Source organism: Peromyscus leucopus, chromosome 2 (genome assembly GCF_004664715.2).
Source record: "Peromyscus leucopus breed LL Stock chromosome 2, UCI_PerLeu_2.1, whole genome shotgun sequence".
Lineage (NCBI taxonomy): Eukaryota > Metazoa > Chordata > Mammalia > Rodentia > Cricetidae > Peromyscus > Peromyscus leucopus.
Genome location: NC_051064.1, coordinates 154,410,021 through 154,477,683, shown reverse-complemented (window position 1 = coordinate 154,477,683; position 67,663 = coordinate 154,410,021). Strand labels below are relative to the sequence as shown.

The 67,663-nt window shown below is 49.6% G+C and overlaps 5 protein-coding genes across 10 annotated transcripts; 3 read left to right on the top strand and 2 right to left on the bottom strand.

Annotated features, from left to right (window-relative positions):
- Window positions 1-10,895: 10,895 nt before the first annotated feature.
- Window positions 10,896-30,247, top strand: Samd11 (sterile alpha motif domain containing 11). 4 transcript variants are annotated; one of them, XM_028891398.2, is made up of 14 exons: window positions 10,900-11,889; window positions 12,914-13,005; window positions 15,997-16,178; window positions 16,779-16,829; window positions 20,348-20,439; window positions 24,930-25,019; window positions 25,186-25,320; window positions 26,811-26,970; window positions 27,807-27,922; window positions 28,036-28,114; window positions 28,191-28,699; window positions 28,859-28,977; window positions 29,133-29,243; window positions 29,362-30,247. In XM_028891398.2, the coding sequence occupies exons 1-14, from the start codon at window positions 11,373-11,375 to the stop codon at window positions 29,602-29,604; spliced, it is 2,496 nt and encodes an 831-aa protein (XP_028747231.1). In that variant the 5' UTR covers window positions 10,900-11,372; the 3' UTR covers window positions 29,605-30,247. The 4 variants fall into 4 exon arrangements, with proteins under 4 accessions (XP_028747233.1, XP_028747231.1, XP_028747230.1 ...); XM_028891397.2 differs by having other exon boundaries at window positions 10,901-11,889; window positions 20,315-20,439; XM_028891400.2 differs by lacking the exon at window positions 29,362-30,247 and having other exon boundaries at window positions 10,896-11,889; window positions 20,315-20,439; window positions 28,859-28,967; window positions 29,133-29,236.
- On the bottom strand, window positions 29,728-42,544 carry Noc2l (NOC2 like nucleolar associated transcriptional repressor). The gene is made up of 19 exons (XM_028891401.2): window positions 42,449-42,544; window positions 42,183-42,341; window positions 41,108-41,282; window positions 40,897-41,025; window positions 38,301-38,421; window positions 38,123-38,213; window positions 37,845-37,923; window positions 37,447-37,557; window positions 37,062-37,175; window positions 36,002-36,190; window positions 35,698-35,837; window positions 34,800-34,911; window positions 33,723-33,836; window positions 33,211-33,312; window positions 31,950-32,093; window positions 31,717-31,830; window positions 31,302-31,440; window positions 30,386-30,475; window positions 29,728-30,134 (listed from the first exon to the last, which is right to left on the bottom strand). Exons 1-19 carry the CDS (start codon window positions 42,472-42,474, stop codon window positions 30,034-30,036), a joined length of 2,250 nt encoding a protein of 749 aa, XP_028747234.1. The 5' UTR covers window positions 42,475-42,544; the 3' UTR covers window positions 29,728-30,033.
- A 1,967-nt stretch (window positions 42,545-44,511) lies between these two features.
- Window positions 44,512-50,041, top strand: Klhl17 (kelch like family member 17). Of its 2 annotated transcripts, none has more exons than XM_028891458.2 (12): window positions 44,512-44,730; window positions 45,301-45,560; window positions 45,649-45,770; window positions 45,917-46,138; window positions 46,587-46,733; window positions 46,964-47,177; window positions 47,410-47,554; window positions 47,639-47,806; window positions 48,201-48,289; window positions 48,404-48,477; window positions 48,693-48,874; window positions 49,116-50,037. In XM_028891458.2, the coding sequence occupies exons 1-12, from the start codon at window positions 44,630-44,632 to the stop codon at window positions 49,342-49,344; spliced, it is 1,953 nt and encodes a 650-aa protein (XP_028747291.1). In that variant the 5' UTR covers window positions 44,512-44,629; the 3' UTR covers window positions 49,345-50,037. The 2 variants fall into 2 exon arrangements, with proteins under 2 accessions (XP_028747291.1, XP_028747292.1); XM_028891459.2 differs by having other exon boundaries at window positions 44,513-44,730; window positions 46,617-46,733; window positions 49,116-50,041.
- Window positions 50,042-50,141: 100 nt separating this feature from the next.
- On the top strand, window positions 50,142-58,400 carry Plekhn1 (pleckstrin homology domain containing N1). 2 transcript variants are annotated; one of them, XM_028891457.1, is made up of 16 exons: window positions 50,142-51,005; window positions 51,098-51,197; window positions 53,787-53,933; window positions 54,036-54,116; window positions 54,197-54,269; window positions 54,422-54,549; window positions 54,627-54,740; window positions 54,847-54,927; window positions 55,538-55,613; window positions 55,973-56,121; window positions 56,242-56,382; window positions 56,595-56,741; window positions 56,898-57,038; window positions 57,191-57,403; window positions 57,630-57,678; window positions 57,763-58,400. In XM_028891457.1, exons 1-16 carry the CDS (start codon window positions 50,923-50,925, stop codon window positions 57,864-57,866), a joined length of 1,827 nt encoding a protein of 608 aa, XP_028747290.1. In that variant the 5' UTR covers window positions 50,142-50,922; the 3' UTR covers window positions 57,867-58,400. The 2 variants fall into 2 exon arrangements, with proteins under 2 accessions (XP_028747290.1, XP_028747288.1); XM_028891455.1 differs by having other exon boundaries at window positions 57,188-57,403.
- Perm1 (PPARGC1 and ESRR induced regulator, muscle 1) lies at window positions 58,381-64,266 on the bottom strand. Its single transcript, XM_028891452.2, has 4 exons — window positions 63,830-64,266; window positions 60,593-63,022; window positions 59,879-60,004; window positions 58,381-59,640 (listed from the first exon to the last, which is right to left on the bottom strand). Exons 2-4 carry the CDS (start codon window positions 62,736-62,738, stop codon window positions 59,528-59,530), a joined length of 2,385 nt encoding a protein of 794 aa, XP_028747285.1. The 5' UTR covers window positions 62,739-63,022; window positions 63,830-64,266; the 3' UTR covers window positions 58,381-59,527.
- Between the last annotated feature and the right edge of the window lie 3,397 nt (window positions 64,267-67,663).

Here is a 67,663-nt window from a genome sequence, read left to right as displayed (position 1 = left end):
AAAGCCATACAAGATATATAGGTATGGTAGCCATGGAGGGGCTAGCCTGTCCCTCCCATGAAAAGTGAAAAGTCTGAATCCATAGAGAAGAGGCTGAATCATCCAGATAAGGAGGCCAAACAGCAAAGTAAGACTGACCCTCTGAGAGCCCCAGCTGATATCCAGGGAGAAAAGAAGGCAACTCTCAGGCACCTAGATGGGTGGCAGAGACCCGTGTCTTTGGGTAAGAAAGCAGACAGAGGAATCCTTAACACATTCAAAAATTAACAGGACCCTTGCATTCCATCCAGAGCCTTGGGACCTAAGGAGTTCAGAGATCAGGCACCCTTGGTGCCCAACAGATCTTGTGTGTCACAGATCCCCTACTTCTGCTTTCAGTCAAGGAATCAGATGCAGTCCATTTGAGTGCCAATGAGCCTAGGACAAAAATGAGACTGTATTAGACTAGTGAGAAACAGCAGGGACAAAGAAGGGCTGATCAACCAGTAAACAGAGAAGACAGGAACTCTCTCAGGAGTAGGAACTTTCTTTGACAAGCAGTAACACCTCAGAGGGGACTCCTGTATGCAGATATATAGGTCTGTGTTGATTCTATATTTGAAGACAATGACTAGAAGGCAAGGGATCCAAGGAGCCAACAAGGACTCCAAATTACACCAGAGGTGGCTAGAGGTAGCATACCCCACATAGGCCTTCAGCTAGGAGTTTCCAGGGATCTGCTGATGGCTGGGTTAAGGATGAGTGGCTTTCGTTTCCTTCTTTTTTCCCTCTCCTCCCTGTTTTTTGTTTGTTTGTTTGTTTGTTTTTGTTTGTTTGTTTGTTTTTGCAATGCTTGGAATGAAAACCAGGACTTCATACATGCTAAGCAATTACTTTAGCCATGAGCTACTGCATCCCAATCCAAACAGGTGATAACTTTAACAAGGCCATTTCCTTCAGAGACTCTATTGGAAATAGTCTTACCAGGTTAGAAATATAGCTCAATAGTAGAGTATTTGCATAACATGTGCAAAGAACTAGGTCTAACTCCCAGGGCAAGTGCATGCACGTAAGCATCCACACACAAACATGAAGTCACTCCACAGATGCCTGTCCACTGATGGCTTTGGGTGCAAGCTGCCTATCAAACTGAAGAAACAATGTAGGAGCTCAAGACTCAGGAGCATCTCACACTCCTGCATTCTGCCTGCCTCTGTCCCTACATCTGGCTCTTGGATGCCCCATTCCTGACCTTCTGCTTGTCTATCTATACAACTGGGAGCAAAAGCCAGAATCCAGCTGAAGGTCCCAATCTCATTCCAGCCTGTACACCTGAGTACTTCTTTACCAAAGGGATACCATAGAAATCCTAGATCCTCCAATACCAGCAGTAACCTTCATTGTCACCACAGGCAATGTTTCAGTTTCCAGAGACAAACCATTCACCAGGTCTTATGTGCAGCTAGCTGTGTGCCCTTCTGTAGCACACATGGATGTTCAGTCTCAAAAGCTTCCCTGTAGCCTACAGAGACCCCACTTCTAGGGGAAATATAGATCCAGCATCAGCAGGCTTCATGCCCTATGGGGACATTTCTAAGATTATCTTCTCACAATGGGACACTAGTAATTGAATAAAAAAAAAAGAAATGAAAAAGAAAGGACATGACTGCTCCTAGGTATGATGGAGGAGAAAGTTTATTATAGATATGTGGGAGAGTATAGCCAGAGGCAGGGATATCTGGGAAAGTCCACAGTGAGAATGACCAGACTGAGCTGTGCCTTGTGAGGGGAGGGGGTAGGAGAGAGGGGAGAGAGGAGAACCAGGTACAGCAGCCAGGTTGGCTGGTTTGGCCAGAGGCCCAAACAGAGTAGACAAAAAGGACCAGGTAATCAAAATGGTTGAATTATATAGGGAAGGGCGACTAGGAGAGGGCAGCCCAGCCCCTAGGCTTGAGAAGTTTAGGGTAGGAGTGGGGTATGCCAGCCAGGAGGGCCCTGTAACAGTTAGAGACTGAGAAATGAAGGGATAACCTGACAGCCAGCATCCACTTTGATATGTTAAATAGACACTTCAGCCATTGGTCCCAGTTTGAAACCCAACAGTAATGAGTCCTTTTCAAGGACAGGACCCTGGTCCAGGGCCAACACGAGTCTGCTGCTTTCATTATGAAGCAGTCTCACCCCCAATCACAGTGAGTATGCTTCAGCAAACTTGTTCCTCCTGGTTCTGCAATAAACCCTCACCCTTCATGTACATCAGGGTCAGCCTGAGGTCCTGTAGATAGGGAACAGTGCCAAGCTGAGGCACTGCAGGTGCTGTAGCTGGCAGTGGAGTCCCTCTGACACACTCCTTGGGTGAGACTTAGGTAAGATTTGCCTAACCAAGAGAAAACTAGACAGCTGATGAGTCAGTGATCTGCTGCACTACACATTGCAGGAACCATACGGGACTATCCATGTAGTACAACCCAGACACATTCAGAAAAGACTTCCAAGAAGCTCCTTTGTGCCAGGTTGTACTCCTAGTGTACAGTGACACTAGAAATACCAGTCAGGAAGAACAAGGAGCCTAAGTAGTGATACAAATGTTGAGCCCTGACTCAAGAGTCTCCAGGTTATAGTACCAAAAGAAAGACCCAGAGTAGTTTGGAAGGTCTCTCAAGGGGTAAGAGAAAGAACTGGGAGTCCTACTACCATCAGCAAGCCAAGATCAGAGATGGCAATACTGAAGGGCCAGAGACAATCAAACATAAGGATAAAAGAGAGTCCTGTCAGGAACTATGCAGCTTCCACAGACAATCTATAGAACTTTAGCCCACAAAAAGGACAAAGCTGGGCCTTAACACAGCAATATAGGACAGAGTTCAACCTAGATGAAATGCTCTTCTGGTCTCCCAGCAAGGCTTCAAAAGCAAAACACAACAGGACCAAATGGTTTACAAGTGACTTCTTAATATCCAGAGCAAAGTGAAAAAAAAATTTTTTAAATAGTACACATTAAACAAAATCCACAGTTCTTATTCCCAATCAAAACTCACCAGGTAGATGAGGCAACAGGCAAACACAAATCAAAAAGAGAAGGAAAACCAGTCAATTGGAGATGAACCAGAAACAATAAAAATGATAAGATCATAGACACACAAGTTACAGTACTTGTTCTTGCCACCGCATTCAGATGGTTAGGTACTTGGTGAGGGCTTGATGGGATGTGGCAAGTAGGAACATTCTGAAACTGTGCTGTGAGAAATGGAAAATCATGTGACCCAGAGGGTATGTGCTGGGCTGTCTACACACCATGGCATATCTGGGACCTGTACACCTCACCAAACACCAGTTTTACCTCCTTTAATACTTAGTCCCATTTTACAGATAGAACTGAAGGGTAGGGTTGAATACCTTTCCAAAGCCACACAGCCAGAAAGTGATAGACAAATAGCCCTGGGCATGTTAGCTCCAGGCCTCTGTGCCATACAACATTGGCCACCAAATAACACCATCCTTACAAATGCAAGGCATTTTATTCCTCACACCAGGAATAAAAGGCTGAAACAGAGGAGTTTAGGTCTAACAATATTCCCTGGCAGGAAGCAGAGGCTATCACTACCCTTCCTTCTTTCCATACCTACTTCTAGCTTTCCAACCTTGTTGGAAACTTCCATAGTTTGAAGGTGGAAACAAAGATTTGCCCCAGGCAGGCTAGGATCCTGCCCTGCCATACTTTTGTCATGCCCTAAGGCTAGAGCTCTCTTATCTGTAGCCTTTGAGTTCAACCATCTACCTCACCCACCTCAGCCCCTGCATCTCAGAATGCAAACAAAAAGCCTAAGAACAGAACTCTTGAAAGATACCAAGGGGTTGGGGATTTAGCTCAGTGGTAGAGTGCTTGCCTAGCAAGCACAAGGCCCTGGGCTCTGTCCTTAGATCCGGGACAAAAAAAAAAAAAACAAAAGATACCAGAACCAGAGAAGGCTCCTGTTGAACCCGCTCTTCATGGGTAACCAAGGCCTCCAAATAGCACCAATCCCAGAATGGGGCACTCTACTCAATGCCCCCAGACCAGGAGCTGGTCCAGGAAGACAGACAGACATTCCCTGCAGATATGGAAAAGTAAATACAGGTGCTCTGAGCCACCACCAACCCATGCCTCCCTGCACTCCCCCCCCCCCCCCCCCCCGCCCTCCGCCAGCATGAAGATACAAGGCTAGACAACTTGGACAGGAGTGGTCTGTGAGATTCTGTAATGAGAACATAGTGACGAAAAAAACCTGTCTTTTACTGAGCAGGTGTGTGCCTGGGCTTTGGGCTTTACAAATGGAGGGTTTGTTTTCACTCAGCAAGGGTTGGAGGTTCAGGGAACAAAAAACAAAGCCACACCCCATAGTAGCCGCAGCTCTAACTCTGGGGTCACAGACTGAGGCACTAAGAAGTTGGTTGGAGTGACAAAGGGCACCATCCAGAGATTCCAGGACTAGCAGTTGCTCAAAGCAGATTCTCAGTAGGACCTCTCCCAACCCCCATCAGACCATGGCAGCATGAGCTATAGCAGCCCAAGCGATAAGAAACTAATAATTTATGTTTCCAGCTTCCACTGCTGGCGCCAAGGGACGGCTGAGCCACAGCCTCCCCCTCACTGGAACAGCCTCAATCCTTTATTGCACAAATTATTAACGACCAGAAAATGAATGATTGTAATCAGATCAGGGCTGCCAGCACTCTCTATTTCATTTATTTGTATAAATCCTGAAGTCGAGGTCTGCCCTAAGCTCAAAGACCCGGCCTCCTAATGGCTAGGCACCCATGACAGGACCCTCTCTACAACCCTCCCCTAGTGGTGGAGGGCATAAAAAGAGTAGGGAGCTAACCTGAACCCACAGCAACCTCATTTGAAGATGAACCCTGAGGTTCCAAACCACGTTGAAGCCTGATCTCTAAGCTAGAACTACCAGTAGTGGGGTGGTATGGGGCCAAAAGGATGGGCTTCCCATCCCAGAGTGATAAATCACCTCAGCACCATTATCATCTTCATCTTCAACATGAATGGCTATCATCCTAAACAGGGGATGGTCTAGGCCAGCTCTCTTCCTGTTTATCCTTTTCTGTACATACCTCTCCAACAGAGTCTCACCTGTCCTTCCCACTGTCTTCCTGCTGGGCCATCACTCCCTTGGAGCAAGAATCAGGATGTGAGGATTTCTGTGCAGCATTACAGATCGAGCCTTCAATGGTCCTCTTACAAGTCCACTTTCAATCTCATTGACCTCTTGTTATACTATGGTGTGTAAATTTAGATTTGGAGATCTTATGTTCCATCATAAATTGGGCTGGCAGACTTCCGATCAACAAGATAAAGCTGTCTCCTTTGAGGTGAGTATTTTATTAGTCTTAACCTCACTTCTGCAGCAGGGTTTGGGTGGGGAATGGAATCTCTGCTCTGGAGTCCTCCTGCATTGTAAGGGACTAAATGGTGCTCAGAATAAAAGGGAACTGGGCTACTGGACTCAGGGTTACCCAAAAACTTCATCTCAGTATCAGAGAAACCTTGCTCTCCATGAAAGCAGCCATGCTCCAGGTTGAGAACCCAAGGGATCCCCATGGGCAATGGTCTTAATTTAAAATCCATGTACTTGTAGACATCTGAGTATGTGCTGTGAACATGTATGCCTTTCTGCCCATAGTAAACTGGTGGAAACCAGACCACAGGCTTTTGTGTACACTTTGTGCAGGGCCTCCACACACTCCTTTCTGGGGTTGCAGTGCATGACTCCAGAGTTACATTGCACAGACTTTCTTTCCATTGTTATACAACAGTATCAAAGGATAGCCTATTATGGCCCCTTGGTACAACTCAGGAAAAGAGATGAACCCTGGTGGCTTGGTCCTGACACCCAGGTATTCCTCACAGGATATCAAGACATCAGTGCACTCCAAAAGCACCCACCAGAGAATGGGGCCCATTGGCAATGGGAGCCCACCAGTAGCCCTAGATATTTCCACCATCATGCCAAGTATTATATGTAAGGTAGTGTGCTCTATGTCATGCCATGTTACATGTCCTGACTCTATTACTATTCTGCAATACGCTTTTTCCAAACACTACTGTTCTATATCATATGACTGAATCTTGCCCTGTGACCACAATAGGGCAAGGGCATATGACACACATGGTGATCTTGGTTGTTCTGGAATCTGCCCCTGGGATATTGCACCTTGATCATTATATCAGGCTCTCTTGAGCTTGTACTGCCTTCCTGTAAGTGGCCATCAGTTTCTTCCTACTCAGTGGACATTACTCAGCCAATGCTGTTACCAGTTAACTCTAGCTTGTTTTATCTGTCTTGAGGTTCCATTGGCTTTCCCTCATCCCAAGTTCTACTTTCTAGAGACCCAGAAAGCAAAACTGCCACAAAAATTTACTGCACACAGGAAGCCTGTGGTAGATGAAACTTGGTCAGCATCAAGAGACCTCAGTCAAACACCTAGAACTTGGAATGCAGGATCTTACACCAACCTGATTTGCCCCTAGTCATGTTCTTGAATGCCTATGTACCACTGTGTCAGGCCCTCAGATAAGAGTACCACACATATCCCACACACCCCTGGACTACCAATCTAGGCAGTGTCTGCTAATGGCAATAATGTCAACCCTGACTATGCCAGAATTTTCTCCAAGGTATGTCTTTTTTTATGAAGAGGGTAACTGTAACCAAACTCTTAATAATATTCTGGAGACAAGAAGGTATGTAAATTCTCACCAGGACAAGTGGCAGAAGAAGGGATCAGGTAGGCAATGGGGCAACCACAACACTGGGAAAGCTGCCATAAGGCAGTGACTAACCCATCCCTATGGTGGCCAGGTATCCCTGCCATGCTCAAGGGAAAGGGTTGAGCATGCAGACCAAATAGTAAGAGTAGATTCCAGCCAATGATACCAGATCAGAATCTAGCTGTTGTGTTGGGGTCACTGCATGTGTTAGCATACATGAACATGGTCAGTGAATGTCAATGCACAGTTTGGGACTGCATGCCCCTGTAGGCACCTACTGGAGTGCATCTAGTAAACAGTGCTGCCCATGCATCCATAGGAGTGGTACCAGTCTGAACTCAGGCTCATCTCCATTTCTTTAGTGAAAAAGGTGAAAGTCAGTAGACAGCCCAGTCTCAGAAATATCCTCCTTCCTCCTGAGAGACATAACATGCCCTATAGCCAGCTCATAACAAGTCCCAAGCCAGGCATGTCCCAGCAGGGCAGCTCCTCTCAATCTGACCAGGACCAGAAGCAGACACATTCCTAGAGGGTCTGGCCCTTTGAAAAAAAAAAAAATGTCTGAGGGAGCCATAGATAATTTACCACAAACCTCTGACCTTGAAAGTTAACTCTACCTTTCAGTCCAACAGCACTACCAACTAGACACTTGGACCAAACATGCTGTCCTAGCAGAAGAACATGTGGAACAGAGTCTATCTAGTAGTAGTGACTGCAGGTCTGGTATTTTGTGTACAGGTTTTAGCGTACCTGTGATTTGTCTGTGATTTTTGTGGTGAAACAGCCTGCTTTGTGTGAACATTGGAGGGGATGCCTATGCATTGTGCACCATCCTGCACATTCAAGTTCAGGAACTTTAGAAGCAATAATGTAGATGAAAGCTGTGACCCACCTATGTTTACTTTGTGCTTTGAGCATGCATACATTTGCTAGTGGTTAAACAGGAGTGCTTCCTCACAGCTCTATGTCCACTGAAGATTGAGCCTACATTTGTAAACCTATATATCTGAAGTTGTCTGTCTCTATACTCTGGGAGGGAAGAGGCCTGCATGGCATACAGCCCATTACCATAAGCAGGCAGACAGCCTAAGGGGTGGACTAAGACTTTGTTCACAGTACCTCCTCTGATCACATCTGTGGTCTCACACATTTCTCTTCCAAAGGATTCTACCACATCTGGGCTTAGTAAACAGGTAAGTGATGGACAGAATAAAGGGGCTCTAAGAGGAGGCAATCTTAAATTGACAGGCAAGCCTGCTTGGGACAGAGGGGTCTGACCAGACCAGCCCCTCCTATATATCTCAGGTCACAGCTACTAGGGTTATTTATGACTCTCCTCCCCCTCCTGCAGTGGCACTCCAGCCTCAGCCTGAAGCAGAGGGCCCCCAAACAGGGGGCCCAGGAGCAGCGACCAGGCCATGCCAAAGCCAGAGGGTGGGGCCTCCTGGGTGGAGGAGGGGCTGTACTGTATGTGTAGGCAGCCTGAAGATTCTAGTGCAAAACTGCTTCCCTCTAGCCTCTGCTCCATTCTAAGGAGTACAGCAGAAGGTATGGCCAAGGTGTTGCAGCCTAGGATACAGGTATAGCAAGTATAATGTCCCCAAAGAGGAAGCATCGCCCCCCTGCCCCCCGACAGTGATCTTCATCTCAGGAAAAGGAGTAAGTATAGTGGAACTTCCTTGCCAAGCCCTGGAATGGCACAATGGACAAAGGGAAGAGTCTTCCAGCCTTGGACCTAAGCCAGAGTCTTTCTTTTCAGGAAGAGATCCTAGTACTCCAGGTGTGACAAGACTGGCATGAGGTTAGGTTGGGTATTTTGGGTAGCCCTCTACTCTTTCTGATCAGTGGCCTTGACCTCTTCTGAATGGTTTCTATGAATAAGCATGATAAGAGATGGTAAGCAGGGTTAGAAGAGAAGAATGGATAAACACACACACACACACACACACACACACACACACACACACACTAAATAGTGGTCTTCTCAGATCTAAGCCTGTGCTTTTCAATTCCTCAGAAGGCCTTGAAGCCAAAACCTCTACACACAGGTGCAGATTAACATGAGAAGCTCTAGGCTGAGGGGATGTCTTTAGAAGCAAGATTGGGGGTTATGTTCAGGCAGTGAACACATGAGTTCCAACCCTTGGTCTTAATCAGAAGCCCTAATGGTCTCTCCATGTGTGCCACAACTACTCATTAACATTATGGCCTCTCTAAGGCAAAGAATCACAGGCAGCACCTATATGCATTAGACATGGAAGCATCATACCTTAGACAAGATACAGGCCATAGAGAGAGAGAAGAGGAAGGCTTATTGTCTGTCAGGGACATACTAGTGTCCAGGAGCCAGGCAAGGTAATGGAGCCAAAGTTGATAAAGAAAGGAGTGGTCGGGGCTGGAAAGATGGCTCAGTGGTTAAGAGCACTGACTGCTCTTCCAAAGGACCTGGGTTCAATTCCCAGCACTCACATGACAGCTCACAACTGTCTGTAACTCCAGGATCCAACACCTTCACACAGATATACAAGCAGCCAAAAATACCAATGCACACAAAATAAAAATAAATAAATTATGAAAGAAAGAAAGAAAGAAAGAAAGAAAGGAAGGAAGGAAGGAAGGAAGGAAGGAAGGAAGGAAGGAAGGAGTGGTCACCTACTTCCATCTATCCCCTGAGGCACCAACAGACCACTATATGAAGAATAGTATTATTAGAAAGAGTATTATTAGAAGAGGCTGGGCTGTGGTAGTGCATGCCTTTAGTCCCAGCACTTGGGAGGCAGAGACAGACAGATCTCTGAGTTTGAGGCCAGGCTGGTCTACAGAGCAAGTTCCAGGACAACTAGAGCTACCCACAGAGAAATCCTGTCTAAAAACAAACAAACAAACAAACAAACAAAAGAAAAAGAAAGAAAAAATAGAGTGCAAGGGCTTTCCAGACTCCTAGCACATGCCTCATGTGAGCAGAGCATGTGCAGATCTCACTCTCCAAGACAACTTGGGAATGGATGAAGCAGGCCCATGGTTGGTGAGGAAAGAAGACTTGCCCCAGTTACAAGCTTCATACCAGTTGGTGCTGGGTCACTAGAGGAGGTGGCAAGAGGCAGGTTCACTCCAGGCCCTACCTTGAAGAAGGTTATTTGTACAGAAAAGCTTGTGACCCATCTCAGACCCACAGGACAAAGTCAGAGGATGCCAGGTGCATTTCAGAAGACAGAGAGGAAAAATGGGCCACTTTCTAGTGTATCCAACATGACACACCAACAGATACGCCTCTCTCACAAGCTAATACCAATGCCACAAGATATCTCAGTTTCTCTTCATGCTGATCTTGATTCCACACAAACATGAAGGAGAGAGGGTCAGGAACCAGTCATCCAGCTAATCTGCTCCCTCCAAAATATCAAGGTGAATATAGATAGAGCAGGTCCCTCTTTCCCAGATTTGCAGCTCTTGAGGATAGGAATACGTTGGTGCACACATTTGCTGAGCCAACTGTCACCATCCCCTACTCCCACCCCGACTCTATTAATGCCTCCTTGTCCCATTCCATGACTCTGACTCTGCTTGCCCTGGAGGTAGGCATCATAAACAGCTGTGTGTCATTCAAAAACTGCTTAACCTATCTCAAGTTCTCATCTGCAAAATGAGAATATGCAATAAGTGATCCAGTGTACCAACTTGGTGAGAAACCGGTAGTGAAAGAAAACTGACAGAAAAGTGATGTTCTTACTTATGAACAGAACTCAAACACTCCACAATCCAGCCCCTGCAGATACATAGAGGCAGTCTAAGGGGAAGAGGAGCAGGCTCACACTCAAGGGAAAATGGGACCATCCAGCTCCATTTTCAGCAGAAGCCCACTCACCTATCCTGCAGGTTACTCTACTTTCCCTTAGGCCAGAGCTGGGGTCTTGCACTCAGCACCCACACCCCAGGGTCTCCTTTCATCCTCCCCACTGGGGAGAAGAAGCCAGTGGCTGCAGCCCTGTCCCGCGACCTCCATGTCATCGGAGTCCAGTCGGCCTTCACGCACCCCCCGCCGGAGCCCGCGCCTGCCCGCCGCGCCAGGGCGGTTTAAATGGGCCAAGTTGTGGCGGCGGCGGCGCGGCGGCGGCGGCGGCGCGGCGGCGGCGGCGGCGGCGGCGGCGGCGGCCGGTCTTCCAAGTCCTCCAGTGAACGCCGTGTGCGGCGGGGCAGCTGGGGGGCGGGGGAAGGCGGGGCTGAGGCTAAGAACCCCTAGCTGTACTACGAGCAGGACTGGCGATTCCGCAACTTCTCACTGCCCAGCTCAGCATAGCTCTGGCTAGTGTTGAGGCAAGGACTGGCCCTGGGCATGAGTGCAGTTGGACTTGTGACGCTCTGCAGAACCTAGGACCCAGGAGCTGTGGCCAAGATCTTAGGCAGTTCCAGGAGCACCATGCCTCAGGCGATCGAGGCCCAGCTAACCATCCAGACAACTGTCCAGGGAGACCCGGCGGCCAGCAAGGCGGCTGCATCAGCGGCGAGCACTGAGGCACAGTAGCCCGCCGAGTGAGTGCGTAGTCAGGCTCTATCTAGGGCTTCCCGGCCCAAGACTCAACTCCAACCAAAATAAATTGAGCAGGCAACAGAAAACCTCCATCTGAGTGCCATGCCAGCAGTGAAAAAGGAGCTCCAGGGCCGCGAGGACCTGGCCCTGGCCCTGGCTACCTTCCACCCGACCCTGGCCGCACTGCCGCTGCCACCACTGCCCGCCTACTTGGCGCCACTGCCCGCTGCAGCAGCCCTGCCCCCGGCCGCCTCGCTGCCCGCCTCAGCTTTGGGCTACGAGGCACTGCTGGCTCCTTCACTCCGCCCCCCGCGCGCTTACCTTAACCTGCACGAGGCCGCGCCTCGCCTCTACTTGGCCAGAGACCCGCTGGCCTTGGAGCGCTTCTCAGCTACTGCAGCCGCAGCACCGGATTTCCAGCCGCTACTAGACAACGGTGAGCCGTGTATCGAGGTGGAGTGCGGCGCCAACCGCGCACTGCTCTACGTACGCAAACTCTGCCAGGGCAGCAAGGGCCCGTCTATCCGCCACCGGGGCGAGTGGCTCACACCGAACGAGTTCCAGTTCGTCAGCGGCCGCGAGACGGCCAAAGACTGGAAGCGCAGCATCCGCCACAAAGGTGCGGCCGCGGTGGGGGCTCCAGGCGCCGCTGTCCCTCTTCTTCGGTTCCCCAGGTTCCTCATTCTGCCACCTGGGACACCTAGCGTTAGCCTAGAGGGGGCGCTGCCGCTCCAGGGCTAGTGCTAGAGATACCCTTCTTCCACCCCACCCTAAGCTCCGCCAGTCCACCCACCCACGCACGGGCGACACAGCAGTGGTTTCTCAGCCTCCTGGATCCCTTCAGCCCAGGCCAAAGCGCTCTAGGGTTCCGGGTCTGCGAGGCCTGAAGGCAAGGGAAGTTTACCGGAACTCGGGAGAGGCCAATGGGAGGGACGCCTCTTCTCCCTAGGCGCCTAGCCAGCGGTTCCTAACTGGAGAGGTGGGGCGCACATGCCGCAAGGGTAGGAGTGCGCGCTAGTGGAGGTTGTGTGGGCAGGTGGGGGCAACGGAACCTAACAACGCTGGCGATACTGTCAGCCACTGCCTGTTTGGATCGTGGGTCCAAAGGTGCGATGTGGAGGCTCCTGAACCGGGTTCAGTAAGCGCTAGCGCTGAACCAGGAGTTAAAAAGTTAGGGACCTGAATGCGTTCCGTTTAGGGAGTCACGCCCCCTGTGAACGCTGCCTCTTCCTGCGAGGTAGGAAGAAGCAGGCCAGATCCCCTTCTCACCTCTCACCTCATCAGGGCTCAACCTACCTAGCCTCTGCCATGAGTTCCCTTGGGACCAGTTTGAAGAGAGTGGAGCGCTGGAGGAGGGCCACGGGGGAGGGGGGAGTAATCCCTTGGTCAGGCAGGGGCACTCGCTCAGAATTTGAGTTTCAGAGTTCCCTCATTTCTCAAGCAGCTGCTGCAAGGGTAAGACAGAATTCCAGATGAGAGGTTGGACACGGTGGATTTGAAAGATCATTGTGAATTTCGTGCACAGTTTGCGGGGGGGGGGGGGGGAGAGGGAGATCTGGCCTTGCAGCTATGCCCCTGAAAAGCATGCAAATGCTATCTGCACCTGGCCTCTCTCTCAAGTGTTCTGCTTGGTCTCCTGGCAGGGAAAAGTCTGAAGACGCTTATGTCCAAGGGGATCCTGCAAGTGCACCCCCCGATCTGCGATTGTCCAGGCTGTAGAATATCCTCGCCCGTGGTGAGATATGAGATAAGATGGAGCTTGTTGGGCAGAAGGGCTGGGTTTCTGCTTCAAAACTGGTGACTATGTTGTCTGGGAATGAAAATCCTAACCTCAACCCTGCTGATGTGCTAGAGGAATCTGAGAAAAGTAAATAGGCCACTGGGTTACTTGGCACTCTCCCAGACTGTACCTGGGAAAAAGAAGGAATCCCAGGTGCAGAAGTCATTTCCAGGTTGGAGATAGGGTGAGTTGTTGTTGTTTAAGAATTATTTTTTGTTTTATGTGTGTGTCTGTTTCATGCATGTCTGGTGCCTATGAAGCCAGAGAGGGAGTCAGAAGCCCTGGAACTAGAGTTAAGGATGGCATTAAGTTGCCATGTGGATACTTAGAACCAAACCCAGGTCCTCTGCAAGAGCAGCAAGTGTTGTTGTGGTGGTGGTTTGGGTTTTTGTTTTTTTGAGACAAGCTTTCTCTGTGTAACCGCCTTGGCCATCCTGAAACTCACTCTGTAGAGCAGGCTGACCTCGAATTCGAAGCAAGTGTTCTTAAACACTGAGTTACTTCTTTCCAGTTCTTCCACCCTTGGAACTGTTTCTACTCAAATCATGGGAATGGTCCATAGTCTTTTTCCTGAATCATGTCATTCCACTTGGGCTTTGGAACTCTCCTTGGACCAGATCTGGAGGTCACCAAATCCTCTGGCACACATGAGAGTGATGGTGATTGTGGGGTTGAGCTCATTCTGAGGCATGACAGTACTGATTTGCTTTGACTGTGATCTGGGGTAGTCCCAGGCTGGAGGGTGAGCAACCTGTGTCTCTGGGGTGCTGAGTTGGAATCCTGCCCAGCATGTGCCTAAATGTCTGAGTGTCCTGATGGAATAGCCTGGTCAGGGCAGTCTGTATAGGTATCTAGTAAGCTGAAGTTGGGAACTGGTTAGAGAATCCCACCAAAGGTAGACAATGTTTTGAAAACATGAAGAACAGGAGAGTTTAGGAATCAAACATGCATGCCTTTATGAAAGAAGAGTTTGAGGGATTCATTTGAAAAGGAGATTACCTCAGGAGGTAATCCCTGGGGGAGGGCAATAAGGATCTTGATGTTGAACTAGGGCTGGACCTGTCTTCACCCAGCATCCCTTCTGCAGGGGATTGAGTGAGGCAGAGATACCGTGATAGGACCCAATTGGCCACCTTAAGTTTGTTTTATTTGGGCTAGTGGTCAGGCATCCTTATGGGCCCTGAGGGGCATGCTGAGAAACCACAAACTCGTGAATGTGGGGCAGGTGAAGGGGAGCCACATGCCTACCCTGCCAGATCTAATACAGGCCAAAAGCCTCAGGCTAACACACATACTAGCTTCACAAAACATGTAGGTGAATACAGACATCATTAGCTGCTGGAACCAGAGGCCAAAGTCTCTCCACTGCTGCACCCTGCAGGTAGCTGGTGCGAGAGGGGTCCTCATTAGGTTTATAGGGCTCTATTTTCTGTTTGGATGGGAGGAATCATGCTTACAAACCAATGCCTGTTGAGTACCCCTACAAGACTGGGGAACAAGTAGCCATGTGCCCCTCTCACTTCAAGTGGGAAATATGCAGCTCAGAGAGGGATGGGCCTGCTATTTGTCTGGGGCTCCCAATCCCTACCATGGGTAGGAGACAACTCAGACCTGAGGCCAACTTTCCTAAGCCTGGTTCCTTCTTAGAAAGACCTTCTCACCTTTCCCACACTGGAGCTGTCTCCTGTACCCCACAATCAGGACCACAAGTATGTATCAGTATCACAGATATTCTAGTAGTTGAATACAATGTGCACATAAATCAGAGGCCCTGAACAATGGCACCCCTCCCGCTGTATGAAGAGGGCTAGATCTTGGTTAGGTTTTCAGATATGTTTTCAAGTTTTCAGATATGTTAAGCAGCAGGGCTGGCTGACATTTCCAGTACATAAAGGACTGTACTATATTCTCAGTCCTTGGGTATGATCAAGATAGCCATCTGAGTCCTTGGTACCATTTCTCATGGGTCATCCCCCAGGTTCCACCCAAGATCCAATCCGTGGTACCCTCAGAGTGTGGAAGGTGCAAGTAGGTCACTTTTCCCAGCTGTATATGTCATGGGGTTGAGGCTGGCAATAGCCAACTGGCTCTGGCTCCTTTCCAAGTGACAGTCTCATGGCTCTTGTGCCCCTTTCTTCCCATTGTATGGGAGAAAAAAATTGTTTCTTTCTCTTATTGAGAGAAAAGCAAGAGCTCATAGAAATGATTTCCCAAGCCTGTGGAATGACAGAGGCCTGGGACACCAACCTGGTAGGTATAGTGTCTGTAGGATAAATCCCAGGCATAATGAATGGTTTCCCCCTCTGCAGCCTTACCTTCACTCTGCTGTTCCTAGAACAGTGCAGAATAAAAGTCAAGAAGATCTTAAAGGGGGGGGGGCATAAAAATAACCATCTTGTCCTGAGGCCAGCCCTCAGGCCATAGTGATTCACACCACTGACTTGGTACTACAGGGTCCATGTCACCTACTCTGGAAAGTAACCAAATTCAGGCCCCAAAAGACTCCTGAGGGCAGATGCAGCCGAGACTGTGGCTCACAGAGCCCAGAGTGGTACACTGTTTAGACAGCAGAACACTTGCCTAGCATGCCCAGTATCTCAGAAATGGGGGTGGAGTGGGGTGGAGAGAAAGAAATAAAAGAAAAATAACTGCTGATTGATGTTTCTGTTTGACAATGAATAGAGAGAATGGGAATAGAACCCTGCCCCAGGTTGCATACATATCCCGGCAGATTCCAGACCCTTGAAAGGAAATGGGGTTAAAAGGCATTGTATGGTGAGCCATCACTGAGGCTGAGCCTACAGAGAAGAATTGGACTGGAGCCTGTGGGTCCCCACTATCATCCTTGTGTGCTGGTCTACAGCAATGGGGCTTCTGCACCTTTGGCCCAGGCCCTGGACACTGAAGGCCTGACCTATTCTAACCCTCCCCTTCCCACCTTCTTAGAACCGGGGACGGCTGGCTGACAAGAGAATAGTCACTTTGCCCCCTACACATGCCCTAAAGAAAGAAAGAACCACCAGTTTCTCAGCCAGCGATGGTGACAGTGATGGAACTGGCCCAGCCTGTAGGCAGCAGCCAGGCCTGAAGCAGGAGGATGATCCACATGTCCATATCATGAAGAGAAGGTACTTGTTCCATGGCCAGGCCAGGAGGCTACCTTGGGGTGGGGTATCAAAGTCAAGGGTCTGCAAACACTGTGAGTTAGGTACAGGCAGGAACCTTTCTTGACATCCAAGCACTTTACTTCTGTGCAGGGGTCATTTTAGGGAATGGGTTGGTGACAGTTGGGGCCCAGAAGCCTGTACCAACCTGGGCTGATGCTCCAAGTCTCCTTCAGGTGGCTGCTATGAGGTTTCTCCTTGGTGTGATCTCACACTGGGTAAAACACCTCCAGCAACTAGGAATTTGATTTCAGTAGAATAAGCACCATGTAGAGGAAGCCTCAGTACATTGTATTCCCTCTCCAACTATGCAGCCAGGCTACTTTAGGTGCTCAAAGTGAAGAGAGGTCAGGACTGTTGTCCTCATTCATTTCTGGTAAATACAGAAGCTGACTCTGGACTGGCCCGTGGGAACTGAAGCACATTTAACTTGGCATGGGGCACTGCCTCTTAGCCACTGCCCTAACTACTGGTACAGCAGGATGCTAGAATCAGATTCATGTATACCCTTCTGTCCAGGTGTATTCCTGGAGCCATGCTGACCCTCTGTTTTTCCCTTTTCAGAGTCCACACACACTGGGATGTGAATATTTCCTTCAGAGAAACATCCTGCAGGTAGGAGTCCAACTTTGTGAGGCTTCTACACACATCACAGGCAACAAGGAGTTTTATTGCTGTGCCTGATTATAAGTTCTATGCTGCCTGCCTTTTCTCTCTCCTCTGTCTATAGACTCCTGTCTTATTCATTATTCTGACCAATATGAACCAACGTGAGCTGAGTATCTACCAGGTTTTCTATGTGTTTTGCACAACCTGGGAGGTGGGTGGCAGGATCCCACCTTAGCCAAGCACATCCCATATACCAAGTAGCACAGGCAGAGGTTCTGAGCAGAGCACACCTAGACCTTGAGTATATGCTGTCCCTGATGGACTGTCCATTTGTATCCATCTGCTCGAAGATGAGACTGTAATATTCTCTGCTTACCTTCCCAGAAATGGATCAGAAGGTGAGAATGGTGATATGTGAATGATGTCTTGAAGAAAGTATGAGAATTCACTGGGGCAAAGGGGTTCTGCAAAGTTGTGTTAGAATGAGGGAAGAAGATATGAGGGCAGGTTTGGCCAGATGGAGGCTAAAGATCTGGGCCTTGAATGCTAGACCTATTAGGTTTTGTCTTCAGGAAAGAAGGCACAGAAAGCTTTTCACCAAGGAAGCATGTTTTGAAAGGGTCCTTTCAGAGAAACCCCCACCTATCAGGTCGGGTGTTTTCTCAGGAACACATGGATTTGTGATATGGTAGCATGGTGGGGGCTGCAAATGCAGGATGTAGCAAGAAGATGAAAATGAAGTCACCAGATAAGGAAGCTCCAGTGTTAGGAAGATCCAGTCTCCCAGTTCCTGATGAGTATGCCCAGCTGTGGCTTCTGGCTAGTGGGGTCCAGTCTTACCCCAGGGCCTACAAGGGGAATACATCAGGAAAAGTCCAACAGTGAGTTGTGGTCTCAGGACTAGCCTCCTGTGGCCAGAGCTGTGGTAGCCAGGCCCCAGGCCAGTCACATTTAAATGTCTGTTCTGGTGTCTTTCAGATGTGTTATTATTTGTGTGATTGACAACACCTGCATTCTGGGGTTGTATTACAATAAAAGCATCTTTAAAACTTATTTCCATCTAATTTTGGAGTTGCCAGCTCAGCTGATCATTTTTTATAAACCATCATGAACACTGATGACATTTTATGAGCCTTTTACTTTACATGCTGCAGGATAAATTTATCAGCAAGGCCAGTAGGGAAGTCGGTGGCCATGCCTCTCCTCCAGGAGCAGTTCTTACCTTCTGTGGTCCTCCTCACATTCACAAGGCTTTAGGGAGGATGTGCCCATATAAGTTTGTCACAGTGTCAACAACTGCAGCCTGGTGCCCCTCAAGAAGCCCCTTAGTCCCGAGAGCCAGGATTCTTTTGAAACGGAGAAGACAGAAGGCCAGGAGTACTGACAGCCTTCAGCTTACCTACTGGTGGATCCAGTGTCTAGAAAAGAAGGGCTGCAGATGGCCAAGACCAGCTGCCTTGTGCCATCCCCACCTGGTTCTTTGTTTTGCCTTGTTGGCCTGTCTACTCATTCTTCTGTCTCTAGTTTCCTGTCATGAACCCATCTTTGTGTGTCACTCTCCACTTGTTTGTTCACGTGTTTCACCGATCCGTCTGTCCATTGTCTTTGATCCTCTGACAAACCTTGCAGTGAACCACCTGCCTGCTTGGATCAAGCAAGAGTTATAACTCCCCCTTATGTCTGTGAAGCCTTGGGCAGCATAGCCTCTGGCCCCTCATTATCCCTAAACTGACAGAGAGGGGAACAAGTCTTTATTTCATGATAACAACAAAAGAATAGGGTGGAGACCCCAGAAGGCATACTAGGCCAATCTTTTTCTCTTTTTGGCCTCCTCATGATCCTCCCCCTGCAGCATTCTGATTCTTCCATGACCATCTGTCTCTTCATCCATGCCTCAACCTCCTGAGATACTCCCGGGCTTGGTCCATAATATGTAGTAGGATGCAGTGGGAAGCAGAGGGTGAGTTGTGGCTTCAAGAACCTCATGCCATAATGCTAAGGGCGTAATTAATATATTTTAGCCATGTATGTGTGGAATTTTTTCAGATCTGTATAAAATGAGCATAATTTGTTCAGTGAATGACCAAGCTATAGGAACAGGTTTTCAGAATGGGTCACCTTTGGGAACACAGAACAAACTACCAAGGCTGAATGGGAGGTGGATGCTAAATTCAAGTCCTGTTCTGACCAGATATCACTTCATGGAATCATGCTATTCCAGTGCCTAGTGACTCTGATTTTTGTCACCAGGTTTTTTCAGATACAGGTGCAGGTGCATTTTCCAGATGCAGGAGACCTCACTTTCCTTCTGTGGGCCAGGCTGTATTCACAGAGAACAGACTTTCTGCCCATTCCCTGGAGTCTCTAGAAACTGGTTCACTTCCTAACTAGAAGGAAATCCCCATGGGAACCACTCTGTAGCTGTTTCAGCCTGTGCCTAGCCAGCCCTCTACCCCCTCCTCATGCTGAGATAGCAGTTCTCTCTGACACCCCCACACTGATGAGGATGCAGGGGATGAGCCTCATGCCAATTAATCCTATAACATACTTACACCCCCACCTGCCCTCTGGGCCTACAGTGCTGGGATGGGAAGAACACATCTGGGCCTCTAGGCTGGGGCCCTCTGAGATGTCTGCTGATGAAACTGATCTGCTTAGGTGCCAGCCCTGGATTAGCCCAGCTCCAGTCACCCTGGTCAGGGGCTGGGAGCTATTTAATGAGGTTCAGAGTTGATTCCTAGGTCACTTCATAGAGGCTCTGCCAGAATCTGAGGCTGCTCTGTCACAGGTGGGCCATGGAGGGCACGTGCTGAGCACTGGGAACCACTGCTCCTGCCCTGGCTTTGGCTTCCTGTTTCTTTCTTCTCTACTGATGTGGGGGTGCTTACAGAACTCCAGGGTAAGGTATTCCTACTTACACATCCTCTCCTCTACGGGGCTCTGTGGATGAGGATTCAGCTGACTCAGCAAGAGAGAGAAACACAGAAAACAAGCTAAATGCTGTTATACCAAGTCCCAGACCCACCCCGGCTGGTGTGTCACCTACACCTGGTGGCACTCTGCTAATGAGCATGAGTTTTGTCAGTTATAGAGCTCTGGTCAGAACTTCAGTTTCCTTATTTAAAAGAGCTAGACACTAAGGAGTATGTGCCATGTTCTTGCTGCCAGAGCTGGCAGTATATATGACAGCTTACCCTCTCTTCAGGCTGCCCTCCAAGGCAGGTAGGGGTACACTTTTCTCTGCAAAGAAGTATAGCTGGAGGGGCTGCCCTAGAACTGCAATTGGGTCTAAGTGCCAGGTCCTGGCTTCTCCTTGGTCTGTTTAGAGGGCATACACATGTGTACTGTTAGTGGTCTCACACAGAGGTGTGCAGCTGGGTTTGTATACTTGGTGCATACTGTTCACAAGTCATGTACCCTCATACTGACAATGTGCCAGGCTTCCAACCCATGAGGCAGCTCATGGCTTGGTCTGTATTGCTCTGCTGCAGCCAGGACAACAACCTCCCCACCCTTATATCCAGCGTACATCGAAGCCACCACCTCGTTATGCCTGAGCATCCAAGCCACTGTGACTTCCAGAGAGGCAACGTGGAGATTGGCCTTGGACCTGCAGGTGAGAAATCCAAGAGATCCCAAGGGTAGAGTGGGGCTCTGGGGCACAGCTATCCTGACTGAAGAATGTCCTCCCCAAGTCTCTAATCAGCAGCTCTGGACACTGAGCACTTTGGCTGGCAGCCAGAGGCCAGCAGAGTTGGGGGGGAGGGGAAGGCTGGTTTTCCCCTGGGGCTACATGTGATGGTAATTGTGTTAATCCCAGACAGCCAGGCAGACAGGGCTACAGCAGAGACTGCTCCATTGTGGCTTTTGGTGGAGTGGGTTTAAAATGGCTGAGACCCTCCAACCCTTCATCAAAGGGGCAGATACTATGTAAGCCTCTCCTAAACTCAGAACTGCCCGATCAGAATGGTTCATGTAGCAGAAGTGTGCTCACTCCTCCTACCCACAGAACATGTGCAGCCTGGGTTCTGCCTTCCTGAGGTCCTGAACCGGAGCAAGGTGAGCAAAGTATACTAGGGTTCCCAGAACCACCAAGGAAGCTGACTGCTGAAAGTCACAGGAGTTCAGAGAGGCAGACTGAAGAGATCATGGCACCCCTCAGTAAAGTGGGCCATAAGGCTGAAGTGAGGGTGCACCTGAATTTCGGGAGCCTTAAAGGACCTTTCTCTCTTGGGCTTCTAGGAATGTTTCTGGTAGTAGCTGCAGTGCTTGGAAAGACTTGGGTGTGGTACACCACAGTGGACATCTTTAGCAAAGCCCCATCTGCTTGAATGGCTTTGTGGGCTAGTAGGGGGCTGCTTCTGGAACAGCTAGGGACCTGATGGAGGCCTAGCTGGGTGGAAGCAGCTGAGCAAGTAGCTGATAAAATCTAATTGCCCCATTGATCGGGTAGATCCAAGGGAATCTATAATGATTGAGATGTTCTGAGCTCACAGGCCCTCCCCTGTTCTTGCACATGGAGAGAGACCTCCTTGGATACACAAGTGTGTGTGTGTGTGTGTGTGTGTGTGTGTGTGTGCACTTCTCTAGGCATCATATGTTGCATGATGTCTGTGTACTACACATACATGTCTCTCTGTGATGTTTAGTCATCTGTCTGGCCACTCCTCACGCAGGGGTTCATAGAGTGCACAACTATGGGAGTGTGTATTGTGCCCAGGTTTCACTTATGCATTCTCTTAGGGTCCTGTCCCTACTTCCTAGGGGCTTTCAGTTTCTATAGAGGTTCAGTCTTTCACTGTGCCAATGCTCCCTTTGTGCATCTCCCCACAGTTACACTGCCTGCCTGCTGTTAGCAGCACCCTGGTGTGCTGAGAGTGAATGTGGCTTCATTAAGTCTGCCACAGGACTAGATCTTATTTGAGGTGCCTCTACTCCATGATTATCTCCACCAGGTTGTTACCCTAACTCCAGAAATAGAATCAATCTCTCTCTCTCTCTCTCTCTCTCTCTCTCTCTCTCTCTCTCTCTCTCTCTCTCTCTCAGCTTGCAGGTACCCACTATTAAAGTAGGGACAGACTGCTGTGAAAAGCACCCTTGCCTAACCCTTAAGGGGATGTGTGGGTTGGGATAAGAACAACAGGTACAGAGTGAATGAGACCAGGCCACACAGACCTAAGGGACCCTCCTCCCTGCCTAGATCAGCTGCTGTCCCTCCTGCTCACTGGTCTCTGATACACTATTGGTGGCCCCAGGTGCAGCCAGATACCCTTCATCAGTCTGCTGGATCCATCTGTCTTGAGATATTATGGGTGAAACTCTTGTCCAAACAGTGGGTGCTGTCCCTCTCTTTGGAAGAGGAAGAGGCTGAGATGGCCAGGTAGACCAGTGGCAGTGAAATAGTTGAGATCAGTAAGTTATTAGCACCATACTGTCAGCCATTATGTGGAGATTGATTGGCATTTTTGTTGCCACACTTCCCCAGTTTGATAAAAATGGCAGATTAAGGAAATTTTTAAAAAATTAAATTCAGCTTTGGTGCTGGTGGTAGAACTTTGGTGGACACACCTGTGAAAACAGCACTTGCTGGGCATCATGGAGATTTTGGATCCCCCAAGGAATTGTTCTTTCATACTCCCCTAGCTGCTGAGGATAAGGAGGGCAAAGACAGCAACATTTAGCCTGGAATCATGATGGCATGGGCTGTTCAGCAAATACCCCAGCCTCATGGCAGGAGCTCAGGAGGAAGCTGGGTAGCAGTGTTTAGAGGTTTGGCATGTGGGGTATGATCTTTGGGTCCTACAGGGGATATTGGAAGCTGAGGCTGGGCCTAGCCTGATGCACATATAGGCTATGCACTATGGGGTGAATTGTTCAGGAGTACCCTCAAGGGCCTAGAGCCTGGATGAGCAAGTGGGCAGATACTGCCAAGGAGACAAGGGCTTCCTTTCTGTGTCACAAGTGTAGCAGAAAGGCTACTCGGGGAAGAACTTGAGCTCCTGGTGGCAGGGTTGGATCTTGTATAATATTAAAAGGACCAGCCTTAATATTATACTTCCCAGGGCTCAGAAGAGAAAACTATGAACAGCGAGAATTATTTTCGGTAAATGAATCTAAGTACATCAAGCTCTTTGTCTGTCTACTTTATTCCTCTGAGATAAAATCCTATCTACACAGCTTCAGTTCTGTTCTCGTGCCTAGCTCCTTTCTTGCCTGATTTCTCTCTTCCTTTATCTACTGTTCCCTCTAAGTTCTATCTTAATTCTCTTGTCTTAATTCTGCCTCATCTAGGTCCTTCTCATCTTGTTCTTAGTACTAGTACTTTTCTGTCTGGCTCTTCCTCATCTTCCATCCTGACCTCCAGTTCTCTAGTCAAAAATCCTCTCCAGCCAAAATCCTCACTATCCTCTCTTCATTCTCCTTATACCTCTAGCCCCTTCTCTGAAAATAAAACTGCCTTTTTTTTTTTTTTTATCTCTTTGACCCTTATCTCTCCAAGCTATCTTTGCTCCTGCCATTTCTGGCAAGTGTGCTCCGTCTAGGCAACTTGGCTAGGCAACCACTGTCACAGCTAGATGTACCTGTAAGTTGGAACCCTTTAGTTCTGAGTTAATTGGGTTTTTTTGTTTGTTTGTTTGTTTGAGACAGGGTTTCTCTGTGTAGCTTTGTGCCTTTCCTGGATCTCGCTCTGTAGACCAGGCTGGCCTTGAACTCTGAGTTAATTGTTAAGGGTGGATATATAACTAGAGATAAGACTTTGGAAAGGAGAAAGTTAAGCTTAATTGGCACATCCACCAGGCCTTCTCAAACAGGCAGTCTGATGCTTAAGTCTGTTCTAGAGAGTACAGAGGTATCTCTGATATGGTACTTTCCTCTGTCTGGGGATGGACCTGGCCAGATTGCCAATGATGATAATTACAGGGAGGCTTGAACCGGAGTTCTAGCTCTGCATAGCTGTCAGTGCAGAAGGTTATATAAATATTCCTAGAAGTGGTTAGGTAAGGAGTTAGAGGTCTATAAAGTTAGTAAGGCTGTAAGAAAAGGAGGGTCCCCATGGGAGACCTTGCCTTGGAGGGGGTGGGAATGAGGGGTGGATCGTGGGGGAGGACTGGCGGATGGGAGAAGGGAGGACAGGGGAATCTGTGGTTGGTATGTAAAATCAATAGAAAATATCTTAATAAAATTTTTTTTGTTTAAAAAAGAAGAAAAGGAGGGTCAAAGCTAAATTGTGCAAAGCTATTACTTAAGGTCCACCTGACCTAGGCGGTGTTTCCATGTGGAATTTACCTTAATTTCAGGAGACTTATTATGTGGTGATTTGGACTGTCATTCCTGTTAGTCCTTGAATGTGGCTAAGGGAGGTATCTGATTCCAGCACTAAAAGGATAAGAAACGGATGGGCCTGAGGGAAGCAAGTCTTCCCTGAGGTTGTTCTCCAAATACCTCAAACATATATGTCCAGATAGCAATCAGTCCACACTGTTAGTAATTCTTAGGAAAAAAGCAATTGGGAAAGCTATGAAGGCACACATGATTTTCATAACAGAAGACAGCTGATATATAACAAGCCAAATAACTCCAAATGCTCCCTTGGAATTTGGCTTCCTCTGAAGGAATTCCTTGATCCCTTCAGGTAGTGGTTTTGCTATAACCAGCTGAGTTCTTATAATATATTCCTGTGGCCTATAGCAGTTCGGAAGATCCAAAATGAAGTAGGCTGGGATTTTAAGTATGCCTTCTGGACTTGCCTCCCCCACATCTGCACAGTAGCCTATCCTAGGAGACAAAGGCAAGCCATTCAATTCCTCCAAAGTGGGGCTGGGGACACACATGAACTTACAGGAGACTGCCTGGTGAAACACTGGTGTGAACTTCTCATTACTTCTATTACATGCCCAGGGCCAGCATCAGGATTGCTTTGTGTCCTTGTAATGTGCACATCCACCTATCATGGTGTCCTCTGGCCTGGGATACCAGGTTGGGCAAGGCCTTAACTGCCAGGGAGAACATGTTGGTGGTGGTTGGGGTTCCAAGCTGAGCTAAGGTAGAGGTAGCTTTTCCTCCAACCCATGAAGCACTGGGTGGGGCTCACTCCATTCTCTACAGGTGACCTGTTGGGCAAGAGACTGGGCTGCTCCTCCTACATTACCAGTGACTGCTCTTCAGAGAAGAAGGTCCGAAGCAAGTCCCCCCAAGGTGAGAGCTTGACCAAGGAAAGGGAGGCAGGTCATAGGAAAGGGGAGGGAGCAATGAGTTCCTGCATCTTGAAAGGTTCTTCAGACCTTGGGTAGAAACCATAAGAGAGGCCTTGACTTTTCCTTGGCACTATCCAGACGCACTTACCATGTGCTCCTTCCAATAGAGACTCTGCTGCTGCCAGAGCTGGAGTCTACAATGGCTCCTGAGGACCACTATCATCGGCTCATGTCAGCCTTAAGTGAGGCTGGCCCTTTTGAGGAAACTCAACGTCTCTACCAACTGGGCATCCCCAGCCATGGTATGTGCTACCACCACCTTCAGCACTCCCACCTCAGATGTGCCAACCCTCTGTTATCTTTCCATCCTGTGTACTAGGGTTACAAGAAAAGGACCTAGATGTCTGGAGGTCAACACCAAGACCAGTACTGGATACCTAGGAGGGCCTCCAGATAGTGATATAGCCTAGCTACCTCAGTCCTCCACTGTTCATCCCTGAGTGGGAGAGGAGAGCACAGGTGAGGGTGAGACACAGGAGAGATGTGGGTTCTGTGGCCTATGCTAGGTTCTCCTCACTCCCAGAGCAGTCAGTGCAGTACCACAAATCTGTGGTCATGTTGATACTATGTCAGACCTTTCCAAGGTTTCTGTTGTTGGGGGGCAGACAAGGCAGGAAGGCAGCCCAGAAAAAGGAAGCTGTACCATAGGTGGGATGTGGCCACTAGTTCCTCAGGTTGCTTGAAAGCTCAGCCTGAGGCACTACTCTTGCTACCTAGGAATAGTAAGACACCCTGTGCAGCTGCAACATTGGAGAATCTTGTCTTTTCTGGCAGAAGGGAAGGGAGTAGAATTTTCGATTCTTACAGAAGGCACTGTCCCCCAGGGAAGCTCAGGCACCAAGAACCTGAATAATTCACTAAACGTTAATAATTTAAAAATCCCTCTTTTTAATTGCTTTCCCAGCTCTGCTGGTCTGTGTAGAAGAGGGTGTACAGGCAAGCTGGTTGTCAATCACCATTGCACAGAGCATGGCTGGTGTGGGGCGGGGGTGGGGCTGGCTTCAAGCCCTGGTCAGACCAACCTCCCCTTTTTTAGGCAATTAATTTATAAACAGGCAGCAGTGGAGCAGTAGAAAAGTGGAGCTTGAACTAGGGGGACTAAAGGGGCTACAAGTGTCCCCCACACCCCCATCCTGAGTGCAATGGGGCATATATCACAATCATGCTGGACTGTGACCATGTGTTACTGCTAGTTAATAGTGTCTGCTATCATGGCCATGTGTACTATGTATTGCTTAATGAGTGACTAGTTCATACTAGTTCATCCTGTTGTCTCCTATCTATAAAGAAGTCACCTAGGCAGCTTTCTATTTGAGGTCCCCTCCTAACTTTTGTCCCACTGACCTCCCAGAAAAGCGCTGTGCCCTTACACTCTGACTTTTGCACAGCCCATCTTTGTGAAGGTTCCAGCCTCTATCACATCAACACCAATACGCAAACACCAAGTTATCTATTTGGAGCCCTTCTCTCCCAGCTCCTTGTGATTACTGACCTGCTCATACCCTTCCCAAGTTCACTTGCCCAGGTGTACCTGTAGGTCCTATTGCAAACTCTCTTCCCTGCTGATCCTCCTCCAGCCCCAGTGACACAAAACAGGGCTCAGGACATGTGAAAGTCTCCTCCTCCCATTCTGTCCTTGGCTTCACTGGGTCAATGCCCCATAACCAAGATAGAAAGGGGAAATCCTAGGGGAGCTTAACATCTGGGTCACTGTTGTTGCTTCCGTTCCCAGATCTGATAAGGGTCCGGCAAGAAGTGGCAACTGCAACTTTGAGGAGTCCAAGCAGCTTGGAAGTACACCTGCCCTCATCTACAGCAGGTCGACGGAAGCAAGGCTTATTTCAGCACCGGGAGGGAACAGTTCCAGCTGCTACCCCATCCTTCTCTGAAAGGTACTAAGGTGGTAGTGTTTCAGCAAGGTCCCATATTCTCTGTGCTTGTAACTTGAGAAGGTCAAGGCCACATCCTGGACCTTTCCCTTGAGTCCCCTATCACATATGTCTGGGTACTGCATGCACTGAGTTCAAGGTCCACTGCAAGAGGGTGGTAACACCAGCTGTTCTGAGCAAGAAAACGTTTCTGGGAAAGAATATGCAGGAATGCCCACCCTTGATTCCACTTCCCTTGTTGAGCAACTGGGGACCAGCCTAGCAGAGGTGCCCTGAGATAGTATTGGTGGTGTGTTGAGGAAGGCAAGGAGTAAGCAATTTACTGTCTGGAATTTGAAGAGTTGAGTACAGAAGGGGCCGGGACTACAACTCTGTAGAGACTGTCTCCACAGCGGACTATTGGAACCAAGGAAAGCTCTGGGCAGGGGCCCTAGGTTTCCTAAACACTCCCCATTCCATCCCACTGGCCACAGACCGCAGCATCTACAGCTGCCTGCCACCATCTCCAGACTGTGGCTAATTACCCCATCGTGTGCCCCTCCCCGCCTGCGCAGGATGGCTCAGGATGAGAGGTGCCCCCCCCCCCAGTAATTACCGCTGCAGCCGCCTCCACCCACAGGGTCAGCGCCTCCGCGCCGCCGGGGAGATTAATTGGCGCCGCCAGCTTGGACAGGGGCAGTGCACGACCCGAAGCCATAACCAGCGACTCAATGACCGCCTGTGGGGTCGGCAATTAGAGGCGGCGGCAGGGGGTGCACCCGGAGGCGGTTACAGGAAAGCGGGAGGGGGGGGGTGCACAAATAGAACTGGGCATGTGTTCACTGTTCTGCTGTCCACAGGGAGCTGTCACAGCCACCGCCTTTGCTGTCACCCCAGAATGCCCCCCACATCGCCCTGGGCTCCCACCTCCGACCTCCATTTTTTGGGGTGCCCACAGCTCTGTGTCAGACCCCAGGTGAGAAACAGGCGGGTATGTAAGCCTTTTGTGTCCTTGTAGGCCCTCTTTAGGAGAAGGCAGATAGATAAAGGAAGCGCAGAGGGTCCAGCTTGAATGTTCTTTTCTCCCAGGCTACAGCTTCCTGCCAGCTGCCCAGGCTGAGATGTTAGCTCGGCAGCAGGAGCTTCTTCGGAAGCAGAGCTTAGCTCGGTAAGCACCAGGAGTCCAGTGGGAGTCATTTTAAGAATGCCCAGGCTGACTCCCGCTGTCTGCCCTTTTGGTCCAGGCTGGAGATGTCGGAGTTGCTTAGGCAGAAAGAACTGAGCAGCACTCACCGCCCACAGCTACTGGCACCCGAAGTGGCCTTGCGTATCCCTGAGGGCCCAGATGAGCTCCAGCGACGAGGCTCCATGCTGGTTTTGAAACACAGCTCAGCACCACTACTGGCACTGCCACCTCAGGGACCCCCAGGCCCAGGACCCCCTATCCCACCCAAGGAGTCTGCCCGAAGCCGGCCCCAAAAGGGGAGTCTTGGTGCTGCCTCAGGCCGGCCAAGCGAATCTAAGGAGACAACAGGAACTGGCCTCTGGGCTCAAGAGGTCTCTGAGGAACCATCCAAGGACTCAGATGGAGAGGACCCTGAGATGGCAGCTGTGAGGGGCGGGGCCTCCACTCCCAGCCAAGCCTCAGCAGGAGGGACCAGAGAAGGAAAGGGGCCTCTCTCAGGGTCAACAATGCCCCCTCCACTGCCCCTGGGATTCCCCTGTGGGGCAGTCAGCCCCTACTTCCACACAGGTGGGCAACCCTAGCAGCCCACTGACGGGTTCCATGGGGAGAAAAATTCTTTGTCATTGAACCAAGAACTTTAAACAATTAAAAGGAAGGCCATCCCATGGGGAAGGATGCTTAGGAATAGAAAAGTCCAAGCCCTAGTGACATACTTTCCATCTCTAGGCACCATGGGGGGACTCTTCACTGATGATACCACAGCCCCTGAGGATGTCAACAAATGGACTGTAGAGGATGTCTGCAACTTCGTGGGGGGCCTGTCTGGCTGTGGCGAGTATGCCAGGGTGAGGGGAGTGGCAGGTCCCTGGGGCTAGGCTGGGAGGCCCTGTTCTGAGCAACTTCCCAGTCTCCACACTCAACATAAAGGGCCATTCCTTTTGCTGAATCATTTTTCATGGAAGACATACAACTCTATTCTGTGGGCATATCTTGTCCCCAGGTATTCAGAGAACAAGGAATAGATGGAGAGACTTTGCCTCTACTTACAGAAGAGCACCTTCTGAATACTATGGGACTGAAGCTAGGGCCTGCCCTAAAGATCAGAGCACAAGTAAGTATGGCCATTGCTTTCATCAATCTAGAGAGGGCATAAAGGCTCTTTGTGACTGGAGATGGTCTCCCAGTCCACTTTATCTGGCAGGTATTCATCCAGCTTCATCTCTTTGTAGGTGGCCAAGCGCCTGGGCCGTGTCTTCTATATGGCCAGCTTCCCTGTGGCCCTGCCACTGCAGCCACCAAGCCTGCAAGCCCCTGAGCTCAGCCCAGGACAGCAACTCCTGTCCCCTGCAACCACCACCTCCCCATATGAGGGGGCCCACCTGCCCACAGGCCGAGCCTCACCCAAGCAGGAGAATGGGTCAGGGACCATAGCTCTGCTCCCAGGAGCCTCAGATCCTTCCCAGCTTCTCTAATTATCTAGCAGGCAACATCATACTCCCTGATACCCATGAAACTGTCCATATCCCGGAGTGTTTTTTCCTTTTGGTTTTAGATGCAAAAAACACCAAGAATATTTTAAAAGGAAAGCATGTGGCTTAAGAGGAAAGTAATGAATTTATAAAAAACGTTCTAGGGGTAACCGCAGAGGTCTGCAGACAAACCAAAGACAGACAAAGTGGAGAGGCTGTGGAGCCACCAGCCCCGCTCTGAACTGGGACTACTCTGTAGGTCAGGGTTAGCCTCCTGCTGGGGCAACAGAAGGCTATGCAGAACCAGTTCCCTTTCAGGGCAAAATGGCTCTTAGTACACTTGTTCTGTTGTGCTGTAACAATAAAGCCCTGTCTACTGCCCTCTTGCCGCACGTTGTTGGCCTTGAGCCTCCAAGACCTGTAAGGAGACCCTCAGTCCTCTTCTGAGAGCTGAAGATCCTCCAGCTCATCCTGTGGCCCCTGAGCCAGCTGCCACAGTTCACTTGGGTCCACCCCTGTGTCTGGGTCTTCATCTACAGAGAAAAAAGAAGCTACATAAATTCTGCTATATCATGAAGAAGCTTGCCTTAGCAGTTATTCATCACTAATTAATCAAAGCATTAATTAAATTTATCAATGTGCTATAGCTGGCTGCTAGAGTCTTTGAGTATATAGTAGCTGGTACCCCAGGGAGGGGCACAGACCTGGATTAGAGCTGTCTTCTCATGGCCTCACCTCCACACAGACTCCAGGGCCAGTCTATTTCACAACATAAACAACTTACCCTCTGAATTGCTGGCACCCTCTTCTTCATTATCTTCCTCCTGGTCTTCCTCTTTCACTCCTTGGTGAGCTTCCAGGAGCCCAGGTATTCCTGCAGATGAAGAACCACGTGCTTCACACGGACATAAACACACACATAACACCAGATGCAGCAGCAAGGCAACAGCTACACGGGAGAGTTGGCTAGCCCTGTAGCCCTGTCTGGACAGCCACCAGGGCCACAGGTCTCAGCAGCAGCAAGGGACCACTAACCCTTTCTGCCACCTATATGGAGGCCCCAGCATGGTGACAACTACCAATAATGAATCCCCAGCTCAAAAAGGACGGCACCAATGAGTGGTACTTTAATAACAGCACTTGAGAGGCAGATGCAGGAGGATCTCTGTGAGTTGGGAGGCCAGCCTGGTCTATCGAGCGATTTCCAGGACTACACAGAGAAACTCTGACTAAAAGAAGAAAAAAATAAAGGGTCTGGAGGCTAGAGAGCTCATTGGTTTAAGGACCTGGGTTTGACTCCCAGCACCTACATAGTGGCTCACAACTGTCTCTAACTCCAGTCCCAAAGGATCTGACATTCTCTTCTGACCTCTGTGGGCACCAGGCACACATGTGATACACATACATGTAGGTAAAACAGACATAAAAATTTAAAAACAAAGCCCGGCGGTGGTGGCGCACGCCTTTAATCCCAGCACTTGGGAGGCAGAGGCAGGAGGATCTCTGTGAGTTCAAGGCCAGCCTGGGCTACAGAAAGAATTCCAGGACAGGCTCCAAAGTTACACAGAGAAACCCTGACTCGAAAAAAAAAAAAAAAAAAAATGTATTAAAAACAAAACACAACACAGGTCTGCCCACCAGCCAGACACAAAACACCTCCCCTGATACACAGCTCCTAACCACTCCCACCTCAGGCTCACCTCTCTGGGAGAAGTCTGTGCTGTCCTCTCCCTCAGAACTGTCCAACTCAAATAGGTCTTTTAATTCCTTTCTGTCTTCATCCTTCCTGTCTTCTTCCACTTTCCGCCTTTTGATCTCAGGGAAGTTCAGGTCTTCTAGCTTCAGGGATCAGAAACAGAAAAACAGATGGGGATAGGGAGAGGCCAAGAGAACTGAGTCGAGCTTAGTTTAGTGCAGCCCTACCTCAGGTACCACCTGCAGCCATACATGGAACTCAGATGCCCTGGAGGTAAACAGCAGTTTTACAGGCTTCACTCATTCCTTTTTCCCTCCTGCTGTTGTTTCCTTTTCCAACTTCACTCCAACCCAGACCCCTTTACAAGTAATCTGCTTGGCCACTTTCTACTAGGTCACCTTCCCAGATCCCAGCCATACCCGTTCTTTGCCACTGATCTCCAGCTGGATCTCACGGTCCCTCAGCTTCCTCCAGTGGCTGTAGTACCTGGTGAGAGGGGTCCCCTCTTCTCGGACCTGCTTCTCCCAAGCATCCTAAGGATTGGGTAAATTCAAGACCATGCTCACCCCAGAAAACCCTCAAACATCTATCACACCCTAACTGGTGACTTCAGGCAGTATCATTCCAGTCCAGATGCCAAGTCCCAACCCACCACTGCCACTTGGTCAGAAACGCTGAAGGTCACTCTCTGGCGAAGGCTCTGGATATGTTCTGCGTTCTCCTGCACCTTCTCCAGTAGCTGGCGCACCTGCCGGCAGTAGTTAGCTACTTTGCACTCCCGGAGAAAAGATTTCAGCTGCAGAAAAGAAGGATGCAGTATAGCTCCAGTGACAGGACTACTCCCCACCTCACAGGGGGTCCAGGCAGTGAAAAGCCATGTGGCAATCACAAGGAGACACAAGGGCCTACTATCAATCTGTTAATTAGGTCTCACAGGCATAAGGCCTGGCTCCTTTACTCATGTGCTTCTCTGAGTGCTCCTGCAGCAGCCTGAGAGGTAAGCAGCTGAAGAGCTGTGAGGAGCCACAAAACCATAAACTTTTTTTGCTATTTGGATCTTAACTGAAAAACATCTGCTGACCCCTATTCTAGACCTACACATCCATTTACTTAGGACCTTTAGCACAAAAGTAAATGTGTCCCAATTACCTGACATCATCAGCTAAGAAGACATAGGGGGAGGCCACTGCCACATTATACAACCAACAGGGACCAAGCACATGTGCACAGCTGTGTATGTAACTTCTGCCTTCACACATATACCTGTGTCTATGTGAGCCTGAGCCAGGTATAGCTCAGGTATGAGCAGTGCCCCCACCCCAACAAGCCCAACAGTACCAGACTGGGACAGCAATAGTCCCCTCCTATGAGAAGTGCCTAAGATGGGAAATAGTTGAGTTGAGCAAACAGACTCTCATGAAGGGCACAGAAAGAGCTGAAAAGAGGGAGAACTACACTTCACCCCCAGGACCACCTAGGAAAGTAGAATGGGCACCAGACCAACCCAAGCTTTAGACTTCCACAGGTAGCCCTAAACCACAGAAGGCTCCAGCCAGCCTGGGGAAAGGCCTATAAATTCTTGAGATCCTGGTTAAGTTACTCAGGCCTGACCCAACTTTGTCAGTGGCTGATAATCCTTCACAACTTAACTCCACAGTCCCCAGAGAGAAGCTCTTCAAGCTACCAAGCCAAATGATCACTCTCCCCCTGCAATGGCCCCAATGGATCTGGCTGCTAGGCAGTTGGATAAGCATGGCTTTGCTACTGGACTTGTAGGACTAGAATAAGGAAGCTTTTCCTTTGTTCCTCTATACAAGGGGAAGACAAACCTACTAAAAGATTGTTCAACTTAGCCACAAAGAGGCTGTCAAGGGGTCTGGCCAGGGAAGGGGAGTGAAGTGTTGAGCACATACCTGTAGGACAGTGGGCAGCACCAACTCTGGGAAGGCAATGCAATGGGCCTGGCTGTGCAAGTATTCCAGGATAAGGTCATACAGCTGCTCCAAAAGGCCATCCTGAGGGGGCAGGCCCAAACTCATCAGATGGTGAAGCCCAGGAGTTCATGATCTTATATTTCACCCTAACTCTACTCAATCTCCAAGATGGGGGCTATAACACAGTACTTACAGCCTCCCCAAGCAATACCCAGATTCACAGGGCCTAGAATTACAGAGTCATTTGGCCTATGACAACAGAAACCCCTTGAGCCCAGCACTTGAGAGGTGGATCTCTGTGAGTTCAAGGCCAGTCTGATCTACACAAAAACTTCCAGGACAGCCAGGGCTACATAATAGAGATCCTGTCTCAAAAGAAACCACAAATGTTGCACAATGCCAATCCCTCTCTTGTACCTCAATAGCCTCTGAAGTCCTTGTGAGCCAACTAAAACAAGGCCCTTTTCCAGAAGGCCTTAAGCCAGCCTTACCCGGTATGCCTTTTCCTGCAGGTTGGTACTGGACAGTTTCAAGATCACAGAGAAGTTGATGGGTCTGGAGCTCATGCGGCCTGGACGCCTATTGAAGTCCACCTGTTGGAAAATCTACCCACAGGGTGTCAGCCCAACACAATGAGATCCCTCAAGAAAAGGCTGTACAACTAAAGACAGCCTCAAAGCCCACAGAGCCTCCAGATCTTGACCACCTTCCAGAGCTCTGAGCCTCTTGACAGGCAACCATAGGACTTCTGTGTACATTGAACCACCTTTGGAGATAGTGGGTATACGGGCCTGGGACTGAAATAGCTGCATCCCAGGCATTGTGGGTACAACTAGCAACAAAGAAATACAGAGAAGAGAGAGACAGGTCTCAGAGGAGGGACTGTTTCCCATACCTCACTAGTCTTTGCAGGCTATGCACTTTGGCCTTCCCAAGAAAAGAGGGTAGTGGGAGCCTATCCTGATCCAAGGATACCTCCCCAACTACTAGGAGACCCCACACATAGAGCAGGTAAACCAAGAAGGTACAATGTACATACATGAAGAAGCATAGAGAGGGAAGGTTCTATAGGAAAGCCCCTGACAAGAGAATTCACGTAGCAGAATACTGCTGGCAGCTGAACTAGCTATGATTAATGACAAACTGGGGGTGGGAAACGTTCTTTCTCTAGTCTGAGCAAAAGATGCTAACTAGTATATTGGGCTGATCTCAATACCCCCTTTTACCCTACTCATAAGTTAAAGAATGGGCAGTGACCCCCTGTCAGCAGAGAGCTTGATTTCAACCTTTGTGGGTCATTTTCTCAGGAAACCTGCACCTGGTTTGAACAGCGCAAAGCCAGGAACAGTGAACCAAAGTAGAGGTCAGAATGAAGGCTATCCAGGAAAACAAGAAAGGTGTCATATTAAGTGTAAGATTAAATGCAGGAGATCTGCAAGATGTGCCTAGACAAAGGGGCCACAGGGTTACAGTCAAAACCTATACTGGCACCACTGACAGACACAGAGAAGATGTGGATTCCAAATGACATTTGTGAGTCCAACCCAAGTTGTGCCTAGCACAGTTACCTCGAGAATGAAGGGCAGAACAGGAATGAAGGTGCTGATGGTCTGGGACAGCAGCGTCAGGGCACGCACACAATGCATGCGCAATGGATAAAAGCGGGCAGTGGGCAACAACCTGAAGCAGGAAAGAGCAGAGCCTAGTCAGGTAGCCAGCCCCAAACACCAGCATCAGCTGCCCACTGCCTCTGACCCCTCCCTATTCACAAGCTCCAACTACAGGAGGGTCCTAGTCATTCCTACAGGGTAAGTACTCAGGGTAGCACTAATGGGAAATAGTAATTTAATAGTTACCAAACATAACAAAATGCTTGGACTTGGGTACTGCCCCACTGCTCAGCTGAGGGACTGAGAGACACAATCCAGCTTTAATTTGGTTTCATTCACTCCTACCTCCCTTTCTTCTCCACCCTCTGCTTTTGGGTTTTCTTGTACCATCTGCCCCTTTCCCTTCCTTCAGTCTTCAGTGTCAGAAGAAAGCTCAAAAGGACACAGAAGCCAAAGCCCCCTCCTGGCAGAGGTATACAGCACATTCACAGCATACCAAAAGTTCTAAGAACCCTTCAACTGCACAAGAGCCCAAGCAGGCCTCAGAACACATGGTTGTTGCATTGTGGGCAGCTAACCTACTTACCTAAGTGGAGGCTGACTGCAAAGCCCATCTGCCTAAAATCTACAACCAGTTCATCTTCTCGGACCCTTTGGCAGAAACCACCAAAACCCAGACACAAAAGCTCTAATATTTAAGGTGTGCCCACCCAAGAAAATTCTTTGTACAACGTGGCCCACTAAAGCTGACAGATTAGAAACTTCTGCCCTATACCAAGAGTACTGCCAATACCCCGAGGAACTCACTGCCCCCAACCCCCAGGACAATCTAACATAGACCTGCCCTTGAACTCACTTGATGCAGCCGATGATGATCTGTGAGAGAGGGTAGAGCAGGGGCTGTAGAACCTCACTGGAACCAAGTGTCCTCAGGACTCGGCACCACAAGTAGAGGCAGTGCACATACTGCCAGTTGTATACAGACTGGTACGTCTCCTGGTGAAAGTGGAGTCCACTCCTAAGGCTCATCCTTCCCTGCCAGAATCACCCAAAGCTTCTCCCCAGAGTATGAGCTATTTCCCCCATAGAAGGTGGCACCCAGCATGCCCCAAGGCTCCAGCTGGGTGTGGCTACTTGTTTGGAAGGGTCTGACTGTGTACCTTCTTGCCTGTGGTCATGGCATTACGCAGGTGGACTGCAAGCTGGCGGATGTAGAGGAAGGCATGTTGATAGGAGATGCTGAGGTCCAAGGCAAGTAGTTCAGTCAGTGTCCGCTGCATGAAGCTTATGAGGGGTAGGGTACTGGGAGAGGTGAACTTGCAGTTTCTCACATACATGATGTACATTTGCTGACAGACAAACCAAAGTTAAGAGCCACCTGAGCAACCACTACTCCATTCCAAGCCACCTGCCACTACCTAGGACTTTCCACCATAACTGCTATTCCAAACAGCCTGACCACTCAGCTGCAGACTCCTTTCTTGTATGGTTCCCAGCACTCCAAGACTGATGTTTCTCAGCTAACATACTTCCACCCACCAGCCTCAGGCATATAAAAGATATGCAGAAGAGAGGAAGGTGTATGATAAGAGAGAGGTAAGCTGAGGAATAGGCAAGGACAGGACTAAAGAACTAGGAAGTAAAGGATATGTTCTGCTTCATGCTAAGGCTGTACAGTAGGGACTCCAGGGGATCTCCATGTGCAGAAGGGCCACCCTGGGCTTGGAGCTGGACAGCAGGGTCTGATCCTGGTTGTGGCCTGAGACCTAATCCTATTTTCTAGATATAACATTCTTTTTTTGGGGGGTGGGGGTGGGGGGTATTCAAGACAGGGTTTCTCGACAGGGTTTCTCTGGGTAGTTTTGGTGCCTGTCCTGGATCCTGCTCTGTAGACCAGGCTGGCCTTGAACTCACAGAGATCCCAAGTGCTGGGATTAAAGGTGTGTGCCACCACTGCCCGGCTAGATATAACATTCTTATCCCTAGGGGAAAAGAGCCCCCTTGTCCCTCCCAAAACTCCTAGTTAGTGTATCAGAGCCCAGGTAGAACCCAGAAGAGCATGGATTCGTATTTCCATCACCACCCTATTTTCTAGTAAGAAAACTGATCTATGGGCCCATCAGCCCAGAGTTTGGTGTCAGTTCTACACACACTGTCTGCCAGGCACTCAGGCTGATTCCCAACACAGATCTTAATGAACAGATAGAAAATCCACATTACCTTCAGGATGGGACCAAGGAAGGATTCCTTCTTGTGCCGACAGACTCTAATGAGTACCAAGAAGGCCAAGACCCTCAGAGATTCTTCACCCGTGCTCCACAGAACCACCATCCTCTGAGAAAGAGATCCATCATTGCTTTTCCTGGCCTAGAATCCTCCATGGCTAGCTGGCATGCCTCAGTGGAGCCTAGTCTCACATTACTAAGCTATGCTGCCCTGAAAGGACAGAGAGCTTCCTGAGACTGGGACCCTTGGTGGGGTATAGAGAAAACAGCAGGACCAAATATAGTCATAAATGCTGCCTCTGCCCTAGCCAAGAGCAGGACAAGAAAGGCAACCATATGCATATCTAGCTACAACAACAGAGAAGGATGGGCTAACACACCTTGAGTAACATTCGGCACTGCTTAGGGAAAGTCAGGTAGTAAGGAACCAAGCTGCTGACATGCTTCAGGACAGCTGCAGATACTGTGGCTTCAGCCAGACAGGTTACCAGCTAAAGAAGCAGAAGAGAACAATGAGGCTCAAACTCATTCAAGTCTGGAGTAAAAGAGAGCACCAGACTACCAGACATGACCAAGCCTCCTAGGATTTTTTTTTTCTTTCAGTTTTTTGAGATAGGGTTTCTCTGTGTAGCCTTGGCTATCCTGGAACTCGCTCTGTAGACCAGGCTGGCCTCAAACTCAGAGATCCACCTGCCTCTACCTCCTAAGCGCTGGGATTAAAAGCATGCACCACCACCACCTACCTCCTCCTGGGATTCTTTATCCACCAAAACAGTACCTGTACAACTGCACTCAGGTATGTCTTCACATCCACACGGAGCTTCCCCCAGAGTGGGCTACTAGATGGCAGCAGCATCCTGCAGGAACCACACCCACCCCATTGCTGCAATTCAGACACAAGTCTACCCAGGCACAAGGGCATATAATCTGGTCCCATACACAAAAGCTAAGGGGCCCCTTACAGCTGGTAGATACAGAGGCTTATCAGGACCTTCTTGAGCACAGCTCAGACAGACACCCGCCCCTTACATAGGCCGCCAGCTTTCATCTCCTCACCTGCTGCTATCCTTTAGTGCCTTTCCAAACAGCAGCTTCTGAAGGCAACCAAAGAGATCTCTAATGCAGAAAGTAACCAGAGCATTGAACACTGTAAGGAACAAAAGTGTCATTCACCCATCTAACAAATGTACATATCACAATGAAGCCCAACACAGGTGTCCTGGCCCCAGCTTACCAGCACTATCTGTGACTTGGAACCTGCAAATCTCAGCAGCTTCTTGGTCTCCTTGGGTGGTGGCTACAGCTGCTCGGAATGCCTGCACAACTTCATGGAACAGCTTGGGAGTAAGGTGGTGCTGAAGGGGCAAGAGATCGAGATCACTAGGAGAGTAGTACACAGTACCTGGCTCCAGGAACCTGCTCCAAGTTGAAAAGGTGTTCCTTAATCACAATCTCAAGCCCAGGGCAATAGTGGGACTAAGATCACTGGACCACAAGCCAACAACAAAAAGGAATTGAGCCTTTAACCCACTTGAATAGGAAGTCTGCCTCAGGAGTTGGAGGAGGAAGGGGTGAGAATCATATATTACAGATATGCTCCAGAAAGTATATGGAAATTCTCCCTTTTCACTCCCTTCATTGGAGAAACCAATGTAAGAGCTAAGCATGATAGCTGATGTCTATACCAGCATTGGAAAAGCAAAGCATGAAGACTGCTATAAGTTTAAGACCAAACTGCTCTACACAGAGTTCAAGGTTAGCCACTAGGGTTACATAATGATATCCTGTTGCAAAAATCTCAAAAGCTCTAAATTAAATGTGAAGTTGTTGAAAGGACCCTGACTTCATTTCTCACTCCTCAGTGAACAAATAATGATAAAAGTCTGACTATGTCCCTAAAAGCTTATGTAGTAGAAATCCAATATCTAAATTTATATGGTGGTATTTGGAAATAGAGTCTTTGGAAACCAATCAAGATTACAAGAAATGAGCCGGGCGGTGGTGGTGGCGCACGCCTTTAGTCCCAGCACTCGGGAGGCAGAGGCAGGCGGATCTCTGTGAGTTCGAGGCCAGCCTGGGCTACCAAGTGAGTTCCAGGAAAGGCGCAAAACTACACAGAGAAACCCTGCCTCGAAAAAACCAAAAAAAAAAAAAAAAAAAAAAGATTACAAGAAATGAGGAGGTTCAGGATCCCATGAGGGCATTAACAGACTTTTAAGATAAACATATGGGACAAGTGTGGTGGTGTACACCTTTAATCCTAGCACTCAGGAGGTAGAGACAGGTCTACATAGCTCCAGGATAGCCAGAACTACATAACGACACCCTGCCTCAAAAACAAAACAACAACAAAAAAAGAAGCCAGGAGTGGTGGTGCATGCCTTTAATCCCAGCACTCAGGAGGCAGAGCCAGGTGGATCTCTGTGAGTTCAAGGCCAGCCTGGGCTACAGAGTGAGTTCCAGGACAGCCAGGGGTATTACACAGAGAAACCCTGTCTCTAAAAACAAACAAACAATAGACATAGGGCTCAGGATAGCACACTTGCCTAGAATGTACAAGTTCCTAGGTTTGATATCTAACAACCCAAAAGAGAGAGATCTGAAGAAGTATCACGACACAAGGCCTTTACTAAAGACCATTACCATACTCTTAGATCTGTCAACCTCTAGCAATGTGAGTCAATTAAGTTCCCTTACAAATTACCCAGTCTAGGGCTGGAGAGATGGCTTGGCAGTTAAGAGTACTGATTGAGGCCGGGCGGTGGTGGCACACCTTTAATCCCAGCACTCGGGAGGCAGAGGCAGGTGGATCTTTGTGAGTTCGAGGCTAGTCTGGTCTACAGAGTGAGATCCAGGAAAGGCGCAAAGCTACACAGAAAAACCCTGTCTCGAGAGAAAAAAAAAAAGTACTGATTGTTCTTCCACATGACCCAAGTTTAATTTCCAGTACCCACATGGTAGTTCACAACCATCTATGCATGTGGTACACCTACATACATACAGGTGAAATGCTGTGGGATGTTCTGTATGTTCTGTGGGAGCCCGTTCTCGGGTTTCTCGTGGCTTTACCCAGCAGGTCCACATAGAGGATGATTAGGACCACGGGCCTGAGAGCAGGTGTCTGAGATGGTCTGCACTTGGCTGTGCTGTGGGATGGTCTGTATGTCAAGTTGCTCTGATTGGTCAATAAATAAAACACTAATTGGCCTGTGGCTAGGCAGGAAGTATAGGCAGGACTAACAGAAAGGAGAAATAAAAGAACAGGAAGGCAGAAGGAGTCACTGCCAGCCGCCACCCTGACAAGCAGCATGAAAAGATGCCGGTAAGCCACGAGCCCCGTGGCAAGATATAGATTTGTGGAAATGGATTAATTTAAGCTATAAGAACAGTTAGCAAGAAGCCTGCCACAGCCATACAGTTTGTAAGCAATATAAGTCTCTGGTTGGGTCTGAACGGCTGTGGGACTGGCAGGTGAGAGTGATTTGTCTTGACTGTGGGCCAGGCAGGAAAACTCTAGCTACAGTGAAACACAATAAGTAAATAAAAATTAAAACAATAACAACAAAAACTGCCCAGTGTGTGGTATCCCATTACAGCAACAGAAAAGGAAACAAATGCCCAACCCTAACCCTAATAGATTGAGAAGAAGAAATTGGGCAGGACTATGCACTGTAACTAAGGAGATGCAGCTGGAAGACCCTGGCACTCAGAACGACCCTTATTGTGTACTTCCCAGAAACACACTCTTCCTACACAGTGATGCCTCAAATGAAGTAAGGACAGATTCCTGCCTGTGGAGATCCAGCCACCCAGCTTATATTGCCTCTCACCATGGCCCCCTGTTTCCATCTCTCCATCATGGCAAGGGTAATTGGTACAGGCTCATTCTTCTTCCTTTGTAATCCTCTGGGGAATGTGTCACTGTCCTCTCCTCCATCCTCCTCAGTCTCACTTGCTTCCTGTACCAGATACAAGAGGACAAATTTGGGGCAGGGTATAGAGATCATAGGCATCCCACTGCTCAGGTCTGCCAGTTTTCACCTCCAGCATGTCTGGCAGGGAGTGGAATTGCTCTTCCTCCTCCTCAGAGCTGTCAGAGTCACTGAAGTCTAGTAGGCTCTGGTCATTCTCCTGCAGGAACTTGTAGAACTCAGGGTCTCTGTCCTTCAGTCGAGAGAGCTGGTCTTTGTGCTCAGAAGCACATCCCTTATGTGGGCTGAGAAAGTGGGTGTCAGTAAGGCCAGTGAAAAACCAAAAGGGAAGGAGTTCCTTGTCCTTCCACACAGCCAGCTTGCTTGTTGCCTCAATGAGGCCGTGATATTACTATGTTCCCTTCGCAGTAGGTACCAATGACCAAGCAGGAAGATTTTCCATAGATAAATCATCAGGCTCATCGGTCTTCCATACTAACACACACAGCACCTCTGATATTGTTTCAACATAATCATTTCAAATGTAGCATATAATCAGGGTTCTTCCAGACCAGCCATGCACCCACCATGTTCACCCCATTGTTGTAAAGTTATTAGCTCTCCTACAGCAACACTTCCAAACTATGTGTGAGCTTCCCCCTCAAAACTCTCCATTTCCAACCTTGCAACTCACAACTCTTCCAATTACAATCATCTGAGACACCCCCACTCCCGTTACCTAATGTCGTTTTACTGCTCAACCCTGGGACAGCTTCCCATTTTACCAAGAGATCTTACAGAATCAGGCTCCCTCATTGTAAGTCATCGCTTGCTACTTTCCTGGGTCTGTTGTTCCGCCACAGCCACACTCTAATTCTAAAGGCTGTTCACTTTAAGTACTTTGCAGTTCCCGCTCAAGTTGCCATCATTTAATATCAAGCCCTGCCCCCACCTCTGCATCCCACCCAGAGACGTTCTGCAAACACGTCCTCCGGCATCCGGTTTTCCCTTCAACACATGCCAACCACTGATTTATCCAGGACCAAGTGCGTTTCTTGGTTTAAGAAACAAAACAAAAAGCCTTCTACACTGCGGGTCTCGGCGCAAAGACGGCTGACCCACGGTTCTGTGCAACAGCGCGGGACCAAAGAACTACTGGAAGTAGATCGCCGTGCGGCGAAGCCGGGGATAGTGCAGGCTCTCACCTGGGTGAGGTGCGCGAGCCCGGTTGCTCCGGGCTAGGGAAGACTCTTCGCCTTTTTTTCTCCCGCGCCGCAACCTCCATGACGTCCTCCAGCTCCGATTCAGACTCGGACTCAAAGCCGGAAGCCAAGAACTCGTCCACTGTCAGCTCCGCAAGTCGCCTGAGGGTTATATCAGGTCACAACCTCTGCCAGACCTCTAGCCTTAGAAACAGAACCCTGGGAGCGACTGCCTGCCAGGGATCCGGCAGCTCACTTATTCAACTCACCTCCTGGGAGCGCGAGACACGGCCATGATGTCCAAAACAGCGTGCGCCACGCTTCCGGGCCCAGAATGCCGCGCGCCGCCACACTTCCTCTCGCGAGCCCCGCCCGTCCTACCATGCTGGTGGCTTTAGGGTTCTCGAATGGTACTGCTGGCGTCCCCAGGCGGGAGGGCACCTTCGTCCTATTGGCTCAGCAGACGTGCTAAGCAGTGACTTCTGCACGAATTCACTTGCGCTCACAGCTCAATGCCTTCATAAAATGCAGTAACAACGGTTCCACCCGGGAAACACAAGGCTGGAAATCCGGACAGCCCTACCTTCAGCTCATCTGTACTGTGTGTGCAGAGCAGTGCCTATGACAGCTGATCCTCCTATACAAACAGTGCTTACAAACCAATAACGTAAGAAGTGGCTCTAGTGAGAAAAACAAAAAACAAAAGAGGGCCTAAACGGCAACACAGACGCTGGCAGTTAATAAAAAATCAGAAGAGGGGCTGGAGAGATGGCTCAGCAGTTAAGAGCACTTGCTACTTTTGCCGAGGACCCAGGCTCTATTTCCAGCACCCACAAGGTGGCTCACAGCTATCTGTAACTCTGGTTTAAAGAGATCGAAGAATGTCCTCTTATGGCTTCCATGAGAACTGCATAGGAATGATGCATTTAGAGTAAAAAACTCTCTCTCTCTCTCTCTCTCTCTCTCTCTCTCTCTCTCTCTCTACACACACACACACACACACACACACACACACACACACACACACACGAATAAATATTTGTTTTGTTTTCTAGACAGTGTTTCTCTGTGTAGTCCAATCCCCCCCCCCAAATTATTTTTTAATTTTAAACCAGGGGCTGGCTGGGCTGTGGAAGCCCATTTTCAGGTTCCTAGTGGCTTTACCCGGCAGGTCCGCATAGAGAGGATGATTAGACCACTGCCATGAGTGCAGGTGTCTGAGATGGTCTGCACTTGGCTGTGCTGGGGGGAGGTCTTTTGCTTCACCCCTTGGCATTTCTATAAATACCCTAGGGCAGAGACAGTCAGGGCCCATTGGAATAGGTTCCAGGCCCTCTCAAGGCTATCCTGTATTTTCTGTTTATCTCCATACTCTAAATCCTTCTAATATTTCCTGCTGCTCGAACTCAAGAAAACTCTGGGGGAACTGTGGGGTTGGTGAGTAAACGCCCCGCACTGGGCAATGGTGCTGCACGCCTTTAATCTCAGCACTCGGGAGGCAGAAGCAGGCGAGTCTTTGAATTCGAGACCATCCTGGTCTACAGAGTGAGTTCTAGGACAGCCAGAGTCACACAGAGAGACTCTGTCTCTAATAAATAAACAAACAAACCAGGGACTGGAGAGATGGCTCATGCTTAAGAACACTAGCTGCCCTTTCAGAGGATCCGGGTCCAATTCCCGGCATCCACAGGGTGGTTCACAACTGTCTGTAACTTCAGTCCCAGATCTGATGCTCTCTTCTGTAAGCACTGCATGCACATAGTTTACATAATATACAATAGGCAAAACACCCATACACATAAAATAAATTTATTATTATTATTATTATTATTATTATTATTATTATTATTATTATTATTATTTTAGTCAGAGGACACCTAATTTCTTGGCAAGCCTGGGTGTGACAAGAAAGAATGCTGTATCCATCTCGATGGATAACACAACATCTGTATCCATCTCGATGGATAACACAACATCTGGCAGACCCTAGCAGCTCCCATCCATCTAATGCTCAAACATGTATGTGTAGGAACGCTGAACCAGGATGGAGTTTACCTTTCCACACGCTTGTGAAAGGGAGGCCTAAGAAGACTGGCTTGCACCCAGCGCGACCCCAGTGCAATAGAGCTTTGTCAGTCAGCAATATCTAGCTGGTGAGTGCTGGGATACCAGAACTTGGAGCTAACATAGACGCTATAGGCCGCTTGGGACCTTCTTGGAGTGGGGCTCCCTAGTCCTCAGGGGTTAGCTGCGCAATGCTGACATCTACAGGGGGGCTGGGGGTGGGGGTGGGGCAGGTCCTGCAACCTTGTTTGAAGCAGGGCGGGCGGCGCCGAGAAACAGGGGCTGCGGAGACGGGCCGGTGCCGGAGTGGACGCTGCGGCCAAGCAGTCTTCCTGCTGTCCGAATCAGTCACACTGCGTTCCGCCGCGGGTTTGGCTGCTAAAGTTATGCAGCCCCGTGGGGAGCGGCCTGCTGGCAGGACGCAGAGTCCAGAGCACAGCAGCCCGGGGCCCGGGCCTGAGGCGCCCCCGCCGCCCCAGCCTCCGGCGTGAGTGGGGTGGAGGGTTGGAGGGAGGGATGGCGACCGGCAAGCAGTGGTGCAGGGTCTTAGCCCTTTGGTGCTCCGGCCGTGCTTGAACTGATCTGCAGAATGGGGCAGAAGGGGCTGCTCCCAGGGCCGGGTGAGGTGAGTGGGATCCGGGGATTCACTTCAGAGGGATAGCGTTGGCCAACTACTCTCCAGCGCCTACTGCGCTCACAATGAGTGCTAAGGACAACTGCTCTCTGGGAAATGCCTGCTTCTCCTGGGGCACTAGAAGAGGAGCATGGAGCCCTAGGAGAAGTCGTGAGCAGAGGAAGGGGGCAAGCCCCAGTTGGGAGCAGGCTTAGGTTTAGGAAAGAATCTGCACTGGCTCTAGGGAGGTTCCTTGACAGGAGCGAGAACTTGAGCCTTGGAAAGTGTCAATGAGTGACAGGATGGTCCTTGATAGGCTATTGGTCCCAGGTGACTGAACTGCTCAGGATAGACTGCAGCTGCCTTGGCTATGCCAGAGTTCTCAAGGGTGGGTGAGTGGTTCCCTACAGTGTATAAACACTGACCTAGCCCTGCGGCCTGCAGCCCTGAGGCAGAGCGAGCTCGGCCCAGGCAGGCCCGGCCTGCAGCCCCCATGGAAGGTGCGATGCAACTGCTGAGCCGAGAGGGTCACAGTGTGGCACACAACTCGAAGCGGCACTACCACGACGCTTTTGTGGCTATGAGCCGCATGCGGCAGCGTGGCCTCCTGTGTGACATCGTCCTGCATGTGGCAGCCAAGGAAATCCGTGCTCATAAGGTGGTGTTGGCCTCCTGCAGCCCCTACTTCCACGCTATGTTCACAAGCAAGTACCACATACCTCAGTCTGGGCAGCCTTAGAGGGCTCTCTGCACATCTCCCAGGGCAGGCAGCCTGACCCACTGTCCTTACAGATGAGATGAGTGAGAGCCGACAGACACATGTGACGCTGCATGACATTGACCCGCAGGCCTTAGACCAACTGGTGCAGTTTGCATACACAGCTGAGATCGTGGTGGGCGAGGGCAACGTACAGGTGAGGCATGCCATTCCCACACCCATACGCCTCTGGGGTCTCCAGCCCTAGATCTGTGTAGCCTGGCCTCCCCATGCCTCTCCTCAATCTCCAGTTACTCTGTGCTCCTCTGGCCCCCTCCTGCCTCACCCATCTTCGTGCCTCAGACTCTACTCCCAGCTGCCAGCCTTCTACAGTTGAATGGTGTCCGAGATGCCTGCTGCAAGTTCCTCCTGAGCCAGCTTGACCCTTCAAACTGTCTGGGCATCCGAGGATTTGCAGACACACACTCATGCAGTGACCTGCTCAAGGCAGCACACAGGTACGTGCTGCAGCACTTCGTGGATGTGGCCAAGACTGAGGAGTTCATGCTGTTGCCACTGAAGCAGGTAACCACTGAAGCAGGTAACATGCCAGTTTTGGCCCAGCCCATACCCTACATTGCCCCAGCCCAGATCCTAGCAGCCAGTGTTCTGCAATCCTCATTCTCAAGTTTCTGGTGCAAGTTTCATCCTATGATCCATTCCCTGCCCATCTCCCCCCAACCCTGTCCACATCTTCTGACTCCACCCAATCATTTGCTTTAGATTCCTGTCTTTACCACACTCCAGGACCATGATTCCCAGTCCCTGATTCCATGTACCTAAAGCTACTCAGGGCCTAGGACACCCCTCCTTTATCCATCACCACCATTACTGGAACCAAAAATCTGCATGACTCTGCTTGGTCCTTTGCTCTAAGAACATTAAGTGTGTGTGTTTGTGCGTGCACATGCACATGCCCTTTATCTGATACTCTCAGACACCTTCATGGTTTTCTGGGCCCTCCCCTACCCAGATGTCAGGTCTGAGGACCTCTCACCCCCAGGTACTGGAATTGGTCTCTAGTGATAGCCTGAACGTGCCCTCAGAGGAAGATGTCTATCGTGCAGTCCTGAGCTGGGTCAAACATGATGTAGACACTCGGAGGCAGCATGTACCAAGGGTGAGGCCAGGTCCTGGAGCTCCCATGGTGTCTTGGAGGGAATGCAGGGGGCTAAGGTGTAATCATACTTCTTGGAGTCCTTAGCATTTTCCATTCAGGAACTATTTTGGGGTGATATAGGTGCCTGTCTCAAGAACTAATCATACAAGTGCTATAGGCACCTGAGTGGGTCTTAGTTCTGGGACAAGTATCCCCTAGGGTCTTGCCTTACCTGGCACCTCCTGCCCTAGCTGATGAAGTGTGTACGGCTGCCTCTGCTAAGCCGAGACTTCCTATTGGGCCACGTCGATGCTGAAAGCCTTGTGAGGCATCATCCTGACTGCAAGGATCTGCTCATTGAGGCTCTTAAGTTCCACCTGCTGCCTGAGCAGAGGGGTGTTCTGGGTACTAGCCGCACAAGACCCCGTCGCTGTGAGGGTGCTGGTCCTGTGCTCTTTGCTGTTGGTATGCTGAACCCCTTCTCCTTCCCATTCTTGCCCTAGGCCATCTACCCAAACTCAGAATACACTTATGACCTGTGTATTTCAAAGACCCTATTGCATGGGTTCCACCAGGATGACCCAGTCCCCATCTCTTCCCACCCCTGGAGCCTTCATGTCTTTGCACTTGGGTTGTACTAGAGGCTCCTGCCCTGCTTTTCTGAAACCCTTTACTTACTTGGTCACCCACCTCCCAGGTGGTGGGAGCCTGTTTGCCATCCATGGAGACTGTGAAGCGTATGACACTCGAACTGACCGCTGGCATGTGGTGGCCTCCATGTCCACACGTCGGGCCCGTGTAGGAGTCGCTGCTATTGGGAACCGACTATATGCTGTGGGCGGGTAAGCATAGGAGCTGGACATGGGTCAAGGGTTTGTCATATGCCTGCCAGGCCATCCTTGATCAGTAATGGACTCTTCTCCTAGCTATGATGGAACCTCAGACCTGGCAACGGTGGAGTCCTATGACCCTGTGACAAATACCTGGCAGCCCGAGGTGTCCATGGGCACAAGGCGAAGCTGCCTGGGTGTAGCTGCCCTGCATGGGCTTCTGTATGCAGCCGGCGGCTATGATGGGGCTTCCTGCCTCAACAGGTAGTAGTTTGGGTTAGGGCCCCAGTGGCCTTGCAGGGTTGGCTCAGCAGCAGCAGATGAGGCTGGCTTCACTGTGAAGTCACATCTGGCCAAGAGAATGAGGTCCTGCCTAATCCTGGCTACCAGGTCCCCAAGGTCTATTCACCTCAGGTCACAGCATCAGTGGGGCCTTGGTACCATTCTGTTCCTTTTTCTCTCTGGGTCCCTCCCTCCAGTCCAAGCAGCCAGTAGCCTGTGCCCACCCAGTACACCTTGCTATCTATTTATAGTCTGTGATGCCCAGAACAGGATTTCAACCACAGCCTTGCCTTGGGGTAGGGGGTTGGGAGCAGGTCCTGGGAAAGTGTCACTTGACTGTTGTAGTTGAACATCAGTATCATTCTGGTGTCCACAGTGCTGAACGGTACGACCCACTGACAGGAACATGGACATCCATTGCTGCCATGAGCACCCGGAGGCGATATGTGCGTGTGGCCACACTTGGTGGGTGACAGGACCTGCTTCCTGTGGTATCTGCTTTCATGCCTGTCCACTTCCCACCTACCCCAAAGCCCCTACACCCTGTAGGAGCTCCGTGGGTATATTGCCTTCCCACAGATGGGAACCTGTACGCCGTGGGTGGTTATGACAGCTCATCACACCTGGCCACCGTGGAGAAGTACGAGCCCCAGGTGCATAACGCACCCCTATCACAATTTCCTCCTCTCAAATGCTGGGTGGAGTGGGGGCATAATCCCATCTTCTGGCCGCCTGTGCTATCCAAGGGGTCTGCTTTCTATATCCCACCCCTGACCCTCAGATACCCAGCCAAGGGTAGAGTCTATGTTGGGGCAGGGGTGGGTGTTTTGTTGGGTCTGCCTTCTAGCCTGTTCCCTTGTCTCTACAGGTGAATTCGTGGACTCCCGTGGCCTCCATGCTGAGCCGACGCAGCTCAGCAGGAGTAGCAGTGCTCGAGGGTGCTCTGTATGTGGCAGGGGGCAACGATGGCACAAGCTGCCTCAACTCAGTGGAGAGATATAGCACCAAGGCTGGTGCCTGGGAGAGTGTGGCACCCATGAATATCCGCAGGTGTATAAGGCCAGGGGTGGGTGGTGAGTGGTTCTGCCACTACATCTGGTTTACTCCAGGAGCCTTGCTCCAGGGGTTGTGTACACAGCACCTCAGCAGTGCAGCAGGTCCTTGGGTTCCTCCTGGGCACCTGGGGCTCCTTTCCTAGCCCTGTCCCTGTGGTCCTTCCTCCTGTGCCCCACTCATTTGACTTGTCTCTTGACTTGCCCCTTGGGCTTACTCTTGCCTACCCAACCCCCAGGAGCACACATGACCTGGTGGCCATGGACGGCTGGCTCTACGCTGTGGGGGGCAATGATGGCAGCTCCAGCCTCAACTCCATAGAGAAGTACAACCCAAGGACCAACAAGTGGGTGGCAGCATCCTGCATGTTCACGAGACGCAGCAGTGTGGGTGTGGCAGTGCTGGAGCTGCTCAACTTCCCACCACCTTCCTCACCCACGCTGTCTGTGTCCTCTACCAGCCTCTGACACATGTCAGACTGCACAGAGGCCCTGCAGCCTCCCACATGCCTTAAACCCTATGGGGTGATCCTTCCACCTCTGTCTCTCCCACCAAGTGTTAGGGCAGATCACATACCCCACCAGGGATTTCTTGTTCCTTCTGTCTTGGTCTATGTATTCATTTGTCCTGGTTCATTTATTTGTGTGCTGTTTGTTTACTCACTTATTTATTGATTCACTATTTATTGATGGATGAGAAGTGCTGCAGCTACCAGTTCACACATTTACTCACAAGTGTCAACTCTCCTGCATGTAGGGGACCAAAGAGCCCTTCAGAGTGTCCTCTTGCCTGGCTCCCTTCATGGAGCATCAGGGAATGCTGGGGATGGACACCCACTGAAGGAGGATGAACAACACAGCTGGGCTTTGCAAACAGTAGGGGGCAGAGCAACTGTAACCACAGGAGAAGAGGCAAGGGCGTTCTAAGAAGATGCAGCCCCTAGCCAGCGCTTTGCACATAGCACTTATCTGTCTCTACCAGGCACTGTCCCTGAAGGGAACAAAGCAGACTTCTTTCCTATGTCTTGTGTATACATTGTGATGTCTTTTCTGAATCTTCTATGGAGCTGGGCACACAACATGCACTTAGATCCTACACAGCAATATGAGCCAACTTGAACAATAAACATGTTTCTTGGGCTCCATGGGCCTGAGGCTGAATGTACATCTCTGGCCCCTTTTGTACCCTCTGCTTGTGGGCCTACAGCACACCTTTGACTCTTGTCTGGACAGCAAAGTGAAGGTCTATGGGCTAGTGTGCAGCCAGACTCAGATGCTACATTAATGTCTGGGGCTGCAAAACAGCACTTTTGCATCCAGATGGAACAGAGACTGGTATATCTGTTGACCAACAGAGACTGGCTGTTACCCTAGTCCTGAGGCTTCTATGGTCTGGGACCATGTGGTGCATGAGAAAGATAGGCCCCCTACTTTATCATTACTGTCTTAGGAACCTGGGAGGCCTGTGGCATCTTTCCTGCATTTGGTTAAGCCTTGGGAACCCTGACTTGGGTCTGGGTGGAGGTTGGCCCCCGCAGGAGAGAAGATGGGGGAGGGTTCTGGCCTCCCTTTATATGGTGTTGCACTTCTTGAGTCACAGTGAGCACACTCCCCCTACAGTCATCAATGACTCAGACCAGCTGGGATTCATGTGGAAACAGGATGTGTGTGCCCTGGCAGGGGAGGGGCAACTGGGAGGAAGGATCTCTGTGCTCATAGAATTCCATCACCCAAGCACTTCTAGTATGAACACAGGTAGACAGAGTGTATACAGACCAGGTCCTACTGACTCCTGAAGTTAGGGTCCTGGTCCAATCAGGAAATGTCTGCCCTACCCCAATCTGCTTAGGGTCTAAGAAAACCTGGGCCCTCACTGGAAGGTTTCCCTCAGAAAGGGGCCAATCCGGGCCCAAAGAGAAGACTCCTCCAGCCCCAGGGTAGGGGCAGGACTTCTTATGGTCACGCCCACTGGCGGGAGGTGGTAGCAGACGGGCCCAAGGACCCAGACCTGTCGATCTGCCCAGCCCAAGCTAGCAGCTGCCATCCATGGGGAACAGCCACTGCGTCCCTCAGACCCCCAGGAGGCTACGGGCCTCCTTTTCCAGAAAGCCCTCGCTCAAGGGAAACAGGTGAGGGGTGTGGCCTGGCCTCAAGGGAACAGGGTCTCCCTGGACCTGCTACCTGTGCCAGGCCTTGAGCCTCCGGTTTCCCTTGTTCCCAGAGAGGACAGCGCCAGGAAGCTGGCTGGCCTGTTTGGCACCGAGGCTAGGCCTGATGGGGACACCGCGGCTAACAAGATCTTCCACTACATCCCTGGGACGGTGAGCGGAGGGGCGTGTCTGGCTGGAGTGGTGTGGCACTGGGCCTGGAGTCTGAGTACAATTTTGTGCTTCTCTTGTATGATTGTGTATGCCACAGTGTGAGTGATAATGTGGGAATTGCATCTTCTAGCAGCTCAGGGTCATCCCTGGCCAGCTTGAAGGGATTCAAATACAAAACAAGATAAGGAAGTTGACACTGCCCCTCCCTGGGGAGATCACCAAAAGTCTAGGCTGAGAGTGAAACCAAGACCAGCCCGCCTGGTCTGTTACACACCCAGGGGGACAGTGGCCACGATCAACCTCCACTCCTCCAACAACTGAGGGGGGTACGGAGCTCCTGGTAAATAGCATACTGAAGGCCTCAGTCCCCAAGTGTTACCCACCCCCAGCTGTTTCTGGTTATCTGCAGCCCACAGCTACCATGTTGCCATATAGGCAGGCACCCATCCCCATACAGCAAGCAGTCAGCTACAGAGTACCTATAGACCTCCTGTCATGAGATATCAGAGGGCTAACCATTCTGTGGGTCTAATCGCTAGCTGAGAGAAAAGATACCTTTCCCCTCCCCTTTTCCTAACTCTCTGGCAATACTTGGGAGGAGCCTGGGCTGCAGGTCTGACAGGAACACCTCCTACTGTGCTGTTCTTGGAGAACCACACCCACCCCAGTAGACCAGGCTCTGTTATATGTACAGCCTCTACCAGGGCTGGAGCAAGGCTCCCATCTTGTATTCTTGGGTGCCGCAGCTGATGTAAACTCCCAAAGTATACCTTTCTCACAGTCTCCCAGGAAGCTAGAAAAAATTGTATCACAGTCTCTCCTGGTCTCTGAGGTCCCAGGGCTCTCTGCAGGCAGGTATCACTTTCAGAAACCTTGCTGCCTCAAAGAAGTAAAAAGGAAGATGGAGCCTGAAGTGACCAAGGGTGGCATCCCTCTCTGTGGCCATATCTCAGACCCTGACTCCCTCTAGTCAGGCCCAGGATGTAATTCTGGGAGGGAGTCCCAAAGCTCTTGGGTAGTTGACCCTAGCCAGAACTGGAAAGGGCAAAACATGACCCTCAGAAAGTGGACTAAGGGAGAGGGACCCAGGTCAGGCATGGAACCAGTCCTGTGCACTGTACCTAGGCTATGGACTCTAGGTAGATTCTGCACCTGAGCTAGAACTGACCCAGCCACAGCTCCAAGTTAAGCCCTCATGGGGACAGAGCTCCAAGGCTATTTGGCCACCAGGACCAGCTTCATAGCCCTTCCTATTCATGGCCTATTTTTCAGTGTCATACAACATCAGTTTCCACAGTGGGTGTAGGTGCAGGAGGCCCCACCCAGAGTCAGTAAGGATGGAAGTTGTTTGTGTCTGTTCACATTCCTAGGTCTGCACTAGAAGTAGTTCAACTTGGCCAGTGCACAGCAGCCCTTGCAGGTGGTCCTGGGCAGCTCCCAAAGGCAACATAATCCCTCTCCTAAGCCTGTGACTCACAGCTTACTCCAGGCTATCATTACCCATTTCTACCTGATCTCTAATATGATAAAGAGAACTCTTCCAAGACTGGCTAAGAATTGTGTAGATGTTGAGTCTACCTCTCCCCCTGCCTCGCAGTACATCCCAGGTCATGTCCTAGGCTATGTGGAATCAGCAATAAACAAAATACACCATGATTCCTGTTCTCACCTTCTTCCATTCCTGTGTCAAAGTCAAGACAAACAAGAGAAGATAAAATAAGCCAGACTAAGTGAAATCAAAGGCTGAAATTTTAGGGCATCCAAAAAGCAGGTAAAATCTGAGCAAAGCCCTGAAGGGGGTGAAATGAGGAGTTAAGGTTGAGTGGTCACAGCAGAGAATTACACATGCAAAGGTCAGACATGTATGTGCCTTATGTAATGGAAAAAGGGAGGAGAGGACTGGGCCCCAAGTTCAGTCATAATGACTCCTCATGCTGCTGCTAATGCTTTACCTTCTACTGTAAGATAGGTACTGTGTACATTGTAAGCTGGGGCATCAGTATAGACTCACAAAAGCTGGCTATTTCTCTTTCCAGTTCCAAGTTCACAGACATCACGTTGGTAACTCAATTTGGGCAGTGTTGGGAATATTTACACCAAAGAAATTAGCAAATATTACAAGCTAGAACTCTGGTTTGTTTGTTTGTTTTTCATAGAACCAGGTAAGAAACCAATGCCAGCTGCCACTGGGCACTTGAGAAGGCTTTGAGCATTATCTCATCCTCATAATATACCTCAGAACTCTTTGACAAATCTAGGGATGTTGAATGACCAAAGCCAAGCATAGCATGTATAGCATGGGAGGTAATGAAGATAAGGTTTGAACCCACTATGTACCAACCTGAGTCTGCACCACAGAGCAGATAGCTCTGACTGTGAGGAGTCATATGTTTATGTATGGTGTATACATATTCCACTTTTCATGTGAAGAGGCTTAGGTGTGTGTGAGGTATGCATGTGTGTGTATGTTCTTGATGAATGTATTCTGTGACCGTGCATGGACAGATCAGAACTGTATGCAGCAACTGTGTGTATATTGCCTGGGGATCTGGCCCCATCTGGTCCCTCTCCTGAGCCCTGCTCCTCCAGGACATCCCAGGCCCGGAAAATCAGCCAGAAAATCTGGAACAGCCATTTCTGAGCGTATTCAAAAAGGGGTGGCGGAGGACACCTGTGAGGAACCTAGGAAAGGTTGTGCACTATTCCAAGGTCCAGCTGCGGTTCCAGAACAGCCAGGTAGGAGCCACAACAGGTTAGGGAATACTTGGGGACCAACATCCATGCTACTCCAGGGCTGTCCCCCCAGCCTCTGAGACTAGTGGCCCTGCTCTCTTCTAGGACATCAGTGACTGCTACCTAGAGCTGTTCCCCTCCCACCTGTACTTCCAAGCCCATGGTTCTGAAGGACTTACATTCCAAGTGAGTGGTATGGACAGAGAGAGTGAGGGACTCTGTTCCTAAGGAGTCCCTGCAGCCCCTCCTATACTTTCCTCTGGCAGGGGCTGCTACCACTGACAGAATTGAGCATCTGCACGATTGATGGGTCCAGAGAGCATGCCTTTCAGATTACAGGTGTGTGGAGAGTGCTGGCTGGCCACCACTGGACCAGAACCCCTGGACCTGGCCTTGGAGGTCTACTTTGAGCCCTTGGAGAGGAGACTTTCCTGTGGGCTTCTGGGAGCTCTTAGCTTTTCCTCTAGCCCACTTGACTCTTCTGCCCCCAGGCCCACTGCCTGCCCCGCTCCTTGTTCTCTGCCACAGTGAAGCTGAGCTCAGTCACTGGATTTACCACCTGGAGAAGCAAATGGCTCTCTTGGGGGGTCTGCAACGCTGCCATTCAGCGCCCCCACAGGTCAGTAGCAGGAACCTGCAAGCCTTTCTCCCATCCAGATTCTCTGGCCTGACTTTGACCTACTTCTTCCTTCCCAGGGTCCCCTGGGGAATGAACTCCCCTGGACACGGCTATGGAGAGCATCCAGGTGTGAATCCATGGGCAATGCAATCTGTGCCTCAAGGGTCAAGCTGCAGCATCTGCCCTCTCAGGTGGGTGGGAAAAGACATGAGGTGCAATGAGATAGGGAAGGATACAGGGGCAGGTAAGGCTGGACTCTGGGTGCCCAACCCCACTCTATCCTTTGACCCCTTACAGGAGCAGTGGGACCGGATTCTGGTACTATACCCAGCATCCCTGGCCATCTTCTCTGAGGAGCCAGATGGGCTTAGCTTTAAGGTTGGCCTTCTCCACATATACCTGTCCTAGGTGTCCTTTGTGGGGTGGGAATGGAAACTCAGAAACCTGTATTTCAGGGCTTGTTGGGACAGAGCACAGGGCTCCACCCATCTGGCCCCACTGCCCCGGTCAATCTGGTCTCTGCTCTGGCATAGAAGAGGAGTCTCCACCCTCTACAACTCCTCTCATCCTGGAGGGACATCACTAGCCTTGGAGTGGGTGGAATGGAATAAGCTACTTCTTGGAATCCCTGGTGCATTGTCTCTGAGCACCTTCCATGCATCATGTCTATGTGTGGGGGTGGGGGTGAGGAACCAGAGCATGATACTGGTGTGTACTCACAGTCACTTAAAAACATACCAAGGGAGCTTCCCTGACAAGGACTAATCCCTATAAGCATCATCTGTCTACAACTGGCATCGGCTGGAGAAAAACCAACAGGAAGTAAAGTGGGAATGTCCCAGAACAAAGCTGCCTAGCCTTTCCCGGAGTGTCATCCTCAGTGCTAGGGTGGCCTGAGTTTCCAGCCCAGCTCTGGAGGGCAGGATGGAAGGTAGGGCCAGGAAGAGGCTGAGATGACACAGATAAATACCTAGTCCTCACTCTACAGGGGGAGCTTCCACTAAGTGCCATTCACATCAACCTAGAAGAGAAGGAAAAGGAGATCCGCTCTTTTCTCATCGAAGGTAGGGTCCTACCCAGAATCTACCCACTGTCTGATTGGGCTTCTAATAAGGGTTAGTATGTTTTTTTTTTTTTTTTTTGTTGTTGTTGTTGTTTTTGTTTTGTTTTTTTGTTTTTTTCGAGACAGGGTTTCTCTGTGTAGCTTTGCGCCTTTCCTGGAGCTCACTTGGTAGCCCAGGCTGGCCTCGAACTCACAGAGATCCACCTGGCTCTGCCTCCCGAGTGCTGGGATTAAAGGCGTGCGCCACCAACGCCCGGCCAAGGGTTAGTATGGTAGATGCTCAAAATCTTTGCTGGGGTTTCTGTGGGGTAAGGAATGTACCTGTCCTGCCAGACCTTAGTTCACATGTCTGTGTGCTAGGCTGCCTCATCAACACCATCCGTGTGGTATGTGCCAGTTATGAGGATTACAGTCAATGGCTGCTGTGCCTCCGGACTGTCTCTCATAGGGATGGGGCCCACCTGCTGCCTGGCCTAGAGAATTTCCCAGGACTACATGGACCCACACAGGTGAGGGGTCAGTGAGGTCCCTATAACTCAGGTGGTACAAACTAGGGAGAAAAATGGTAGGTCCAAGCAGGGATAGACAAGGAGACAGATCTAGCCACTCACCTTACCTCTGCTGCTTAGGTTGTGTGTAGAGGCCGAGGCTCACTCTCTTCCAATGGACGAACCAGCTGGAAATTAGAGTGTCCAGTGCTCCCCACCAGCCAATCCCTCCCTGAATCCTCAGTGCCAACCACTATAGGCTTCCTTGACCAGCCTGTACCTGTAAGTACCTAAAGGAATGACATGGGATGGGGATAAGAAAACACAGGACTTCTGTCTTCTGGGGAGACTAGGTCCCACTGTCTCACAGTGACCCTGGACCATAGTTCACCAGGGAGGGAACTTGAACTGAAGGGACCTTCATACAGCCTCATAGAAGAGTGTGTGGGAAAGAAGCCCTGGAGATCTTTCTGGGTAGTTCTTTGTGTCCACAGATCCAGACCAACTCTAACTGTGCCAGCACTGTCCAAAAGAAGATAGAGCTGAGGCACAGTGGCAGTAGCCAGTCTCCCAGGGGCAAAGCTCGAAGGGAAGTATCTGGCTCAGCTGTCCCACTGCCCCTGCACCTGGACCTGACCAAGGTGAGCCCACCACATACCCTGACCCCAGGCCACTATGCCTTCTGCTTCTACTTTCTTGCTTGTCTAGATGGAACACACAGAGACCTCATGTACTGAGCACAGAAGGTTCTTGTTGCATCTAACTAAGGGAACCCATGCATCTCTTTCTTCTTGTAGATAAGTGCAATGGACCTAGACAGTGGTCCAGAGGCTCAGGACCACTCTTTGGATATTCCACACTCTCCACTCTATGCTGATCCCTACACACCACCAGCTACATCCCACCGCAAGATTACAGACCTCCAAGGCCTAGATGAGGTCAGTGTCCTACTAGGTGGATATGCTACAGTGAGATCAGGAGATGTCAGAAGCTTGAAAACTATGAAGGGAGGGTGCTTCTGGGCAAGGGATTCCTAGGCTTCATAGTGGTCCCAGACCAGGGCTTCAGGTAACTCACATTTTCCCAGCAGTTCCTCTGTGCGATGCAGACATCACCTGGACCTGAGCTATCAAGCCCGTTCCCTTCAGTCTCCGTGTCTGTGCCTGTCTCTGACTCCAGCTCCCCTATGCCTCTGGGCTCCCACTTGCTATCCAAGAAAGGTGCCCTGCAGTCCAGAGCTTCCCAGAGACACCGGGGTTCCATCAAGAACAGAGGGCCACGGCCTTCAGACTTCCCTCAGCTTGTAAGTCGCATCCTCCACTCTGGTGTGGAGGCTTCAGGATCAGGGGATGTTGGGTAGAGGGTTCTAGGATGCCAAGGAGAAAAGCAGAAAATAGGACAGGGAGAAACCAGGGATAGAGACAGTTCAGTAGTACAGGAAGCTAGACGTTAAAGAAAGTGGCAAGAGACTGGCAAATCAAGGAGACTGATTTGTGCTGGCTTTAAGACTTGTGTTTTGGGGCTCCCAGGTCACCCCTACCAGAGAAAGTACACCCAGTTCCCTGCCACCTCCCCCAGGTGAGTGAGGGTCTCCTCTCCTTCAGGGAAGGGGTGCTATTTCCTAAAGGCTGATGTTTGACTTGTCTATGACATCCCTACTAGATGAGGAGGCTCCTACCTGGAACAAGACTTCCTCTCCCTCCCACCAGAAGTGGACACAGCTCAGGAAGACTCCAGTGGATATGGGACTCATCCAGTGGATCTAATGGGCCCCAGGTGGGCTGCTTCTCAGAAACACAACCAACCAGTATCAACCTGGATAAGAGTATGCAGCCATACCAGCCCTGTGACCTACATTAAATTCACCAGGGCTAACTAATCCCAGCCAGTTAAGGGTGTGTAGAACTCTGAGGACAGAAGCACCTCTCACCAGGCTCTAGTTCCTCAGCTTTAGCAACTAGAGCAACTAAGAGGAGGTGACTCTTCCTAGGAACAAACCAGTGAGGTAAATCAGTGAGATCCTGGATATCCCCAGGGTTTATACCTCTAGGGAAGAAAGAATGAAAGTGCTAGAGCAGGTATTTACTTAGAAGTGGGGAACAGCATGAATGTGAAATACAAAGCACTGAAAAAAAGTCAGGTCATCAAACTCAGCATGTGAAGACAGAGGACATGAGGTCAGAGGTCAGTAGGTTGAGAACTATCACAAGAAACAGGAGTATGGGAAGATCCAGTACTGTTAGGTGCATAGGGTAAGGCTGGTCAGAAAGACTAACACCATAAACAAGAAAGAGATTTTATTGGTGCTGTGTCCCTGTGTTCCCCTCTGAGCAGCCAGAGTACCCCACCATCCTGAGGACCTTCGTTTGCTGTCTTCACAATGCCACCTCAGTCCCTTCACCTACCTTCCCACTCACAACTTCTCTCAGCCTTGGCTTCACTCAAGCTCCCTATAGTATCAGGAGACAATCCTTCCATAGGATGCTATCAAATTCTATGTATATCCTGTCCAGGGCTCTTGGAGAAGACCCAGCCCTGCCCCACAGATGCCATATTGCAGGGGCCTCAGAAGCCATTCCCGGAGATATCTCCTAGAACAGTGGTTCTTAACCTGTGGGTTGCAACACCCTTGGCAAGCCTCTAGCTCCAAAAATAGTTACATTACAATCCATAACAGTAGCAAAATTACAGTTACGAAGTTGCAACAAAAATAATTTTATGTTAGGGGTCACCACAACATGAGGAACTGTATTAAAAGGTTGCAGCATTAGGAAGGTTGAGAACCACTGTCCTAGAACCTATTCATTGACTCAGGCCAGGCCTAGGCAAGCTGTGGCTGTGGTGCCTTAGGGATCAGGACCTTGGAGGCCCTTGACAGCCAAGCCTGCCTTTCAGTAGAGCAGAGTTCTTGGACTGCCTCCCTCTAGCTTTGAAGGCACCTAGTAGCCCCTTGGCCCAGACCCAGAGGGGCCTTTTTGCTTTTAGACTTACTGTAGAGTCCTCTTGTGCTGCTCATCCTTTATTTATGACTAGACAAAAGGCAGGGCGCCCAATTAAGTTGGATTTTAGATAACAACAAATAATTTCTTCATACAAGTACATCTCAAGTACTTCATGTAAATTCAAATATAGCTATGTACCCTGTGGTTTTTACTTGCAAATCTGATGCCCTATTACCTAGCTCTTGGCTCAGGGTCCACTCACCCACAATCCTGAATCTCTACCCTCTCACGTATGGAAAATAGCCTTGGTCTTAGCCACTGGCTGGACCCTTAGTTTGAGTCCAAGTAAGTCAGCACCACAGATACTGGCTCCTTCCTAGATGCCTCAGAAGTCAGGGATCAAAGGGTGGAGAGAAGAGCAAGATCTTGTCCTTGTCACCTGGGTTCATCCCCGTGCCCCGTGCCTCACCAGGCCAGCCTGGCTCCTAGCAGTTTGGGCTTGAGTTGGAACTTGGTCTTGGTCTGCCATTACGCCCTCTTCCAACCTGACGGCGGAAGTAGCGGATAGCAGAGATGGTGCCAATGTTGGCCAGCAAGACTGTAAGAGAGATAGAAGATACCCTGAGTGCCAGCTCTGGCTTCTTACTACCTTCTGCCTATATAACCCAGCCTTCAAAGGACAGTATGTTGGAAGTAGGTTAGTAATGACAAAAGCAAGGTCAAAGAGAGGCTGAACCTCCCATGTACCCTTCATCCCTGCTGGCCCAGCAGATGTAAATAACTATAGCCACTAGGGCTTCTAAGCATAACACCCTCTGTCCCCAGGACCTCCAAACCTGTTTTCCAAGCATCTGGGGCATGTAGATCAGAGGTTCTCACAGCCCAAGTGGCAAAGGCAACAAATACCAGGCACATGTCATTCTGGCTGAATGTAAATGAAGTAAGGGGACTCCGTAGCTCCTCTAGGAAAGAAAAGTACATTAGATGCTCTTCTCTGAAATATGCCTGACATAAAATCCCATCTGTCCTAGAGAAATGTGTTGAGTCAGATCTTCCACATGATTTCTCTTCCTTAAGACACTGGATAACATGTATCATAGTTGAGTCAGAACAATTTGGGTGATTTGCCTTTAGGGTCTTCTGTTCTCTGGTCTGTGAAATAGTTTCCAGAGGGGAGAGGAGATATTTTTCCACAGTGCCTCAATCAGCATGGACTGAGTGGGAATGTGTGCCTAGTACCTATCCCCCTAGGAGCTGGAGGAAAGTTCCTGATGGCATCTGGGACTGGACTTAGGACAATGATCAGTGTCAAAGTCAAAACCCTGGTGTCTGGCCTGAGCTGCCCCATCTTGACTGTGTCCTGGGGTAGCTTAGGAACTTACCCTTCCCTTTGTGTAGATCCCAGAGCATGCAAGAGCACACATACAAACACATCCATACAGGCAGATGATCAGAATCCTTCCTGCCCCTCTCCCATATCCTCTTGGCCTAACTCCCTGGACAGTATGTTCCCAGGACTTGGATAGGGCTGGGTCTTGATCAACACCTACCTGCCTCTCTGATTGTCAAGCTAAGATGTTCTGCTGTAGCTGGAACAGGCTTGGAGTATGCCTCAGGCCCTACTTCCCTGAAGAGCTCCGAGGTTTGCAGTTGGATATGGGTGGCTGGTGGCTGTCTGTTCCCAAATTCTTCCTCAGTAAAGAAGTGTTCATAGACCTCAGGGATGGAGATAGGCACTAAATCCCCAGGGGGAACAGGTGCCACAGCCTCTGCTTTTGGGGGTAGGACTGTGGAGTGTCCCCTCTGACAACTTGACCTTTGGGCTCTGCTGTCCCTAAAAAAGAACTCGCATGTGTCAGGCCACTGGACTTCATCCAGGGCTTGGCTGGCTGCTGCCTCATCCTCTACATCTTCATCTTCCTCCTCAATGGTGTCACAGAAGAAGAACTCATAGGCCTCAGGGAGAGTCACTGCATAGCAGCTTCCAGGCTCAGGCTCTGCTGAGACAGAGGATATAGGAGGAGGCAGGTGCTTGAGGATCCGAGGCTGGGGGAGTCGGGGTCCAACAGCCACAGCATCCCAGGCTGCAGACCCCCCACGGCTCCCTGCTACTGTCCTGGGAGCTGGGGGCCGGTCTGGGGCTAGAAAGGGTGGACCTGTAGGTTCACCTGATCCTGATTCTTCATGGCTGGGTACAGCCATGGAGAATCGTACTTTCTTCTTCTTGGAGGCTTGAACAGGACCTGGACAAGGCTCCCCTAAGGAGTATCCTGAAGACCCTGCTGAGAGCTGCCCTAATGGCTTCTCAAAGTATCCCCCAGGAGGCACAGTCACGTCTGTATTCACTATGGCAGCTTCAGCCTGGGAAACAGGGGACAAGGGAGGCATAGCAGGTATAGACATACTCTCTTCAGACTCAGTCTTTGAAACAGAATGAGGCGGATCTGTACAAAGCATAACCACTGGGGCAGGCATAGAGGGATAAACTTCTGACTTGATCTCGGAGCCTACTACAGATAGGTCCTCATGCAGTCCAGGTATGCAAGCAGGTGCAAACTCAGCTTTGTCCAGTTGAGACATGGAGGCAGGTGTAGACAAAGCCATGTCAGGATCAGAGGCAAGTATAGACTGATTTGTATTGGGTTGACATTTGAAGGCAAGTGTGGAAAAAGTCATGTCAGATGTGGAGACATGTGGAGACAAATCTATGTCAGACTGAGGCTTGGAGGCAGGTTTAGACAAAGCCGTGTAAGGTTGAGACTTGGAGGCATGTGTAGAGAGAGACACATTTGGTGTGGCTGTGGAGACATCTGGATGAGCTTCCTGGACAGGTTTGGATATCATGTGTAGCACAGCTCTGGGTGTCTTTCTGATCTGGTCTGTATCTTGTTCAGTTGTTAGAACAGGTGTAGACAGATCCAAGTCTGACTCTTGTTTGGCCGTATGTTCAGGGATACTAGAGCCATGTTCAGAAGCACCTGCAGAGTCTGACTGTGGCTTACCCTGCTGGGCTTTTGCCATTAATGTCCCAGACATAAGAACCTCCTTGGGCCTGGTCTCCATAAGTTGTGGGGAGCTCATCTGGACAGCAGCAGAGCCCAGAGATCCAGAGCACTTGGCCCCCTTGGTGGCCATAGCACGCCTCTTCTTACGACCAGGGTTCCGCAGTGGAGCTTCAAGGTTGTCAGGAGGACTCTGAGGGATGGCATTGTGGCCAGGGGACTCAGGACTATGAGAGGGCTCACCAGGAGAGCTGGGAGCAGGGCCCTGCAAAAGCCTCTGCATCTTGTCCCTGAAAGTTGCTGACCCTTGGAAGGACAAGGCCTGACCAGGACAGACGCTGTCTGGGCTGAGGAACAGTAGAGCTTCTGACTGTGTGGACGTGCCGGCTACCTGATGACTGGCCTCCAGAGCCAGGACAGGCTCACACTGAGACCTGCTGACCAGCTGCTGAGTAGCCACGTCCTCCAACTCAGAGCCCTGTTGTCTCCTCCCCTGGGGAGCCAGCTGCCCAGTGAAGAGGGGTGGGGGCCCAGGGGGGCTGCTTCCACTGCTGTCCCCTTGGTCAATGTCACTGGACAAGAGCTCGTCACCAGAGGCCAGGCCAGCCTGCAAGAGGCCACACTCATCAGCAGTGGCTGAGAACTCGGCCCACTCTCGATCACTAAGCTGGACACTATACTGGAAGTTGTCCATTGCACATCAGCAGAGGTGCTGGAGTGACAGCAAGACTTTGGGCCAGGCAGGGTCTTCACAAATCCAGGCTCCATAAACTAAGTAGTACACACTGCTACCACCCTGCCTGACCTCGTAGCACCTGCCCCCTCTCTGGCGGTTCATTTCCATCTAGAGGAACCACAGGACAGTCTCTGCTTCTTCCAGATTCTTCTAATTCATTCTTCTGAGTAAGAAATCTACTTCAGTTTCCCCTATTTTCAGTTCAATTCCAAATAACTTTACCATGACATATTGTCACAGTCCTAAAATGAAATATAATTTTATTATATATTATAATATTATTATTAAATATGCTATATATTTAATATATATTAGTGAAGTAAACTAAAGACCAGTGTTAGTCATGTTTGAATGGTGTTCCCTCACATCTCTGAGATCTTTTGATGGGATTGACTTCCCTTCTCACACAATGGTCTGCATCAAAGACTACCCAATCAGAGATCAATTCCCTCTGATGGTCATCCCTAGCCTCCCCAGTCACCACCAGATAACCATAGAAGAGGATCTATAGTAACCATGGGTGACTAGCCTCCTCATGATGACCTTCCACCAGTCTTGGCTGGAACAGGTTTTCTGAGTGTACCAAGGTCATGCTGGTACTGGTCAAAGCCTGCTCAAAAGTTTGTAAGAAGAGCCTAGGCCAGAGGTTACAGAAGTTAGATGAGCTTCCCTGAGCCCCAGCAATCTGCTCTGGCTGTCCTCAGTGTCTGTACCCCCATCTAGTGCTGCCTGACTATCCAAAGCCCCATTTTGCCCTATCTCAGTGAACCAAGATAACCAGAGCTAGCCAAGGCCTCCAGCCTCTGTCTCCTAAAGGGGCTACTCTTGGGGCCTTGGCCAGCTATGTCTAGAATGAGGAGACTAGGAGGTCACTATGACTGAAACAATCCTGAATGAGAAAAGCCACTGGGGGCTTCCGAATGAGAAAAGCCACTGGGGGCTTCCTAACTTCCAGCCCTTTCCCCATCTCTAGACCCTGGAGAGACCATGGTAAAGCTTTCCTGTCATTAGGACCCCTAGACAGAAGCAAGGGGCTAAGTGTATCCTACCTGATTCTCAGCAGCCAGCTTGGGCAGTGGAGGTATGCATCTAGAGGCCTGTCCCCAGGCAGCATGGTCTAGGCTTCTTAATGCAAGCTCCGCCCCTACTGCCAAAAATATCCTGTCCCTGGGATCACTTATGACTCGTGCCAGTCACAGAGCCAAGCCACAAATAGATGGCATTTGAGGGGCCTCCAACAATATGAAGGACATTTTCCTGGTGTAGGGCCAGTACTGGGGACTGACATCAGCTAAGGTCACATCAGATTCCAACTAGAGAAGACTGCCCTATGATCAGCACCATTCAGGTCCCCCTTCCCAAGAAGAAGACCTGTTCTTCCAGCTCATTGTGAAACTCCAGTCCCATCCCACCTACTACCTAAATGTCTCTAGCCCAACTTTGCAGACAATATTGCCAACCTAGATCTGACATCCAAGGCTCATGGGAGCCTCCTGGGCATTGCTAAACCTGCCAGTGGAACTAGTGGAAAGTGGGTGCATTTATTGCTCTTGTGAAGGGCTACCCAGACTGGCATGGACCCTGGGCCTCAAAAAAGGATTGATCAGGGTCAAGGGAACAAAGTGTAGTCAGTGGAGGGAAAAGTGTATTTGGTGGGTAGTCCTAAGACAGGGTGGCCGCTTTACCTCAAGAAGACATGGGCAGAGCAACCAGCATCTGTGCTGGGCTCCTTGGTAGGCTGCTGAGCACCTTGCTGTAAGCTCATCCATCCCAAGACAGACACTAGAAGACCCTTTTTTTCTGAAGGGCATGAGACACAGAGAGGGTAACTTCTACATAGCCAACGCATAACAGAACAGGGTCCTTAAGCTCTGTTTGTTTTTGTTTAACACTGTCCAAACTGACCTCAAACTTGTTTTGCAGCAAGGCTAGCATCAAATTTGCAATTTGCATTTTTTGCTTTTTTTTTGAGACAGGTTTGTGTGTGTGTGTGTGTGTGTGTGTGTGTGTGTGTGTGTGTGTAGCCTTGGCTGTCCTGGAACTAGCTCTGTAGACTAGGCTGGCCTTGAACTCACAGAGATCCACCTGCCTCTCCCTCCTGAGTGCTGGGATTAAAGACTTAAACTTGCAATTTTTTTATATCAGCTTCCAAAGCTCTAGAATCACAAGCATGTGCTATTATTCCATGATACCTCCTATCCTCTTAAAAAATTATTATTCTAGCCAGGCATGGTGGCACACACCTTTAATCCCAGCACTCCAGAGGCAGAGGCAGGCAGATCTCTGTGAATTAGAGGCCAGCCTGGTCTACAAGGTGAGTTCTAGGACAGCCAGAGCTGTTACACAGAGAACCCCTTTCTTGAAAAACCAAAATAAAATAATAATAATTTTTATTATTATTAAAATAAAATATTGCCCTAGACATGGTTGTGCATACCAGCAATCCTACTTGGGAGATAGAAACAGAAAGATTATGATTTCAAGGGCATCCTCAATAATGTAACAACTTCTAGGCCAACTTGAGCTACATAAGATCCTATTTATAAAAAAAAAAAAAAAAAAAGGAAAGATTTCTTTGCCTGCTTCAAAATCCATGAAAATATTCTTTACTTTCCCTAGCTGCTCGGTATTGGTGGGTCATAGCACACTGTTTTGTTCCCATATGAGACTAGGACCCCAGCATCATATCCTGCAAAGATAACAGTGTTACCTCAGAGTAGCTTGGGAGATGTACATGTGGGTCTGTATCCAGAGAAATGGCAGCCAAGCATTACATGGACTTTATGAGATAAGACAACTCTGGAAGTCTGGCACAGACTATGATCTGACACAGGCTTTTAGCCATGTAAGAGTACAGGATCAGCAAAAGGAAGTAGGGGTAGTAGGACTAGGAGAGAAAACTGTGGGCCCAGGAGAACAGGCTTTGTGGAAACAAGCTTCCCTAGACTTGGCTCAGCTTTCAGAGAAAAGCCCATTCTTCCACTCACACCTAAATACAAACCTTCTTGGTGAGAAGGTGGGAGCAGATGTTTGTCAAAAGGAAAGGATGTGTAACTCTTCTCATGCTAGGCAGGAAGATGACATGTTCATAACATAGTTATCATGTAGACATGTTCATATCATAGTTACCATATATATAGTAACAGAAGCCTGCTCAGTAGGCACAACAGGTGAGTTGGTGAAAGCAAGGATGGCCTTCAGGGTCTTGGGTCAGGAAGAAAAAGGTGCCCTGCAGAAGACTAAGCAGAAAAAGACAAAGCTTTGACTGAAATGCCCCTGAGAGCCACGAGAGGGCACCAAAATTCTACTGTGAGCCAGGCAGAAGGTTCCAGCTAGCCTCATAGGTTGAGGGTCCCCAGTGTGTTTCCCACTATCCCAAGACAGAACAGAGTAGGATAGGGGTTTCTCGGGAGTTTTCTAAAAGGCTTTTTTGTGAAGCTATATAGCTCCTTTCAAGCCATTGACTAGAAGACAGGTCTCAAAAGTAAGGGCTGGGTCAGCAAGATGGTTCAAGAAGTACTTGTTACCAAGCTTTACAACCCGAGTTTGATTCCTGGGACCCACATGTCAAAGGAAAAAATCAACTCTTTCCTGCAAGGTCTCCACACGCACGCACGCACGCACATAAAGAGATAAATAAATAAACGTGGTTTGGGTTTTTTTGGTTTTTTTATGTGCATGTTCCCATAAAGGCCAGAAGAGGTCACTGGCTCCTTTGGAGCTGGAGTTACAGACCTGTCTGCATGGGTTCTGCTAGGTCCTCTGGAAGAGCACTGAGTCATCTCTCCAGTCTCCGCTGCTGTTGTTTTGGTTTCGCTTGAATTTTTTGTTTCACTATTTTGTTTGTTTGTTTGTTTTCAGACAGGGTCTCTATGTAGTCCTTCCTGTCCTCGACATTAGACCAGGTTGTCCTTGAACTCAGAGATCCACTTGTGTCTATCCACAGAATTTTGAGATTAAAGATACCAGATGGGCTTCAAGACTCTGTACAAGCAAAGACATCTATCTGCCTTTCTTTTTTAAATAGACTTATTTGAATGTGTTTAATCCCAGCACTCAGGAGGCAGAGACAGGTGGATCTCTATGAGTTTGAGGTCAGCTTGGTCTATATAGCTAGTTTCAGGCCAGCCAAGGCTGTACAATAAGGTCCTGTCTCAAAAAAATTTTTAATTAAATTTTTTAAAAATTACATTACATAATAAATTAAATAAAATAGTCTTACTGAGCTTAACACAGGATAAACTGCAAATGTTTAAAGTATACACAGTTAGATTTTGACACAGGTATTTAGCTAGGCTATCAATCTCCAGAGAGCCAACAGCCTGTTTGTTACCCAGAGCCAATTTCTGCCCTGGTGATTCTTTCCTCCCCTCCCCTCGAGGCACCATTGCCTGATTTCTGTCACTATGAAGTGGGTCACCTTGTCCAGAATTTTATGTAAATGGAATCATGTGTTGTGGCAATCTTTCTGGAATAAGCACTCTGACATCAATAAAAGTAGAAGAGAGATGTATTCACCAGTAGACTGAAGCCTGCTAGCTCCTGGAAAGCATTGTATCAGGTCCAGTTTGCATTCTCATTTTGTACTCTAAACCTACAACAAAGGGCAAGCAAAATTTTGTTTTGTTTGAATTTTTTTTTTTTTTTTTTTTTTTTGAGATAGGGTTTCTCTATGTGGCTTTGGAGCCTGTCCTAGAACTTGCTCTGTAACCTGGCTGCATTCAAACTCACAGAGATCCACCTGCCTCTGCCTCCCAAGTACTGGAATTAAAGGCGTGCACCGCCTGGCCAGACACAAGCAGGATTTTACAGAAGCATACTGACAGCAGGCTGTTAAGGGCAACAATCCATTGCTTCAGCTATTTCTCCAAGTTATTCTGTTC

What these genes read in the sequence shown, in the direction of transcription:
- Noc2l (XM_028891401.2), bottom strand. Translation starts at nt 42,474, where the DNA reads ATGGCCGTGTCTCGCGCTCCCAGGAG. An exon ending in CCAAGTCACAGATAGTGCTG is followed by an intron (nt 38,214 to 38,300) that starts GTAAGCTGGGGC and finishes TGTTCCTTACAG; the next exon opens with TGTTCAATGCTCTGGTTACT. An exon ending in CCATGACCACAGGCAAGAAG is followed by an intron (nt 35,838 to 36,001) that starts GTACACAGTCAG and finishes CACTTTCACCAG; the next exon opens with GAGACGTACCAGTCTGTATA.
- Plekhn1 (XM_028891455.1), top strand. Translation starts at nt 50,923, where the DNA reads ATGGGGAACAGCCACTGCGTCCCTCAGACCCCCAGGAGGCTACGGGCC. An exon ending in GCCATTCAGCGCCCCCACAG is followed by an intron (nt 54,550 to 54,626) that starts GTCAGTAGCAGG and finishes CTTCCTTCCCAG; the next exon opens with GGTCCCCTGGGGAATGAACT. An exon ending in CAGATGGGCTTAGCTTTAAG is followed by an intron (nt 54,928 to 55,537) that starts GTTGGCCTTCTC and finishes CTCACTCTACAG; the next exon opens with GGGGAGCTTCCACTAAGTGC.
- Samd11 (XM_028891397.2), top strand. Translation starts at nt 11,373, where the DNA reads ATGCCAGCAGTGAAAAAGGAGCTCCAGGGCCGCGAGGACCTGGCCCTG. An exon ending in GCGCAGCATCCGCCACAAAG is followed by an intron (nt 11,890 to 12,913) that starts GTGCGGCCGCGG and finishes GTCTCCTGGCAG; the next exon opens with GGAAAAGTCTGAAGACGCTT. An exon ending in GCTGTGGCGAGTATGCCAGG is followed by an intron (nt 28,978 to 29,132) that starts GTGAGGGGAGTG and finishes TCTTGTCCCCAG; the next exon opens with GTATTCAGAGAACAAGGAAT.
- Klhl17 (XM_028891458.2), top strand. Translation starts at nt 44,630, where the DNA reads ATGCAGCCCCGTGGGGAGCGGCCTGCTGGCAGGACGCAGAGTCCAGAG. An exon ending in GGAGGCAGCATGTACCAAGG is followed by an intron (nt 46,734 to 46,963) that starts GTGAGGCCAGGT and finishes CTCCTGCCCTAG; the next exon opens with CTGATGAAGTGTGTACGGCT. An exon ending in CGACTATATGCTGTGGGCGG is followed by an intron (nt 47,555 to 47,638) that starts GTAAGCATAGGA and finishes CTCTTCTCCTAG; the next exon opens with CTATGATGGAACCTCAGACC.
- Perm1 (XM_028891452.2), bottom strand. Translation starts at nt 62,738, where the DNA reads ATGGACAACTTCCAGTATAGTGTCCAGCTTAGTGATCGAGAGTGGGCC. An exon ending in CTTGACAATCAGAGAGGCAG is followed by an intron (nt 60,005 to 60,592) that starts GTAGGTGTTGAT and finishes TTTCTTTCCTAG; the next exon opens with AGGAGCTACGGAGTCCCCTT. An exon ending in CCCAGATGCTTGGAAAACAG is followed by an intron (nt 59,641 to 59,878) that starts GTTTGGAGGTCC and finishes TCTCTCTTACAG; the next exon opens with TCTTGCTGGCCAACATTGGC.